This window comes from Rhinopithecus roxellana, chromosome 6 (assembly GCF_007565055.1).
Source record: "Rhinopithecus roxellana isolate Shanxi Qingling chromosome 6, ASM756505v1, whole genome shotgun sequence".
In the NCBI taxonomy this organism is placed as follows: domain Eukaryota; kingdom Metazoa; phylum Chordata; class Mammalia; order Primates; family Cercopithecidae; genus Rhinopithecus; species Rhinopithecus roxellana.
Genome location: NC_044554.1, coordinates 152,576,812 through 152,648,900, shown reverse-complemented (window position 1 = coordinate 152,648,900; position 72,089 = coordinate 152,576,812). Strand labels below are relative to the sequence as shown.

The 72,089-nt window shown below is 40.1% G+C and overlaps 1 non-coding gene across 1 annotated transcript; it reads right to left on the bottom strand.

Annotated features, from left to right (window-relative positions):
* Positions 1 to 40,656: 40,656 nt before the first annotated feature.
* On the bottom strand, positions 40,657 to 40,788 carry LOC115898471. Its single transcript, XR_004058198.1, has one exon. It is a non-coding gene; the product is annotated as a small nucleolar RNA SNORA31 (small nucleolar RNA).
* Positions 40,789 to 72,089: the final 31,301 nt, after the last annotated feature.

Genomic DNA, 72,089 nt, shown 5'->3' with positions numbered 1-72,089 from the left:
TTGCATGTTAAGGCATCTTTAAGTGGATTGATTTGCTGGAGGATGGGATTCTGTGGGTGTGGGAAGGGGAGAGGGTGAAGTTGGTGAAGGGCAGGGAGAGAAAGGTGGGAATGAGATGATGGACGACTTTTCATTCCAGACTAAAGACCCTGGGGAAAGCATTGCTCCACAGCATTTAGGAATCAAACAAATCGTGGGTGCAGGGATACATGAAGGCACAGTAGCCTTGAATAGGGAAGTGGATATCTTAAGGATAAATGCAGCCATTGGAACATCTGCATGTGTAGGGATAGGAAGTTGAGATCTCTTAAATCCTGCTGGCCCTAGTTTTTCTCTGTGAAGGAAGTGACATGAACATCCCTCTTCAGAAAAAGAGAGAGAGAGAGAGAGAGAAGGAAAGAGGAGACAAGGGAAGGGGAGGGTTGGAAAGGGGAGGGAAGAGATGAGAGTAGAGAAAGAGATAAAGAAAGAGGAGCCAGGCTCAGCTGATGTTGCCGATGAAAGATTGATAATGGCAACAGTCCACATACTCCGTGATCTCCTCTGGTAGCACTCACACACCACACTTTATGAAGGGAGGTATGTTTTCGATGGATCCAAAACTGCCTTGAAAAGTCTCAGCTCGGTCTGAGTATCTTCTTCCTGTGAAAGTTATTTCTGTAAACCTGAACAACCCTGTGCTTATTCTTGAAGCTTGGTCACCAATTCATAATATTGAGTATTGAATTGTTTTCGTTTTGGGAATAGATGAGACTAGTTTGATTTTTAGTTTGATTTTGTAATTTCTTTGTTTTAGAAAAAAATATCTTTTTATACTTTTAAAAATATTTTACCTTTCATTTACTGGTTTCTTTGCTTCAGGGCTTAAACTTATATGGAATTGAATCCATATAACATCATTAAACTTATGTTGAATATCCCTCCACTTAAAATACCCTCTCCCTGTATTTTCTTTTTTTTTTTTTTTTTTTTTTTTTTTTTTTTTTTTTTTTTGCTTTATGTATTTTATTTAATGGAATTAATTCAAGCTATGAGAGCATTTCAATTTTAAGCTTTGTCTAGTCTATTGTTTAATGTTTCTGAGTTTTTTTTAACTCATGATTTGCCTTGGTCCTAAAATTATTTTCTTGTGAAATCCCTTTTGGTCTCCCTTTCAATTTTCTTAAACTATTTCACCTTTTTATCTTTGTTCTTATTGAAGTCATGTCTTCTTCAGGATTTCTAAATTAAAAAGGACTTATTACACATCTTTTTCTTTCACTCAGAGTATATATAGGGGGAGTACAGAATGGATTGTTTAATTTTTGTGTGCCTGCTAAGCTGCTTTCCTTCTGGCTGTAATATATGTGCATAATTACAAAGCTGTTTCTTTTCATCTTGTTCATGCTTCATGTTGGCAGCTCCTTTTAGACATTGTACGTACTTTAATTTGCTCTCTTCTCATTTTACTCAGGCCTGTTCTTCTCCCAACTGCAGTATGACAGCTAGGCACCATCTTCATGGCCTAATATTTGTCACAAATGGGCAGATGGGTGAGTGCTCCCCAGCCTTCATAATTTGTTAGAAAAATAGTGTTTGAGGCCGGGCACGGTGGCTCACGCCTGTAATTGCAGCACTTTGGGAGGCCGAGGTGGGCCGATCACCTGAGGTCAGGAGTTTGAGACCAGCCTGGCCAACATGGTGAACCGCCCCCCCCGGCTAAAAAGTACAAAAATTAGCCAGGTGTGGTGGTGGGTGCCTGTAGTCCCAGCTACTCAGGAGGCTGAGAAAGGAGAGTTGCTTGAACCCAGGAGGCGGAGGTTGCAGTGAGCCAGCATAAGGCCTCTGCATTCCAGCCTGGGTGACAAGAGTAGTATTCCGTTTCAAAAAAGAAAAGAAGAGAAAAGAAAAGAAAAGAAAAGAAAATAGTGTTTGAACTTCCTTTTGGCAATTTAGAGAAGTGTCTTGCCTCAGGTGACTCCATCTCCTTGTTGGATATCCTTTTCCTATGAAAGGGTGATGTAGGTTTGGGATCCTTTCACTCACATGATAGGAGTGGAGCTTGGCCATTTTTCCCCTTCTGAGAACCTGAGTGTTTCCAGGGTTTTTCTGTGCTCTGATTTTGAATTCTATGCTAAATTTTTCCTGATCTGCATGCCTTTATCTCAATCTACTTATCTTACTATTAGAGCAACGGTCCCCAACCATTTTGGTACCAGGGACCAGTTTCATGGAAGCCAATTATTCCACAGACTGGTGGGGATGGAAAGATGGTTTCCAGAAGAAACTGCTCCACCTCATGTCATCAGGCATTAGATTCTCATAAGGAGCACACAACCTAGATCCCTTACATGCGCAGTTTACAATAGGGTTCACACTCTTATGAGCATCTAATGCTTCTGTTGATCTGCCAGGAGGTGGAGCTCAGGCAGTATAGCTCACTTGCCGGCTTCTCACCTCCTGCTGTGCGGCCCCGGGGTTGGGGACTCCTGTATTAGGGTGTATCAGTGAGAATTCATAAGTATTGATATTTCAAGTACTATTCCAAGAATAGCAGCTGGAGAAGTGGGGATGATCCTGTTTGAATCTTGTGTTTCTGTCATTAACTAAACATTTTCCACATTTGTACCAGGGCTGCCTTTGGTCTGGATGTTGAGAATGTTAGAAATTAATGGCATTTGGGACTTGCCTGTGAATCCTGAGTCCTGCCTGGTCTGACGGGGATCTACAGAGGTCAAATAAACTCCTGCTGAAAGAAGTTTTCATGTTAGAGCATGTCTGCATTTCTGGATCCTTTCTGTTTTTGAGGGTTCTGTTCTCAGTTGAATTGTGTCCCTCTAAAAAGATATGTTGAATTCCTAACCTCTGGCATCTGTGATTATGACTTCATTTAGAAATAGGTTATTTGCAGATGCAATCAAGTTAATATGAGGTCATTTTAGATTAGACTCTAAATCCAATGGCTGGTGTCCTTATAAAGAGAGAAATGTTTGGAGAATACAGACAGAAGACAGCCAAGGGAGGATGGAGGCAGAGAACAAAGTGACACTGCCGCAAACCAGGAAACTCGTGGAGCCACCAGAAGCTGGAAGAAGCAAGTAATGATTCTTCCTAGAAGTCTACAGAGGGAGCATGACCCTGCCAGCACCTTGATTTTGGACCTCTCGCCTCTAGAACTGTAAAAGAATACCTTTTTGTTCTTTTAAGCCACTCAGATTATGGTAATTTGTTACAACAATTCTAGGAAACAGATGTAGGGTCCCAGGAGGTTTCTATGAATGGGAGGCTGCATAAGTCGTGGATAAAAGCTTGAGTATATTTCAAGTTTGATTGTGCCATTTTGTCACTGAGGATGTACTTCAATAATTAACATGACCTCCTTGAGTCTATTTCCGTAAAATGAGAATAGCCAAGCCCAGGTCATAAAAAACTGAGAGAACATATGTAAAGTGGTGGGGACTATGTCGGCTCTCCCCAAGGTAAGCACTGAATAATAGACCTACATCTTTAGAAGGGATTAACCATACAACTCCCTAAAATTACTATGAAAATTAAATAAGATAAATGTAAAGAATGTTGCTAGAACATGGTATTTCTTATGTTTTCTAAATTTTAGCCTTCACATCTCTAAAGCTATAATTACAATAGTTTTCTTCACTCATTGAACAGTTATTTTATGACTACCTGTGATATGCCAGGCACTGCACTCTGCACTGAAAATGCGGTGGTAGATTGTAGAAACACCGTCAGTGGTCTTATGAAGTTTGCACCCTGTGAGAGTGATAGGCAACAAAAAGCATACCAAAACAAAGCACAAGTATTTCAATGACAACCTATGGAATATATATATTCCCTCCAAAAAGAGTGTCTATAAGAGATAATGAAGGGTCTAAAGTGGCTAAAGAGCTCTCTGATAACATGGCCTGCAAGCTGAAGACTAAAGGATGAGGAGAAATCTTCCAAAGATAAAGAAATGGATGAAGAAGAAATGGGAGAGGAGATGCATCTGAAACCAGGCAACATAGGAGAAGACCACCAGGTGAGAAGTGATATGAGATGAAGTTGTGGGTTTCATCAAAAGCCAGATAACAAAGACATATCTCTAAGTCTCAATAATCCCTTTGAGTTTTATTAATATAATGATGTCCCTTGAAGAATTTAAGTAGAAGCATAACTGTTCAATTTATTAATTAAAACAGTTTCACTTGCTGTGTTGTCTATGTGGAGAGTAGATTTGAGAAAGACAGAGGAAACTCAGTCCAGTAAGGTTATTGTGGCAATTCACTGAGAGATAGTGGTGCATTTGGAAAATTTGATAGTAGATGGATTTACATAACTAACAAAATGAGATATTCTTAATCTTATGAAATGACTGAACTTGAAGAATTGACTATGAAGTAAGAGAAAAAAGACATGAAGGATTATGTCTGTTTTGTGCTTCACTGGCTTAGCAGATTGGACTCTGATTTTCTGAGAACTGAATTAGAGAAGACAGTGATGAGAATGGGTTAGGATTGAGGGTAGGATGGAGGAATTATGTTTTGGACATGCTATTTTTATATGCTCATGGACATCCAAGAGGATGTGTTAAGTAGAAGTTGAAAATACATAAGAGAGAGAAATCAGGACACCAACACAAGCTGCTAATCAAGCCAAGAAAATGGACAAGAAAACCTATGGAGAGAATAAAAAGAGAAAGAGGATGGAGGCACTGGGTTAGGCTTCAGAATGTGCAACATTTAGCAGTAGGACCCAGTAGCCAGAAGAAGAGATTGATCAAGATGCAGGGAGCTTAGAGAGAATCCAGGAGAAACCAACAGAGTTGCTGTTGTGGAAAAGAGCACGTGCCCGCTACCCTGAAGTCGCAGTTTTAGTAAATGAACACAATGGGCTGTGCTGTAGACCTGCCAGCACAGTTGTTGGTGATATAAAAAGAAGCAGTTTTGGTTATGTGGTGGAAAAGAAGCCAGTTGTGGTGCTTTAAGAAATCAGTGAATCAGAAAGTTCCAAGATTACTTGGGGCAGCTCTTTAAAGGAGGTTACCACTCTAAAGATTAACAAAAAATGGGTAGTAGGTACAAGGGCAAGAAGGGTAAAGGCAGGAATGTTGTTTAAGGAAGTGCGTACTAACTATGCATATATAAGATTCCAGAATGTATTAAGTAGAACATAAGACCATGGTGATATAGAAGAAAGGTTTAGTTTAACCAAAGTTATGAAGATTGAGAGGAGGCAATAGAGGAAGGGATGCATAGAATTCATAGAGAAGCAAATTTTTAGATGAGCAATTATGCTTATCTCCATTTTGACACACAGAAGAGGGTGCTACAGACACCAGGGATCTCACTCATTTTGATGGAAGGAGAAAAGGTAGTTTTTATTTGTTGCCTCTGTTTTCCATTAAAATATGAAACCTGACCATTAGCAGATGAGTGGGAAAACTTGATATCTCAGAACAACTACCAACTATTTTATTAGTTCATAATTCTGTGGGTAAGTAAATTGTACTGGGCTCCTCTAGGCTGTTCTTCTGCTAGTCTTACCTGGAGTCAATGTGCAGATACAACTGTCTGGAAAGTCTATTAATTGGGGTGATAGAGGTAGTAGCCTTACTTACATGTTTGACTGTGTAATGAGCTGTTACAACTCTGCTGGGGGCCACATACCTCCAGTAGGCTAGGGCTGGTTTTTCCATATGGCAACCTGATTCTAAGAGCAGCAGGAGACAGAACAAGCCCCCATGAGAAAGTGCTTATGGGGTTGGATATCCCCCTTGCTGTTCTACTGATAGTGAGTTCTCATGAGATCTAGTTGTTTAAAGTGTGCAGCACCTCTCCCTTCTCTCTTTCTCTCCTGCTCTGCCACGTGAAGATGTACCTGCTTTCCCTTCACCTTCCACCAAGAGTGAAAGTTTCCGGAGGCCACTCTAGCAGTGCTTCCTGTACAGCCTGGGGAACCATAAGACAATTAAACCTCTTTTCTTTGTAAGTTACCCAGTCTCAGGTAGTTCTTTATAACAATGTGAGAACAGAAAACAGGTATTGGGAGTGAGGCATTCCTGTAAAGATACCTGAAAATGTGGAAGCAGCTTTGGAACTGGGTAACAGGCAGAGGTTGGAACAGTTTGGAGGGCTCAGAAGAAGATAGGAAAATGAGGGAAAGTTTGGAACTTCATAGCTACTTGTTAAATTGTTGTGACCAAATGGTCATAGTGATATGGACAATGAGGTCTAGGCTGAAGTGGTCTCAGATGGAGAAGAGGAAACTATTGGGAACTGCAGCAAAGGTCACTTTTGTTATGTGTTAACAAAGAGGTTAGAGGCATCATCCTTCTGCCCTAGAGATCTGTGGATCTTTGAACTTGAGAGTGATGATTTTGATTATCTTGCAGAAGAAATTCCTAGGGCAGCAAAGTATTCAAGATATGGCCTGACTGCTTCTAACAGCATATGATCATATGTGTAAGCAAAGAGATGATCTGAAACTGGGACTTATATTTAAAAGGAAAGCAAAACATAAAAGTTTAGAAAATTTGTAGCCCTACTGTGTGGTAGAAAAGAAAAACTCATTTTCTTACAAGGAATTCAAGTTGGCTGAAGAAATTCGCGTAAGTAAAGAGGAGCCTGATATGGTCTGGCTCTGTGTTACCACCCAAATCTTATCTTGAATTGCAATCCAAATATCTCCTTGTGTTGGTGGACAAAACTCGTGGGAAGTAATTAGATCATAGGCATGCTCCCCCTTACTGTTCTCATGATAGTGAGTGAGTTCTCATGAGATCTGATGGTTTTATAAGGGGCTTTTCCCCTTTTTGCCCTGAACGTCTGTCTCCAGTCACCATGTGAAGAAGGATGTGTTTACTTCACCTTCTGTCATTTTTGTACGTTTCCTGAGCCCCCCCCCACCCATGTAGAACTGTGAATCAATTAAACCTCTTTCCTCTATAATTACCCAGTCTTGGGCAGTCCTCTGAAAATTGCCCAGTCTTGGGTAGTTCTTTATAGCACTTTGAGAACGGAACCAAGTGTTAACAGCCACAACAAAAGGGGTTTCAGAGACCTTCATGGCAGCCCCTCCCATTGCAGTCCCAGAGGCATAGGAGGGAAGAACGGTTTTGTGGGCTGGACCAAGGGCCCTGCTGCCCTGCTGCCCTGCACAACCTCAGGTCACTGTTCTCTCTGTCCCAGCTGCTCCAGCTCCAACCATGACTGAAAGGGCCTGAGATACATCTCAGACTGCTGCTCCACAGGATGCAAGCTGTAAGCCTCCGTGGCTTCCATGTGGTGTTAAGCCTGCATATGTGCAGAGGGCAAGAGTTGAGGCTTGGGAGCCTCCACCTATATTTTGGAGGTTGTATGGAAATACATGGATATCCAGGCAGAAATCTGCTGCAGGGGCAGAGCCCTCACAGACACCTCTACTAGGGGAGTGTAGAAGGAAAATGTGGGGTTGGAGCTCCCACACAGAGTCTGCACCGGGGCACTGCCTAGTGGATCTGTGAAGAGGGCCACTATCCTTCAGACCTCAGAATGATAGATCTGCCTAGATTTCAGAGGATGTATGGAAACACCTAAATGTCCAGACAGAAGTTTGCTGCAGGGCTGAAGCCTTCATGCAGCACCTCTGCCAGGGCAGTGCAAAAGGGAAATGTGGGATCAGAGCCCCAACACAGTGTCCCCATTGGGGCACTACCTAGTGGAGTTCTGAGAAGAGGGCAAAGAGGGCCACCACTCTCCAGACCCCAGAATGGTCGATCACCAATAGCTTAAAAGCCACAAGTACCTGGAAAAGTCACAAACACTCAACACCAGCACATGAAAGCAGCTGAGGGAGCTGTATTCTGCCGAACCACAGGGGTGGAAATGGCCAAGCCTTGGGAGCCCACCTCTTGCATCAATGTGACCTGGATGTAAGACAAGAAGTAAAAAAAGATTCTTTGGGAGCTTTAAAATTTAATAACTGCCCTGATGGATTTTGGACTTGCATGGAGTCTGTAGCCCCTTTGTTTTGACTGATTTCTCCCTCTTGGAATGGATGTATTGATTCAATACCTGTGCTGCATTGTATCTAGGAAGTAACTAACTTGCTTTCGATTTTACAGGCTTATAGGCAGAAGAGACTTGTCTTGTCTTGTCTTAGATGAGACTTTGGGCTCTGGACATTTGAGTTAATGTTGAAATAAGACTTGGGGGACTATTGAAAAGGGAGGATTGTATTTTGCAATGTAAGAAGAACATGAGATTTGGGAAGGGCCAGAGGCAGAATAATATGGTTTGGATTTGAGTTCCTACTCAAATCCCATGTTGAATTATAGTGCCCAGTGTTAAAGGTGGGGCCTGGTGGGAAGTGATTGGATCACAGGGGCACATTTCCTCTTTGCTGTTCTCATGATAGTGAGTTCCTATGAGATCTGGTTTTTTTAAAAGTGTGCAGCACTTCCCCTTTCTCTCTCTCTCTTCTCATCCACCACATGAAAATGTGTCTGCTTCCTTTTTGCCTTCCACCATGATTGAATGTTTCCTGCGGCCTCCCTAGCTATGCTTCCTGTACAGTCTATGGAACCATGAACCAATTAAACCTCTTTTATTTATAAATTATCTAGTCACAAGTAGTTCATTATAGCAATGTGCAAACAGACTAATACAGGAGGTAATTCATTTAGGATCTACAGCAGGGGAATTGGAGTGGTAGGCAAGTGTAAGTCTTAGTGTAGTAATGAATTAGAGAGTAAGGAGAAACATGTATTTGCTAGAAGAAGCAGTAGGGAACAAGGAAAATTTTGCCCCAAATTTCAAGAGATAGGAAAAGGAAGCCAATAAAAGATAAATAATATTTAAATGTATATACAATATTATATACAAGTATAGTATAAAGAGAAGCATATAGAAGTGGTATACCTAGCAATCAAGTTTCTGTAAAGTCAAGGAGGTAGTGGGAATTTCCACTAAACCTATCATAACTGAAGGGGAGTTTGCTCATTGCATTAAATAAAAAAATATAAAATATATAATAATAGCTAAGAAAGAAAGTGCCTGGCAAATTTTGAACTGTTATTCATGTGTCTGGAATTTGAAGGTAGTCAAAAACAAACTCAGCCCACATATTAGAAGATAATACAGTGCTTTAGGTCAATAATTAATACAATAATATTTCAATGAAGTTTCACCTGCAAAATTAATTCCATATGGGTTAAATATGAGTTTTGACATTAAAAAGAACTGAAGTTGGAAGACCATTAATAACAACTGAAATAAATGACAGTGTCTTTAGGAAGGAAGTGTTTAATGAAGTGTCACAGAGGCCAACAATATGACTGCTATTAATTAACTTCTTAATTAATTATATGATGGAGGGATAAGCTTCAAGTAAATGTAGCTTTCTTTTGATAGGTAATGAGAGATGCTGACATCAGGAAAGATGAAAACTACAAACTGACTTCATGGAGTGGTGAATTTAGGCAGATTCTATAAAGAAATAGTTGCTTTTATGATGGGCAAAATTAGGAAAAGAATCAAATCCAATACATTGGGATTTGAAAAATTGATGCAATTATTTGCGAAATATGTTTACATATCAAACTAAAGGAAAATGTGTGCAATTAAATTTATCAAATGACAAAACTGAACTAACTCACAGCTATATGGAGGGTCCTACCACAATAGATATGTAAGCTAATGTTTTTGTCTATATTTACATATAAATTTGTTATTTAAAGCTGCATAATTTTGGACTAGCACAGTGCTGGCAGTTATTTAGTGTCCATAAATTATACAGAGCATAGAGGGAGTTGGAGACTGTGCTGGGCTGTGGTTCTCTAGTGGAGCATGTGTATGTAGCATCATGGTCCAGCATGATGCATCTGAGAGCCTGAACAAGAGCATTCCACTGTCTATGTGTCAATGACTGCAGGTGAGCATAGGAAACACTATAGTCTTCCCTACGCTTCTGAGTACAAATTCCATCCAACGATATCTCATCATTTCTACTGCCACTAGCCATGATCATTTCTTTCTCGATTATTGCAAGAGTCATTTAAATGGGACACTGGCTTCCAACCTGACCGTATAGTCTCTTTTTCACCTAGGAGCCAGAATGTTCTTTTGAAAATGTGTCAGCTTGTCGATCTTCTCTGTAGCAGGATTCAATAGCTCCACATGTCACTCAGAGTAAAAGCCAAGGAGGCCTGATGTGACCTTCCCCTGTTGTCCCTGTCTCGTCCTCCCTCTGTCCTCCTCACCCTTCTCCAGGCACACCTGTGTTCTCATCCTGCCTCAAGCACACCAGGTAGGACTGTCATTCTCCCTGGAGCATTCTCATAGCCAATATATTGGGATTGAAAAACCCCAGTAGCCACACGTGGTTCATCACGTTTCTGATGAGATGTCACACTCTGAGTGGGGCTACACTGATGTTCTACTTACAGTAAAATATTCCTCAGCATTCATCAGTCCAAATCTCTACTGTATACTTCTCCAGACAAAATGACTTGTTAGTATTTTATGCAATTACCTATTTCCTTTTTATCTGTATCTTCCACACTAAAATGCAAATCCCATGAAGGCAGTGCTTTCTCCTAATTGTGCTTACTCTGTGTTCCTAACACTTAGCTGTTAGTGTATATAGGTCTGTCATAAATATTTTCAATGAACGAATGCTGTGGTTTATACCCGGTTTGATCCCATCAAAGTTCATGTTGAAAGTGGATCCCCAATGTGGCAGTGTTGAGAGGTGTAGCCCAGTAGAAGGTGTTTGGTTCATGGGGATGGATTCTTCATGAATAGATTGCCTTCCCTTAGGGGTGTATGGGTTCACACTCTTGCTGGAATGGATTAATTCCTGCAAGAGTGGGCTGTTAAAAATAATCTACCTTTCTCAGTTTTTCTCTCTCGCTTTCCCTCTTGCTATGTGATGTTGTTTTTCAGGTATCTGCTCTTCTTCTGCTTTTTGCAGTGAGTGAAAGCAGTCTGAGGTCCTCACAAAAGGCTGAGCCAATGCTGGTGGCCAACCTGCAGAATCTCTAACTAAATAACCTTTTTTTTTTTTTGAGATGGAGTCTTGCTCTGTTGCCCAGTCTGGAGTGCGGTGGTGCAATCTCCACTCACTGCAACCTCTGCCTCCCAGGTTCACGCAATTCTCCTGCCTCAGGCTCCCAAGTAGCTGGGATTACAGGTGCCCGCCACTAGGCCTGGCTAATTTTTGTATTTTTAGTAGAGATGGGGTTTCACCATGTTGGCCAGGCTGGTCTGGAACTTCTGACCTCAGGTGATCCACCTACCTCGGCTCCCAAAATGTTGGGATTGCAGGCGTGAGCCACCGTGTCCAGTCACCTTTTCCTTTATAAATTACTCAGTCTCAGGTATTCTGTTACAGCAACAGAAAGCAGACTAAGACAGTGGATATGTTCAGAAGAGAGAGGATACAAGTTTTGGAATCATCAAATATCAAGAGAAATTGAGATCCATTTCACTGGTGGAGTATCTAATTTCAGAAAATAACTAGGGAAAGGGGAAGGAGGCAAAGAATATGAGTACAGTTTTATTTTGCCCATCAGGCAGTCAACAGTTTTATTACTTAATTTTTTCAGAATGCAGATGCAAATGAGATGTGTTACTTATTTAGCCCCTCAAAGACCCCTGGTGTATACCTGTTATATGCACCAGGAGAATCAAGGAATACAATAGAGTGTAGAGGAGTCAAAATAACACATGGAATTACTGAGATTTCTGCTGATCTCAGGTGATTGTGTCTTTGACTTAGTGTATGGGCAGGATATTTTCACACTGGGGGACCGGGGAGGCTAATATTGGACTGGGTTTCTCTATTTTAGCTTAGGTACAAGATCTCAAGCCCAAAGACATAGTCAAATGACCCTGATACTAGACTACAGCTTTGCTCAAAGACAAGTGGCTGTTCTTTAGTGATGTGGTTGCAAATCCTCTGTTGAATCAAATGTGTATAAGAGATAAGCTTCAGACCTCAGCAAACAAGCCTAGTTTTAGGGGCTTCTGCAAAGGTATAGATCGGAAGCATTTTTCTTATTTAATGCAGGCTGTGTGAGTGCCTACAATATTCTGGCTTCGCAGCCATCTTGGCTCTGCAAGCTCTTGGACATCTTTGTGCTGTGGCTTCCAGTCAGAGCCCTTACTGGGTTGGGTTCTGCAGATGCAGGCAGCCTCAGAACTAAGATTTCCTGTGCAGATGGAGTCTTACCTAAGCAGGCACATCAGAAGTGATGTCTCAGTTACAGACTGAAGATACTGTCTTATACTAGCCTCATGCATATCAAAGAACAGAATATTTACTGTTTTTCATCAGCTTTATTAAGGTCCAATTGACAAATTAAAATTGTATATATTTATGATATACAACAGGATATCTTCATATAGGTGCATGTGAAATGACTAAATCTAACTAATAAACATATACATCACCTCCCATACTTATCATTTTGGTGTGGTGCAAACATTTACGACCTACTCTTTCAGCAATTTTCCAGTAAATGGTACACTATTGTTAACTGTAGTTACCATGCTGTACAACAGATCTCCAGAGCTTCCTCTTCCTATCTAACTGAAACTGTGTATCTTGGCTAACATTTCCCTAACCCCTACCCTTGGTAACCCCCTGTTCCTCACAACCACCATTCTACTTTCTGATCCTATGAATTCAACTGTTTAGATTCCACATATGCGTGAGATCATGCAGGATGTGTCTTTCTGTTCCTGGTTTATTTCACTTAACCTAATGTCCTCCATGTCCACCCATGTTGTCTCAAATGACAGGATTTCCTTCTTTTATAAGGTGGAATCATATTCCATTGGACCAGATTTTTTGGTTCATTCATCCACTGATGGACACTTAGGTTGATTCCATGTCTTGGCTTTTGTGAATAATGCCGCAAGAAACATCGGGGTGGAAATATCACTTCAAAAAACTGATGTCATTTCCTTTGGATATATATCCAGAAGAGAATATTTACTCTTTGTAAACTTCAGAGCACCAACTAAAGTTCTCTTCTGTCCAGGTTAAATAGGCTGGTGTTGACTGTACAGCCAACTCAAACTCCATCATGTGGTTACAGCAAGGAAAGAAATAATAACTTGGGATTCCCAGGGCCTGTCCACATGACAGGGGAGGGTTTCTACTTATTTCTGGGTTGCTTAATCTTGTAGTGTTGAGAAAAATTCCTTAGTATGTAGATGTCTTTGCCCTAGACTGTTCCATGGCATCCTAGACTGTTCCCTAGATTCTCTAGACAAATCTATAGCAAGAGTCCTGTGACACAGCACTCTGTCCCCAAAGGAAGTCATCATGGTTTGTTAATAGCTGAGAACTTGGATGCCAGAAATACATGCCTTAAAGAGACAGAAACTAACTGGTCTTGAATATGTTACGGAAAGAGGCCATTCCAACTAAACTTGCTGCCACTTTGCATATTTATCAATGTTAAAAGAAAGCAGCAAAGAGTCCAGTGTTTTTCCTGTAGAATGGAGATAGCATGTAGTGGAACTTTCCTCTCAGACAAAGGTAAGTTCTGGGTCCAAAGTTAACCACTTGCTGAGTCCCTGCTGCATTAATTCTTAGATGGCTGTAGTTTTCTATCAAAATTATGATTAGGTAAGGACGTATTAGAAGACGTTCCACTAGATTTAAAAGTTAGCTTAACAGCAATTCAATCTTCCTCTGGTAATTAATATCAATTAACATATCCTTCCCCAAAAAGTGAACCACTGAATTTGCAGCCCCAAATCCTGTCCACTGAGTAGACTTCCTTCTACCATGGCAGTGGGGTTGAAAGCATGGCTGCTGGCCTGGCTGCCTTCCAGCATGGGGAAACAGCGCCGTGCCTTTTCCCCTACTTGTGCCTGCTGTAGGGAACTCCTTTAATGACACAGAGTGGGTGCCCCATGGAGCGGCAAAGCAGAGAAGCAAGACGCTGGGGTGGCTCCTGCCTCCTCATGCAGATTATTCCTTCTTCAGGACCTGCCTGGGACTGCTCTCAGATACATGCCTTTTAAATGTGACATCATAGGGTGCACTGCTCTGAACATCCACTTGTGCAGTTTGCCGCTTCAGCCACACCCATTGTATGGTGGACAGTTTGGGTCCTGCAGTGTTTTGGGGTCCATGGTCAGTCTCTACCAAGGCCCAGTTAGAAGTCAGGAGCTGGTTTTCAATTAGAGAATTAGGACATCAGAGCGTGACTCCATAATCCTTGTGCTCTGCACTTTCTCCTGTTGCCATTTTTCAGAGACTCCAAACAGCATTTGTGTCTGCTTCAGACACTACTAACACTAACAGTCCTGCCAGGTCCCAAGGCCTAAGTCCCAGGGCACATTGTGCAGCTGCCTAGACTTGCCCAGAAGTTCTTTTTTTTTTTTTTTTTTTTTTTTTTTTTTTTCTTGAGACGGAGTCTTGCTCTGTAGCGCAGGCTGGAATGCAGTGGCCTGATTTTGGCTCACTGCAACCTCCGCCTACTGAGTTCAAGCAAGTCTCCTGCCTCAGCCTTCAGAGTAGCTGGGATTACGGGCGTTCGCCACTGCACCTGGCTAATTTTTGTATTTTTAGTAGAGGTGGAGTTTCACCATATTGGTCAGGCTGGTCTTGAACTCCTGACCTCAGGTGATCCACTCACCTCGGCCTCCCAGAGTGCTGGGATTACAGGCATGAGCCACCAGGCCCAGTCGCCCAGAAGTTCTTTGATGCTGTTCCTTTTCTCATTCAAAACCACTAGGCTACTGCTTCCCGGGGCAAGTGAGTGGAAGAAACACACCCCAAACCCTCCCCAAGTTTGCTGCATCTTTATATTTTGTGGAGGATACAAGGTAAAGTCACCCACCTCCCATTTGGTTAGAATAAATATCCTAATACACTGTCCCTCTAGAAATGTAACAGTATGACAAACTCTAAAATTTTGTAGGGTTAATCTCACACCTCTAGCAAGCTTATTACAGTATCAGGTGCTTATTACTTCCTATTCACTGGATCATGGTAGAATAATGTCTAGAATATAGTAAGCTAGAAATAAATGATATGGGATGTGAAGCTAACCAAAGTCTCTCTGAGCTATATTTTAGGAACCAGCAGGATGGTGGTCACAGTCTTGAAGCAAAACAATGAAGCTACTTTTTTGTCCCTGCTATGTAATTGAAACTTGCTTTTGAATTCCCTTCATGACAAGACTTTCTAGGCCAAAAGCCCTGCCAAGCATTTGTGTGCATGATGGGGGCGGACTGTTGGTTTCTCCAGTAAACATAGCTAATAAGACAGCCTTCATGATCATCAGTCCCTGGTTCAGTTTAAGACCATCCACAGTCATCCTTCACCGCACACCTAGGGTTTATAGTGGCTAATCCAGTAAGTGAGGATGTGGTGGGAATGAGTCTTTAAGGCAGCACTAATTTCTGGACATTCTTCAGGGATGCAGTTTTGCTTTTGCTTTTGCTTTTGCTTTTGCTTTCTTATTGTGATGCGGCAGAGGGCTTCCATTTGGCTCTCCTTATCACAACAACCTTCATGCCCAGGGTCAAAGAGCTGATATGGGAATTTTGCAATCTGGGACTGAGAAAACAACCACAGTATGAACCCATGCTCCAACTGGGACCCATAGTTAAACAGACTGGGGCCAAGGCCTTATTCTGACTAGTGAGTCATTGTTGCATTGCAGATCTCTGGAAGCCATAAGCTCATGTGAAGTCGCCCTCTAACAGCCTGATGATTATTTCCATTTAAAGAGAGATCATTATTATTTTGTCATTGCCACAGAACTGGAGTCTCCAGAGAAAATACAAGATGCTTGTTACAGTTGGATTTTAGATGAATAACAAATGATTTTCAGTTACATATAGCATCAAACATACTGATCAAAACGCTGTTTGTTGTTGACCTAAAATTCAGATTTTTCTGGGCATCTTGTGCCTATTCCTCCTAAATCTGGCAATTCTGCAGAGGGCTAGGCTTCTTCCAAAGATGTCCTTCCTGTGTCCCTTATATCACAGCATTTTCATCTGAACAGTGCCACCCATCCTTTTGGGGATTTGGTCAAAACATTCATGGAAATCAGTTTAAACACATCATCAGAAATTCATCCAGGGCGTGGCATAGTCCTCTACAGTTACCTTACCACAGAGATCATTGAATCATGGCAGTGGGTCTTTCCCATGCTGTTTTTGTGGTAGTGAATGGGTCTCATGAGATCTGATGAGAGTTTCCCTGCACAAGCTCTCTCTTCTCTTGTTTGCCACCATGTGAGATGTGCCTTTCACCTTCTGCCATGATTGTGAGGCATGCTTTACCCCAGGTGAAGAAATAGGAGTTGGAGAGGAATGTACAGACAGGCCCCACGTAAAATCAGTCTTTTGTGGTCAGTTTGCACTGAGTTCAGCATGTCCCCTCAGTTTTCACATGTTTCTGAGATGCCACTCTTTTCCTTCTGAAAAACTGCATGTGAAGGTAATAAATGACTCATGATTATTTCACTGGAATGTAGATAAAATGTGAACACAGTATAGACCTAGTTCTGTCTTCAGTGCTCAGCTCATCAGATGCTGTCACTGTAGTCTCCATGGAAAATATAGGTTACATTTTTTGTATAATTTGTATGTAAAGGAACATATTTGTATTATTTGTTTTCACGCTGCTGACAAATCATACCTGAGACTGGGCAATTTGCAAAACAAATAGGTTTACTGGACTTACAGTTCTATGTGGTTGGGGAGACCTCATAATCATGGCAGAAGGTGAAAGGCACATCTCAAATGGGGGCAAACAAGATAAAGGAGTGTGTACAGGGAACCTCCCATTTTTGAAACTATCAGAGCTCATGGGATTTACCACCAAGAGAACAGCATGGGAAATACCTACCCCCATGATTCAATTATTTCCCATCAGGTCACTCCAACAACATGTGGGAATTATGGGAGCTATAAGATGAGATTTGGGTGGGGACGCAGAACCAAACTATATCAATAGTAGAGTGTACTAGATTCAATTTAGGAATCCCCAGTCAATGCTACAGTTTCTAAATATAACTTATTTTATTTCCTTGACTTTGCTTTTGTGTTATAAGTTGAGGGAGTGCTATATTATTGGGAAAAGCTTGACTTTGGAATTAGAAAGTGATGGGTTCTTATTAATATTCAAGGTAAATCATCATCACACTGCAAGTTTCAAGTTGTCATTAGTCAAATGGAAATAAAGTGACCACATATAGCTGTAGAATAATTGCATAAACAACATTTGAATAATAATTAGCAGAACAAAATGACCAATATCTCATTATTGCCATTATTATTATCATTACTAACAGGACTCCTTTTTCCTATACAAGTTGTAAATAAATAGAGAAATAAGCCAAGTGAGTGGTAAGGGAAATGAACATACCCCCACTGGTATTGTTAAGGTTGTGTTTATATTATTAGGGATGTGCCAATTCAGTGCATATGGCAGATTCTGGCATAAGGAGCAGAGGGCGCTTGCTCCCCCCCCCCCAAAAAAAAAAATGCTGCTTTCCCCTAGGGAATAAAGGGAGAACAAGTGTGTCCAGGTTTTTCTTCTCAAGTCTACCAGTGAGGTTCAGAGCTGAGCAAGTGAAGGGTAGAGAACAAGTGATAGTGTTGCCCCGACCATAGACTTCCCCCTAGATTCTTTTTACCCATTTCTCCCCTGGTCACCGTGGGAAGCTGAGGTGAATGAACTGAAGGCTGCCTGTCTTCCTCATTGAGTTTAGCCAATGGCAAGCTCTACCAGGAATTTAAGGAGGGAGTAGAGAGAGGCCAGAGTATTCACAAGCCTGGCTTTCTCCTGAGGAGGTTACCTGAGTCCCTTCACCTGGGCCACCTGGGCTATCTGAGACTGAAGGTCACTGCTCTTCTTAAGGAAGAGATTCATTATCAGGACTGTATCAGTCAGGGTACAGAAAGACAGAAGAAATAGGTACACACACATACACACAAATATATATATATATTTACCATATCTAATATGGTATGTACAATGTACATATTGTTGTTATATATAATGTAAAATGTAATAAAATATAAAAGTATGTGCTATATTATATAAATTGCATATTTTATAATTGACAATATGTAATATATTAATATTTTATATAATATATCATTGTGCTTATATGTAATTTAATGTTATTAATATATTACCTTATAATATTATATATAATATATTAATATATAATATACTGTATAATGATATAGATAATATAGTATATATTATATAAACAGAGAGAGAGAAGGAAGAGAGAGACTAATTCATTGTAAGGAATTGGTGTGTGTGAATGTGGGGGTGTTCAGGTCTGAAATCTGCAGGGCAGGCTGGCAGGCTGGCGGCCTAGGGAGACTTGATCTTTCAGTCTCACATCTGAAGGCTATGTGGAGGTAGAATTTCTTTGCCTTGGGGAGCCTCAGTCTTTACTTTTAAGGCCTTCAGCTGATTGGAGGAGCACCCACATTATGAAGGGTCATCTGCTTTACCCAAAACTACTGCTTTAAATGTTAATTTCATAGGAACAACTCCTTCATAGTGACATTTGGATTGGTGTGTGATTAAAAAACTGGGTACCATGGCCCAGCCCAGTTGACACATAAAATTAATCATGGCAGTGGCTCTCCTGCTGGGTTCCAGCAGCTGCTCCATCCCATCATCTCTCTGGTCTCAGGTGTGACTACAGCTCGGCCACTATGAGTTCCAGGTTGTTGCACTATCATTGTGTACTCTGTACTCCAGGCTTGGTAGGGAGTCCCTCTATGTGCAAACACTCCTCAAAGTATTATATTTTTCATGTACTGTATGCTTTATCTTGAGCCTCTTGCTAGTGTATAATAATTGCTATAAGAGAGCAATTCTCCCCTGGTCACCGTGGGAAGCTGAGTTGAATGAACTGAAGGCTGCCTCTCTTCCTTGTTGAGTTTAGCCAATGGCAAGCCCTACCAGGAATTTAAGGAGGGAGTAGAGAGAGGCCAGAGTATTCACAAGCCTGGCTTTCTCCTGAGGAGGTTACCTGAGTCCCTTCACCTGAGCATCACCACAGTAGGGATGCTCAAAATGAAATTCTGAGATCATATGAAATCATATATAATCAGATAACATCTTATATGGTCCTATATGGGGAATCACCTTGAGGGAGGATGGAAAATGGGTAAATGATGTTACATGATGGCTGCAGTTTAATTATCATGCTGGTGGCATGGGAAGCAGGTCAGGTGGAGGTCAAGGTGATAGTTCCAATGGCTGAGATATTTAACTGCTGAGGACAAACCAGTGAGCAATACATGGAGAAAAAGCAAAATGGAAAACTCTGAATATGGACAGCAGCCTCTCATCTCTAATATTGCTCAGGCAGATACATCTGAGGAACAAACCAGGGGCTGATCATAAGGATCTGTTTTTACCTTTCCTCCAAAAATTTATTCCAAAATTTAGAAAATTAATTTAAACAGATTTAAAACATACCTGAATAAAAGAAAAAATGCACTAAAGGGGCTGCAATGAGCCATCAGAGCCATGCAAGGCAAAATTACCAAACAAATCTACTGGAACAAACCTGTCAGAAACAGGGCAAATTCCATTCTATAGAGTCATGGATGCCTTTTATTCTTAATTAACTCAGACACCTGCTTTACAGTAGATCTGTGTGGATGTTGAGGGTTTGCAAAAGAACACCTCTGCCTGTAATTTGCCCACGTAACCTCCATGTAAGGAGGCAGAGCCAGCCAAATACATAGGCTTCCTCTGAGAGCTTGCTATGAGACCGTAACAGGGTAGGAGAACAGTGTCTGAGCCCCTCTCCTGTCGATTACAAACCTCTCCACCTGGTGTGCACATGGAGCCCTGATAGCTGCTCTGTTTCAGATACAAAGAAAATGGTATGCTTCTAGTGTAAGGGATTCTCAGGAAGGTGAACATTTTGGCTCTTTTCATTTTGTTCCCACCACCCACTCCTCAAAAACAAAACAAAATAAAAGGACCATGAGTCATAATATGATTAAAGGAGAAAGCAGTTTTATTCTTAACATGTAATTTAATGCTTTGTTAGGATCCAAAAATATAATTTAGTTGATGAGACCTAGAATTCAAAATGCATTAGAAAAACAAATCATAAATCACAGAATAGCAAGAGACGAAAATTAATTAATCGATCTGCTGTTGAACATACCAAGTAAACTCCCTCAAAAGGAGTCTTTAAAGTTGCATTGGAAACAATTTTGATTAATGTATTATGTTCACCACCCCCAATTTTAAGATTGACAGAACTGACTGCCTTCTTCATAAATGAAGAAACTTGAGGAGAGAATAGAAGAGCAAAATGCAAAGGCCTTTCGAAAGGATGGGTTTCTCAATTTTCTTGTCAACCTAACTGCTGGTAACTGGGATGAAGAGAAAGGTTAATCTTGGTAATCCTAGGGTTTATGCATTTGGCTGCAGAGGTGGACGTGTAACTGACAAGAATGTACCAGGCATGGTCCAGCCTTTCCTCCAGGCACAGGGCTCACTGTGTATTTAAACATCCATTGTTTGATTTTCTTGTCATTATTGCTTTACCTTATGAAAAATGCCACTTGAGTCATTTTAAATACCTTAAGGTCATAAATCTTCCTTCATTTTAATTAGAACATTGGCAAAAAAGCAGGGGTCACACTTTAAAACTTTGTACCATCTTCTAGAGGACATGTCACTGGTTACTCTCAGGATTGGGAAGGTGAGATTTTTATAACCCAAGACAGTTATCTCTTTTTCTGGACTCACTTGCTTGCAGCTATTTTCTAGAATACTGGCATCCAAAGATGAACAACACATATCAGAACATTAGCAATATTGATAAAAATAACATGATAAAGTAATCTATCTTCTAAAATAATTCTGCTGCATTAAGAATATCATAAATTAAGTTACTACATTGTAAGTGCTGTTGCTAGTACTTCTACCATGTTGTTGACTAATAGCCTCATACTAGGCACCATTTTTAAGGATGGAGGATGGATTCCCAGGATATGTTCTATAAATCCTCTCTATGTAACCTGTCACAGGTTGTTAAAATAATGTTACGTTTAATCAACTAAATCTGACAACAAAAAGTAAGAGAGCTGCAACCTTCACTCATAAGACAATGCAGAGCAGGAACAGAGGTTTTCTCTGTAATGTGCCAAAATTCATGACATCAAATAATAATTGTGAAGAATGACAAATGGAAGATGCTGGGATTATGGAAAAAGTGGGGAAGTTGCAGCAGGCCTGAGTACTGAGATTATAAATGGCATTGACGGCAGCCTTGTTAACAGCCTCTCTTTTTGTCTGGGGAGGCAAAGTCACAAACCAAGTTGTTCATAGCAATGATTGCCATTGCTTTGCCATGTGTCCTTCCTGGAGGAAGCTCTCAGCACAATTCATTATGTCTCATGGGTTAGTTCATTCCCATTACGTGGTTTCTCTCAGATTTGCTATCGTTTACTTGCCAGCTCTGTATCCTGTTATTAAATGTAGAAGAGATGAGAATGATTTCTTTCCCTACGCCCAACTCAACGTCTTGAAGCATTTGTTTAGGCTATAGTATGTAACCGACTAAATATTCTCCCCTAAAATATAGAAAGGACTTTAATTTTAACCAATTTGTCAAGTGTCAGGGATTTTTTAAAAGACTGTATTTAGTGTGAAAAGCCCTCTGGCTCTTCTCAACCAGTGTCTGACAGTGGAGAGAAGCAAATGCAATATTAGAAAACCCTGTGGGATCGCCACAAAATGTCTAGGAGAAAATTCCTAAATGCGGAAGGAAACAATTTAGGATTTGGAGTCATTTTAATGTCATTACAAGGCATTGCAGCTGTTGTGATCCATTTATGAGGAACACCTTATGAGAGTGAAATGTCACTTGTCACACTGCTGCACCTCTCTCCCCTTGCATGCTGGAGGACATCACCCTAAACAGAAACATCACCCTGAACAGAAAGGCTGGGGATTTGGGTAATTGAGACTTGCTGACAGTCAAGGGCAGCTATCGTCTCAGACACGTACACTGCATTCGTATTGCTGGTGCCTAGCTCACAGTTGACCATTTCTTGCCCATACTCCTACAATGGCTGCCTATCTATTAGCTTTACCGCCACACTGAAGTTCATAGCTTTCCCTCCTTTACTTGTAACTATGCACATTTCCTATCACCTTGGGGATAAAAGTCCAATATGTTTTCTTGCTCAATATTTTGGAGGTCACAAGTAATTTAACACTTAATGTTTTATTTAACTCTTAAAATGACCTTGAAAGATAATAGGTAAGTTAGTTTCCCATCTGAAAAACTCATGTTCAGGAAGATATATGCATATATTATTTTCCTCTAGACACAGAGCTGATAAATGATAAACGTTTTTAAAATTTATTTCACTTTACTATTTTTTAAGATTCTAGGTGAAAGACAGTAAGCTATAGGGATAGGTTTAGAGTTACGAGTGGTAAAGTCAACACCGTTAAAAAAGTGGGCATTTATCAGTTAAGGTAGTGTTTTGGAAAGTCAGACTCTGTTGTTTGTATTCATTTATTTTTTAAGGATAGGAAAGATAGTGCAGCCTCCTTTGAAAATGGAACAAAATCCTCTGAGACCAGGTATTTTCCAAATAACTGTAAGGGTATGGCGTGTGCCTGAACCAAGTCAATGACAAGGAGCACTATCCAAGTCGTGATTTTGTTTTTTTTTTTTTTTTTTTTTTTTTACTATCTTCTGTTCTTCAATTATTTTTAAAAATCACCAATATTCAGACCCCATCATAAATATGTTATCTGGGAATCTCTCATAAGCATCAAAGGGAGCATGCTGTGATTCAGAGGAAAAATATAGGATGAGCCTTCAGAGTTCCAGTTTAGCTCATTAATTCCTAAACCAGCAGGAAATGGTGTGAGTCCACCTTTCATTCAGTCTGCACAGGAGCTGTTTCTTGTCTAAAGTCAGATTCCTACCCAGGATGAGTCTTCCAGGGGACTTATATTGATGCAGGCTGTGCCGCTTGGAGCAACCAAGACAGAAGAGAGTAAAGCAGGAGTGTGGCTCATTAGACTTCTACCAGGAATCTCATCGGAAAGAGAGCCCAAGCCCCACACAAATCTCACTTATTCTCTGTTTCATTCCTTTCAGCCACATGGATTTTAATGAGTGCTAACACGTCTTGGGCCTTGAGATTCAGGACGCCAGGCTGGATGTGCACTAGCTCTCATGCCTACCAATGCAGTCCTCTTGTCACTCTTTGTGGGCTGTTGCAGGAGAGAAGGCTCAGGATGCATACTGTCCATACTGTTATCTACTATGATCCCTATGACCTAGGCTAATAATCATCTGAACCAGCTGTTGAAATATACCCAGACTAGCTATAGTTATTGCAATCACTAAACAGGTGCTGCCCAGGCCCGCGTTCTCCCTGCTGTCCTGGCTGACTCAATTCTGGTAAACCCCAGCTGGGTGTGGCTGGGAGCTGCTTGGATGGCCTCCACCCTGCCAGTCAACTTGCTGACCCACCAACTGGCTTGATGCCATATTCATTAGCTGTCCCTGTCCCCACATGTGCCCAGAGGCATAGGAAGCCTGAACATGGGCATGGGTTAACAGCCCGTCTCTTGCAGTAGAATACCAGCAGGAAATGTTCTGGGTTCTTTGGTGATCACCTGATGCTAGAGGCGTCTCCTCTGATTCTTTCCAGCACACTGAGCTTTCTTCTATTTCCCAAACTGCAAGAAGCCACCTAAATTAACCAGACTTGATGTCTAGGCTTTTAAAACAAAAGCACAGGTAATACTAGCAGAAGTGGAAGAAAAAAGGCCTCCTTTACCTTTCTTCTGCCACCTATAATTCCAGATGAGTGACTTTTGATGGACGAGACCCTACAGGTGTGATAACTCTTGGCCCAAAGAGAGTGATGTAAAAGAATAAACTATTCTTAGCTGGAGTCTTTGCTGCCTGCCTGTGAGGGAACTCATGGTTATTTGCCCAATGAAATATTGGTGATCAGCAGTAGACACTTGAAAAACATTTTGTGGATATATGTATGTATAGACACACATATGCACATATACACACATATTTATCACTGTTGAGATTTAACCAATTTATACATATACATATAAAATTACACATACATATTTTATACACATTGTATACATAAATATTTTTAGATTTTTATATATTTTACATATTTTGTATATACATATATGTATAAATTATATATATGCACATATAAAATGTATGTCTAAATGTATACATAGACATATATGTATGTATAAATTGGTTGTCTCATCAACACAGCTAAGGTGATGCTTACATTCAGACACCTGAAATCAAGTCTATTGTATGCAAATAATATATATATCAATCAGGCATAACAGACAAAACTGTTTTTATGTAGTTTACATTGTAGTGAGTGGAAGAGAAAAGGAGCAAATAAATAAGAAAAAATATATCGTAAATCACATGGTATAGATAAAATTGGTAAAGGGAATGAAGGGTCGGGAGGTAAAATTTCACAGAAACATTTATGTAATGGTCAGAAGTATGTCTGCCAGAAGAGATACAAGTGTGAGATCAAGGCCTTGAGATGAGAGCATAATTAGTGTTCTGGAGGAAAAGCAAGGAGGCAAATCTAACTGATTGAACTTGGAGAGGTGTTGGAGGACTTGACTGTGAGGTCTTACAGTTATTGAAAGGCTTTCAGGATTACCCTGAGTATGATGGGAGCCATAGAGGTGTGGTCTGCAAACTGATATGATACAGAATATTTTACAAGGATCACTCACTGCACTTTTGAGGATACACCACAGGGCCATTGGGATAGACTTAGAGAAACCTGTTCAGAGGTTGATCACAATAGTCCAGTGGAATGTAGAGGGTGGCTATGCAGGAGGGCAGTGGGAGAAGAGGTGGTGATACCTGGTCAGCATCTGAATCTACTCTGTAGGTAGAATGGAAGGTGTTTTATTAATGGAATGGATGACAGACAGAGAACTATAGATCGCTGCCAAGGGCAGAAACTGAGCAATGGGGATACGGCATTGCAGTGAGATAGGAACAATGGAAGGAAAAGGGATTCAGGGTTAAGCTGGGAGAGGGAGATCAGGAATTGAATTTAACACTGTAGAGTTCATGACACTTGTGACTATCTAAATGAATATATTAAAGAAGTAGGTGGGTAAACAAGACTAGAGTTCAGGGTAACGTCTGTGCTTTAGATATGCATATGGATTCATCAGCATATAAATGGATGTACATGAATGAAGCCAGAGGATGTACATGAAGCCAGAGTGTAGTCCAAGGATTGAGCTGCTGAGTATTCCAAGGTTTAGAGGCTGGGAGATGTGTAGATGCAGAGAAGAAAATTGAAAAGGAACATTCAGGCCAGGCACGGTGGCTCATGCCTGTAATCCCAGCACTTTGGGAGGCCGAGGCAAGTGGATCGCAAGGTCACGAGATCAAGACCATCCTGGCTAACATGGTGAAACCCCATTTCTACTAAAAATACAAAAAAAAAAAAATTAGGTGGCGCACACCTGTAGTCCCAGCTACTCGGGAGGCTGAGGCAGGAGAATCACTTGAACCCGGGAGGCGGAGGTTGCCGTGAGCCAAGATCGCGCCACTGCACTCCAGCGTGGCGACGGAGCAAGATTCTGTCTCAAAGAAAAGAAAAGAAAAGAAAAGAAAAGAAAAGAAAAGAAAGATTCAACAAGCTAAAATTAAAACCAACAGAGTATGTTGTCTTGGAAGAAAGATAGCAAAGGTGTTTCTAGAAGGTTGATATAATGAGCAACAGTGCTGACAGGCAATCAAGGGAGATGAGGACCAGTTTCTGGCCACCAAGGTTCACATGTCGAGGCCACTGGGGATCCTGCCAAGACCACTTTTGGTTTGGAGAACATTGACACATCTAATTGATAATACTAAAAACCAACCAACCAAACAAAACACAGCAAAACAAAACCCAAAATCTATAAATAATAAATATTGTGAAGCTCATATGAAAAGGGAACAATTATTAAAGCTTTATATTTCATGACAAAGCAATTACTTAACAGGAACCTTATGTAGGAAAGCCTGCATAACTCCAAGTTGCTCCTGGCATCAGTATGCATGGTCCTTTGCCTTTACAATCTCTCCAAAGGCCAGTTCTGACTGCCACTTAGTGACGGGAGCTCATGGGGTGCACTTTCCTCTCAAGAAACTGCTGATGTTTGTCCACCATCACTTCTCTGGAGTACGTGAAATGTGTTCTCCGAGAGAGCTCTGGAAACATCTGCCCTAGTCTTGCTATTTGTTGACCCCTAAAGAGTGAGCCCCAGAGCCTCACTGAAGTTGTTCCTTCCTTCCTTGCCATGCAAGTGGGTTACAATCCTGCTCAGAATTATGGCGTGTTTTTCTCTCTAGCTAACTGAAGAGGGAGCCAGGCCCTGTAGTGCCTTGCCATGTCGTCTTTGGACAGAAGTAAACCACAGTCACCTTTTCTTTTCATGGTTTTCCCTCAGAGCGGATCAGTGAAAAGACATGATGTGTATTGCAGTAGGCAGGCCCTACCCTGCTCCCAGACTCTCACTGCCTGCCATTCATGCCTGTGTGTTCCTCTCCCACAGAGAATAGAGCTGGCCTGTGTAAGTTATAGAATGTAGAAAAAATGACTGTTCAAGTTGTATTGTTGTCCATTTTTGCATAACACATACACATTATCTCTCTATTTTTGTGGGTCAGGAAACAAGAGTGTCTTAACTGGTTCTTATGGCTGTGTCCCTCAAAAGGCTAAAGGAGAGTTAAGACTTGACTGAGCTGGGAGGGTTCACTTCTAAGCTCACCCAGGCTTTGCTGTTAGTGTTCATTATCTTGTTTGGCTGGGGCCTTAGTTTCTCTCCGTAGGTCTAAGGCGTCTCGCAGTTCCGTGTCCCGTTGTCCTCTCCACGGGGCAGCTAACAAGATGGCAGCATGTTTTATCAAAACAAGCAAGTGAGAAGGAGATGAAGGGGTAGAAAAAGGGAGAAGGAAGAGGGAGAAAAAGAGCAAAAGAGAAAGAGGAGAAAAAGGAGAAGGAAGCGAGGGAGAGAGAGAACATATGTAATATGTAAGCAAGACACAAGACTATTTTATAATCTAACCTAAGAAGTGACATCCCATCACTCTAGTCTACCCACTAAAGCAAGTCATGAGGTCCAGGCCACACACAAGGAGAAGGGATCACATCAGAGGTAAATACCAGCAGGTGATGATAATTAGGAGCCATTTGAAAAGCTGACAGCCATACAAGGTTACGTAATGAAAGATATCACAGCTTCCAGTTTTTCCTCTGGGAACCCCAAAGTGGCCGTTTGGAGATGCTCATTAGCAGGAACTAAGGCTTCCTGCAAAGCACTAACATTAACTTGCCAGGCCTATGAAAAAACTACCGTGGGAGTGGATCCTCCAGCCCCAGTCAAACCTTCAGTGACTGCTGGCTCCAGAGAACATCTTCATTGCAACCCATGAGAGCCACCCAGACAATCTGCTCCCAAATTCCTGACCCACAGAAACTGACTGAGTATTTTGCGGGTAGTTTGTTGCACAGTGGTAGATAAATAATATATTTATACTTTTGCCCCCAGAGGCTCTCCATGGGAATTTCTGGCAGTGTCATGACCAGAAATGCTTTCATGAGTATATCCACTAACTAAATCTGTAAATACTCTCTATCCTCGAAAGGTCCTTCATTCTTCTTGTAAAAAACTGGGAATAACTGATTTAAATTGTCACCAGAACAAGCAACAGTAGGGTTTGAGGATTAAGTGTGAAAAAGTCAGTTCTTTCTAGAAAATGTCCAGAACTTTATGCTAAAGTTGCACCATTTGTTTTGAAGCTGATGGGCTGAAATCCTATAGCATGTCAGGAATTTTACTCAGTTTTAATTCATAGAATAGTGAAAAGAAAAGAACTTTAGGTTCTCTGCAGCAGGCAAATGACTTTTTCGGACTGAAAAAATTCCAGCTTGCTGCATTGCTAAGGACCTCACTTACTCAGCAGGCTGCCTGAAACACCAGAAAGGAATTAATGGCAGCATTGAAATTCAAAGGTTTCTCCAATTGCAAGTGACCTTTTTTGATTTTGATGTGTGTCTGTTTCCCACTGGAGTCAGTGAGAAAGGTGAACTAGGGTCTTCACCCCTCCTGAGGCATTTTAAGAACTCTGCCTTCCCCATACCCTTGCCCCGAAGTGTAGGCATACAATTCCCCCCCAGCCCAAGCCCGTGAAGTCTACACACACATGCGCTCATGAACATAGAGACAAAGAGAATGAGAGCCTGTCTGGTCGCTTCAGACTGCTTTGCTGATTTTGATTTACAGAACATACTGTAGCCTTTGCTCATTCCATTTATAGAACATAAATATTTCTTAGCCTCACATAACTAACAGATAACATTTCTTTCTTGAATGTCCCATTTATTTTACCTCCTAACATCACAGCTATCTCTAAGGCATGTACATCACGAGAAAATCAAAGTTAGTAATATCAAAACCCTCAGATTGGAATCCCCACCATTTCCTAAACAGGGAGAATGACCTCCTTACCTTCATTCACCTCAAGTTAGAGGTCAGCTTTGAATTCCTAGTGTGGGTATCCATAGCCATAAAATTTCTGAATATCTTTAGAGAAGTCAAGTGGTATGAAAATACTTCAGTAGGTGGCTCTCCAGTTTCTCATTTAACTTGTGCTTAAATTTAGCTTCTTAAGTATCTTCTTAAGGGAAAGTAGTTCAGCAGGAGCCAAATACAATTGAAGTGCCTATCTCATCGAGTTGTAAGATCATCTAGGTGTTATTTCTTTTTCCAAATCTTTCTTTTCTTTTCTCATGAGTCTTAATTCTGTTTTTTATCTGGATCTTAAAAAATAATCAGAGCCAACTTGGACAAATGCCATATTCTCCTCTATGATGCATTTTGCTTTGACTTGCATCACCATGTTATAAATAAGACAAGGATGCATTTCTGGTACATGTATTCTATGCCTCACTTATGTAATGCATTAAGTGGAAGAAAACATATATACATAGGCTCTATCCTGAGAGTCATTATAATCTTTTGGGGAGATGAAAATTCCATCATCATAGCTAACACCTATTGATATGATTTGGACTTGTGTCCCTACCTAAATCTCATGTCAAATTGTAATCCCCAGTGTTGGAGAAGGGGCGTGGTGGTAGGTGATTGAATCACAGGGGCAGATATCCCCCTGGCTGTTCTCGAAATAGTGAGTTCTCATAAGATCTGATTGTTTAAAAGTGTGTGGCACCTCCCCCTTCACTCTCTTCCTCCTGCTCCGGCCATGTGAAGACTTTTTTCCTTCCTCTTTGCCTTCTGCCGTGATTGTAAATTTCCTGAGGCCTCCAGCCATGCTTCCTGTACAGCTTGTGGAACTGCGAGCCACAACCTATGGAACTGTGAGCCAATTAAACCTCTTTTCTTTATAAATTATCCAGTCTCAGGTATTTCTTTATGGCAGTGAAAGAACATATTAATACACTTACTGAATAACAGGCTGGGTACTGTTTTGAGTGCTTTGGTATAGGAACTTCTTTACTCATCATAACGATCTTAGGAAGCAGGCACTATTAGTATCCACTTCTCCAGATGTGGAAGCCGAAGTAAATTGTTGGAAACTTTATCCGAGGTCACGGCTAGCAGTTGACAGACTGGGGTGAGAGCCTCACAGTTCTAAATCCTGAATCCTGGATTTTAGCCACCATAGTAAAATGTCTCTCCAAAAGCAAGTCAGTTAGGGCTTTATGAGTCTCTGCTGCTCTTGAGAATGGAATTTCAGAAAACATGCGGGGAGTGGGCACTTGCCAGAATCAGTAATGTAGCTATCTACTAAACCTTCCTCTGCTAGAGCCTTCCCAGTAGCCAATGGCAAGCAGATCCCCACTCCTCTCCGACTCCTTTCCTAAGGTAGTTCACATGCCTTTACTAAGGTAGTTCACAGCCTGTGATCTTCTTCACCTCGACATGTCCACACCTTCAGTCTGGAACTAAAATTCCTTCTCCTTCATGTATCTTTTCTAATCCACCCAAGGGTGAACACTTTCCTTTTTTTTTTTTTTTTTCCTTCTGGCAAATCTTCCTAATGTCACTCAAATAAATTTGAGTGCCTTGAAGCAAGAGGTATTTTGACATAGACAGGGTTGTGTAGAAAGCATTAAAATCAGGGTGATAATATTTAAGTTTAATCATCTATTTAATAGAACTCTTTCTTAGGGTCATGGAAACTATCAGTGATATTAAAAATGGTTAACTGTTTCAGGGTCATTAATCTGGCAGGAAATGAACACTGGATTTCAGGGACAGACCACATTAAGTTGAAGTTGCATCGTGAAGGGACATGTAGTATATTTCTTAAGAGAATACAATTAATTAAAAACAAAGAAGTACTAATGACTAGAAAAGTAAGGGACAGTAACTGGCCCATAGGAATTGATCTAATGCATACAGACAGAAAAAGCAGATAATTTGCATAACCTATTTGCTTCAAAAAAATGTGCAAAATATCTCTTCTCCCCATCCCAGGGCCCAGGAAGCTTAGCTCTGAGGGAAAACCGATATGCCTTACAGACTCTCACAGTTCCTCATTGGGTTACATATTTCACACTCTACTTATATCTGACTTTCTACAAACTGCATTACAAATATAACCACTTCTGTAAATAACTTGTAGCTTCTTGGGGACAGGTTCCCATTTCCTCACTTTGTCAAGGGAGGTGTGACATACAGCAGGTAGGAGGCACATCATCTTGAGATCTCGGCCCAGCTTTTATTTTCCAGAATGTGTACATCCTTACAGATTAAATAGCACAAACTGAGTATTCGAGAATATGCTTCACTTACTAGTGTGAAAAAAAAATAATAAATTAACACTTCAGGCCCAGAAGAGGGAGAAGAGATAACCAAGCAAATGGAATGGGTCTGTTGGGTGTCACAGCTAAAGGGCCTACCCTTCATTCCTCAGGCAAAACTGTATCCGGGGTAACAGACCCCAGTTACGGGAAAAGTGCTGCTTAGTGAGTCTATACAGAGATCTCCCAGAATTCTCAGCACAATTCTCATTCTAGCTCTTCAATAAGCACAGGAGCAGGTGAGCACAAGCCGCACCTGGAAGGGTCTGGCAGACCAGAATAAGAGTCAAAGAACAGATAGGACCATGGGCACGTGACCAAATGTCAGGTGCTTGTGTTGATGTATACATTTGAAAAATCTATGTTGAGTTTTGGCCTCCATCCATAATATTATGGAAATTAGATAAAATCTTGTATAATGGGGAGTGGTTGGAGGGACTCTTTTCTTTACTAAAGAACAGGTTTGTAACTACTCTGAAGAAGTGGGAATTTAAAATGTAAATTAAGTCCGGGTGCAGTGTCTCACGCCTATAATCCAGCACTTTGGGAGACCCAGGTGGATGGATCACTTGAGGTCAGGAGTTTGAGACCAGCTTGGCCAAACATGGTGAAACTCTATCTCTATGAAAAATATAAAAATTAGCTGGGATTGGTGGCCTGTGCCTGTAATCCCAGCCATTTGGGAGGCTGAGGCAGGAGGATTGCTTGAAATCAGGAGGTGGAGGTTGCCGTGAGCAGAGATTGCACCACTGCACTCCGGACTGTGTGACAGAGTGAGATTCTTTCTCAGAAAAATGTAAATTAAGTTTAATCTTAGAAAATTAAAATCGTATTTTCCACATCCAAGTTGTCAACAGAGTTTCATACCTACTATGTGTGGAAGCACTCAAAGAAGAAAATAAATGTGACTGTCAATTCCACCACCACAAATGAACCACTGTTGACGTGTTCATGCCCTTCATTACAGTTTTCTTTCCTGAGGTATGTACTTTATGTGTTAACAAACAAACAAAACAGCAGCACAAATTCTTAGTCATCTCTGCTAAGCCTTTTAGGGGAATAGCGCCATCTGTCTTCATGGGTAGATGTTGAACAACACTTCCTGAGACACCTCGAGTGCATGTTCTGAAAGAAGAGGGTGTCGCAAAGGGGACTTGAAGTAGTTGAATTTTCTAGAGTAGATTTGAAAGTAAAAAGGAGAGATATCAAAATAACAGAGGAATGTGGTGCCACGAAATGTCTTAGATGAGCAATCTTCATTGTCAGGGAATTTTCAAAGACATTTCAGGAAGTTCATCTCCAGTATACAGTTCCACTGGGTTTGAACTGTGCTTCATCCAATTCCTCTCCACTACATAACATAATCTGTAAAAGTGACCTTGTTTGATAAGTTCTGTTGTACTTTTGGGAGCTCTTTTCCAGGTAATGGTTGATCAAAGCTCAGAGAGACAACAGCTGGGACCAGGATTCAGGCGATTAAAAAAAATAAAAATAAAAAAATACACAAGCCCAATGTTGGTAACTTGCCCAATGAGCATCAAACTTGCTGCTTTTCTTTGTAAGGAAACCCTATTTTATTATTTAGTTCACATCTGAAACACAATAATCTCATGTAGGTGTGACTCTAGTTGGGCTGAGGAGAGTTCCACACATTCCATGAATTATTAGGTCAGAAGTGGACATGTGACCCAATTCTGGCCAAACAGAAGTGGGGAAAGGTTTGCTGGAAACTAAATACATTCTTTAATCACAGTTGACAGTTATAGAGCCAGCCCTCCTCTTCTTTTTGGATATCCAAAAGGAAACGCATCCCCCTACTTCCTCCTGGCATCCACTTTCCATCAGCAAAAGGGCTCAGACTTACGCCAAGTTTGATTTTCACAGGAGAGGGGAAAACGCCAACTACCGGCCTCTTGACTGACATCTTTGAACCATGCAGCTGTCCACTCTGGAGCTGCTTTGCCCACTCAGCCAGCTCTGCTGCATTAATCGCTAATGTATACTGGGCATCACATGCCAGGATTGCATTTAGTCTTCTTGCTTATATATTAATGGAAAGAATTGGTCAGCACTTTTATTCTTGGTGTCTCTGCTTGATGGACATTAACTATGGAATGTATATGTAGCATTTTTAGAGTTAAGTTGTCAACATGTCTTATACATTTCCATGGTTATTGGTCTAATCAAGCCTATTCATTTTGTTGCTAATTTAACTAAATTAATTGCCCCAAAAATGGTCCGTTTTTAAATTTATTGGCAAACAGTTCTGCATGACAACCTCTTAAATTGTAATGCCTTCTTTATATTTACTTAGATTTTCTTTCTCATTCAATGTTTAGTATCTTTTCCTATACTTCTGATTAGATTTAGTTGAGGTTGACCTACTTTATCTTATTTTTAAAGATTAACATCTGTTAAGTTTAAAGTTTTATGTTAACTATTTTCTAAAAGAAAATCTTCTCTTTTCTTTTCTTTCTCCAGGTATCCTTTATTGTTTTTGAGTTTTTCTAAATCGTTTCTTTGAAAATTTACTTCAGGCCAGGCGCAGTGGCTCGCGCCTGTAATCCCAGCACTTTGGGAGCCCGAGGCGGGCAGATCATGAGGTCAGGAGATCGAGACCATCCTGGCTAACACAATGAAACCCTGTCTCTACCACAAATACAAAAAAATTAGCCAGGCATGGTGGCAGGCACCTGTAGTACCAGTTACTTGGGAGGCTGAGGCAGGAGAATAGCGTGAACCCGGGAGGTGGAGCTTGCAGTGAACCGAGATTGCGCCACACTCCAGTCTGGGCAACAGAGTGAGACTCTGTCTCAAAACAAAACAAAACAAAACAAAAAATTACTTCATTATTATTTTATTTAATTATTAACTAATGAAGTAATCTGCAAGATTGTGGTTTTTCCACTGACTTCCTTTTGGTACTCGTTCGCCACCATTACTTTCTTTTCTTTTCTTTTTTTGTTTGAGACAGAGTCTCCCTCTGTTGCCCAGGCTGGAGTGCAATGGCACAATCTCGGCTCACTGCAACCTCCGCCTCCTGGGTTCAAGTGATCCTCCCCTCTCAGCCTCCTGAGTAGCTGGGACTACAGGCTCCTGCCACCATACCCAGCTAATTTTTGTATTTTTAGTAGAGACGGGGTTTTGCCATGTTGGTCAGGTTGGCCTCGAACTCCTGACCTCAGCCATCATTCCTTTCTTGCACTATTCTATCTAGGAAGGAGAAACATAAGCCCGGAAATGTGAGGTGTGAGCACCTGGGGCTCCTGTTCCCAAGTACATTCTTGGTCACAGCCCCATTCTGCTGCAGACTCCATTATCTGTCCTCCTCCTTCCCTAGCACTGTCACACTGTGGTGAAACTCGAGTCTTAGAATAAATGTTGAGGAAAATTATTTGTTTAAATAACTTTGGTTCATGGATCATTTCTCCAGCCTTTTAATCACTGTAGAGTGCTTCTCTACCTATAGAGAGACAAAAGCTGGGGAAGCGGTTGTTTCTGTTTTGTTTATTTGTCTTTCTCTCTTCTTGGTCCGACTTCTATGTTTCAGGTACTTAGCCTTGCTTCAGTTACTGGAAATCACTCTTGTATCTGTATAGGCTGTGTGTGAGGTGACTTTCTGCTACAGCATTTTAAGAATCTGTCCCATAGATTTCCTGTTGTGACCCATTACACAGTTACCCACTTCTGTAGGATTTTCTCCTTGGTCAATTTGCAAGTCAGGGAACCCTGGAGTCCTGCATGGTGGCAGGTCTATGCTACTGGATTTCTAGGATAAGGGGCCTGCTCAAGAAGAACTGAGTCAGCATCTCCATCTTGAATCTTCAAGCTCAGGTGAGGTACCACAAGTCATCCAACCAAATTGAGAAATTGTAAATCACTGTTGTTTTAAGTCACTAGTTTTGGAGATTTTTCTTTAGACAATAGATAACTGAAACAGAAATCTGACCCTAGAATTGGATGATACCATGCAGTTTTAAAAAACATGTGACATTGTAGTTGCGGCCAGGTAGTAAGTGGAGGATGGTTAGGAAACAATGAATTTCTTGAAAACATAAATGAACTGTTTCAAGCAATTTCTCTATAGGAAATGTGTGATGATGTCTTATATAACTTGATTGGAAAATGCAACATAAGGGTAATGGCTATGGAGGCTGGAATTACTATTGAAGGATCCTTCCTTTGTTGGAAGTAATTCTTAAAAAAAGATAGGCTCATACTTGGAACATTCCAGAAGAAAGTAGTTCTTTGACATGGTTCTTACCAGCTAAATATTGTACCTTACTTACAACCTGGAGATGAGAGGTTTGCAGAGCTTGCAGAATAAATAAGTGACATCTACACGTGTTCTCCCAACCCCCTTCCCACCACTAGCAGCTCTTGTACAGGCAGACATACAGCTAGAGCTGTCTCCTGCCTTTGTAACACACCACGTTCAACCAAGTTGATCCTAAGCATGTGGTCCCCTACTGGAGAATGAGTCCCCCCTATAGCTTTGTAGTTCAAGGGCAACTGGAGTTCTGAGCTAGGGTAAAGATTTTCTCAGCACACAGGCTTTCCTTACTCCAGTCACCCCTCCGCTGGGCTCCTGCTCCTTGTCTGAGATGGGCCTTATGGCTGCATCTCATGTGGAGCAGCTCCCTGCTCATCTCCTTTTTCCAGGATATTACTAGGCCCAGCTGTAGCCATGGCCAAGCAGACTGCTGCCAGGCATCTCTTCACCGCACTCCTCTTTAGAGAGCTTAGCAAAGGTTTTCCACATGTATTTACTTAACTTGAATTAGCAAAATAGGAAAATATCGAGGAACTGTGATTCTTCATTTGTATACAAGAGATTTTCTGCTCCAAATCCTTACCTATGTTGCAAACTCCTAATTTTAACTTTGTTGATTTAGCTTAAACGTCCTCTCCTCTGTGAAGCTTTCTTTGAGATAATTCTTCAAAATTGTTTGCCTAATGAGGAATTCTATTATTGGTACTCCTATAGTGAGAGGTGAAGCCAGCTGGACTTCCTGGGTCTAGTGGGGACTTGGAGAACTTTTCTGTCTAACTAAAGGATTGTAAACACACCAATTAGCACTCTGTGTCTAGCTAAAGGTTTGTAAACGCACCAATCAGCACTCTGTAAAAACACACCCATCAGCACTCTGTGTCTAGCTAAAGATTTGTAAATGCACCAATCAGCACTCTGTAAAAATGGACCAATCAACACTCTGTAAAATGGACCAATCAGCAGGATGTGGGTGGGGCCAAATAAGGGAATAAAAGCTGACCACCAGCTCCAGCAGCAGACAACCAGCTCCAATCTGCTTCCATGGTGGAAGGGCTTGTTCTTTTGCTCTTCACAATAAATCTTGCTGCTGTTTTCTGTGTCTGCATTACCTATATGATCTGTAACACTCACTGGAAAGGTCTGTGGCTTCATTCTTGAAGTCAGCGAGACCAGGAACCCACTGGAAGGAGCAAATGACTCTGGATGTGCTATTTTTAAGAGCTATAACACTCATCGCAAGGTCTGCAGTTTCACTCCTGAAGTCAGCGAGAGACCATGAACCCACCAAAAGGAAAGAACTCTGGACACATCTGAACATCTGAAGGAATAAACTCCGGACACACCATTTTTAAGAGCTGTAACACTCACAATGAGGGTCTGTGGCTTTGTTCTTGAAGTCAGTAAGACCAAGAACCCATCGGAAGGAACCAATTCTGGACGCAATAGCATCCTTGCATATTGACATTTATTCGAGTAAAAGTAGTGGCGATTGGTGTTAGAAACTACATTTATATATCAAGACTTGAAAATACATTGCTGGCAGGGCATGGTAGCTTATGCATGTAATCCCAGCACTTTGCGAGGTCAAACCTGGTAGACTGCTTGAGTTCAAGAGCTCAAAGTCAGCCTGGGCAACACAGCAAAATCCCGTTTCTACAAACAAAAATTAGCTGTGTGTGGTGGTGTGTGCCTATAGTTCCAGCTACGGGGGAGGCTGAGGTTGGAGGAGTGCTTGAGCCCAGGAGGTCGAGGTTGCACTGAGCTGAGATTGTGACACTGCACTCCAGCCTGGATGACAGAGTGAGATCCTGTCTCAAAAAAAAGAACTATATCTTCTCAACCTAAAACAAGTAAAATGTTCCCATTGTGCTGACGAACACAGGAAACATATAAGAGAGGCTATCCAACTAGCAAGTGGTAGAGCCCATTTTCATTTTTTTCCAACAAAGCATGCTACATATAGGTCTTAGAGTACTGTAATTAGTTGAATATGTATTATTCACTTCACAGACAGAATTTGTTGTAAAAAGGACTCATATCTTGTTAATTTACATTGTTTTCCATTTAAAGTGCATGGAACAGTTGTCATGATATAAAATTCATGCTTGATTCAACTAGGCAGATGTTTTCAGAGTTATAGTTTAAGTTTACATTATGCTCATATTCTTCGCTTAGTAAAAGTTTTGTTAGTATTGAGAACGAAACAAATTTCAATACTTTCTATTTAGATGTGCTTATTCTGCATATATAGATGATTAAATTGTGATATCATGCTTTGATTTTATTTTTTCTTGTCGGAGAGGCAACAAATTATTCACAATACATTTATGATGTTCTTTATTTAGGTGGGTTTAACCTCTATAGAAGCTATGAATAGTCATGGTCTTTTTTTGGAGGACATTCAATTGCCTCTAATAAAAACTAGTATATATTTAAATGTTAAGTAGATGTCATTTCTGATTACTGTATCTAAAGGTTTTTCCTATCCACGGCCAAGTATAACAAAGTCAAACTTAATTGAATTTCTTGAAGTTCAAAGATATCATCATCTCTAACATTTCAAGAAATTAATTAGCCCTTTCGGCCTATTCCTGTGTAATGCCTTCCCACCAACAAATGTTAATTTACCTTGTCCTTAATTTACATAATCACCACACAGCATAACCCAAGTCAAGGTAAAAAAGAATGGAAGTAGAATCATACTGGTGATGTTCATGCGCTGTGATTTGAAAAATGCAAAACTGTCCCATCTGCCAAACGAACTCTCTGGTCCTGTTTTGCATTTCCTGAAGTTCAGTGTTCTACCATTAGTAGAAGGATGATTGACTTTCTAATCATGACCTCCATAGGGATAAAAAGTGATACATTGAAGACAGAAGCCAGTCTAGTGGTCTAGCGCACATCATTCTAAGAAGTTCTTTTTTTTTTTTTTTTTTTGGAAGCGAGGAGTCTCACTCTTGTCACCCAATCTAGAGTGAAGTGGTGCCATTTCAGCTCATTGCAACTTCTGCCTCCCAGGTTCAAGTGATTCTACTGGCTCAGTCTCCTGAGTAGCTGGGATTACAGGCGCCTACCACCATGCCTGACTACTTTGTTTTATTTTTGGTAGAGACCGGGTTTCACCATGTTGGGCAGGCTGGTCTCAAACTCCTGACCTCAGGTGATCTGCCTGCCTTGGCCTCCCAAAGTGCTGGGATTACAGGCATGAGCCACCACGCCTGGCCGGAAGTTCTTTTGTTTATAGTTCCCACATCAGCGAATTGGTTGTGAATTGTGCTGCCGAAAGCCCAACCCAAAAATGTGAATATTCACAGCCCCAAATCCCTATCCATATTAATCTATCCTCCCTGGCCTACTCCAGAGTCCATCACCATAACAACCCATGGTCTGCAATAAACAGAGATACCATCATCAAGAAAAGTAGCAGCCGCACCTCTACAAAGATGAATGTCATCCACGATTCAGGGAGGTTTGTTCTCAGGACTCCTATGTGATTCTCTTGGAAGCTCTCAGTTTTCTGTATTTGGTAATTCCATGGAATCCTCCCTTGAAAATCTGCATTTGGATCAGGGCTCTCCTGAGGTCCTGCTGGCAGAAGTATTGCTTAGAGCCATGTGTTTTCTGCCTCTTTCATCATCAGTGAGTGAGCAAATACAAAGACAGCACAGATCATCAAAAATAAATATGAAGACGAATATATATGTATTTATTTATTTACTTATTTATTTGAGATGGAGTCTCATTCTGTCACCCAGGCTGGAGTGCAATGATGTGATATTGGCTCACTGCAACCTCCGCCTCCCAGGTTCAAACAATTCTCCTGCCCCAGCCCCCCTGAGTAGCTGGGATTACAGGCGTGTGCCACCACGCCCGGTTAATTTTTGTATTTTTAGTGGAGACAGGGTTTCGCCATGTTGGCCAGGCTAGTCTCGAACTCCTGATCTCAAGTGATCCTCCTGCCTTGGCTTCCCAAAGTGCTAGGATTACAGGTGTGAGTCACCATTCCCAGCCAGAAAAGAATCTTTTGACATCTACCTGTATCTATCTGGATCTTGGCTCACTGCTTCACATTTCATAGAACATCATTTCTGAGAGATTAATTGATACAAAACAGTCATGCACATCTCCATCTACACACACACACACATACACACACGCACGAGTGCCATGGCAAACACGGTTTTGAAAACTGTCTCGTAATATAATTACTTTGCATAGTGCTTTATTCTTTTGAGTCTTCTGAACATTCCTGCAGTGAAGAAACTGGTTTATCTAATTTAGTTTCCAAAACTTACTTGAGCACTGATGAGGAAGCAAATTTTAAAATCTCTGTGCATAGCTATGGAGTTATGAGATGAAAGGAAGTACAGCGTATTACCAGAAATGTCACATTGAATAAAGGAATATCTCAGAGGACAAAAAGAGAAGGATGTGCTTTTTCCTGCAAGGAGGCACGGAGGTGTCCACCCACCTTATCTCCCTCACCGTTCAGCTGGAGGTCCAGTTTGGCTCACAGCAATTCTTTTGCGTACTTCCTTTATTCAGATCACTGAAAATCACCAATTGATATCCATTTCTCAGTACTTTAGAAAGTACTGACAAACTTAAAAGTGTGAGGATTTTTCTGCCAAATGCAAACTCCCCTGAGAAGAGTAGGTAGGTAGGCGCTTGTCAGAGGTTTTCCAAGGTGTCATCGTATAGGGAGCTGGGCATCGCTCACAGTGTACACTAAAGGGAGGACTATCTCGAGTATCACGTACTGCATTGTAGAGCCTCTCTGAGAGTCCGATCTATGTGTGGGTAGGGTAAGGGCAGGCAGTGCCATAGGAAAGCAAGCTACAAGGGCAAAAGCCTTAGCTGGAGAAGCATGGACACCAGGCACAGAACGCGGCTCCTCCTTAATCTTGTCATAGGCAAGCACTGCCTGCAGCTCTCTGTAGCAGAAAGAGGTTGAGCTTTAAAGTAGTACTTATTTATTGTGACATTCTGTTATGTTCTCTGGATAAATATAGGATTTTTGTTGCAAGAACTATTGATCCTTTCAAGCATCATAAATTCTGCCTAAGAAAAGAAACAAATCTGGGCAAATAAGCTAAGTTTTACTTTGTCTTTATAATCTAAATAATAAAAATCTATATACTTTAGAAACAAGATCACACAGAAACCCTTACTTAAAAAGCTTCTGAAAGTTATATTTTGCCATTTTTTAAATCTTAACTGTTGCATCCAAATACTAATTAGACTGTAAGATTCTGAAAGTTTCCTTGTAGTGTTTTTTATTATGCCTGCAACAAAATTATATATATGTAAAATATATACATATGTATATATATGATAAATGTTTTTCTCAAGGAATGAGATTGCAGAGATAAATGTCTTTTCAAAATACAACCATTACTAAAGACATCTGATAACTTTTTTTCAACAGTAAGTTACGGTAGGTAGGCTTTTTCTGTTTACAAGATTATTTCTGAGTTGTGAAAATTCTCTGTCCATGTATTTTCCTGTATTACCACATTCTTCTGTCATATCCCCCATTCAATCTTCATTGCCACTGAGACAGACAGAAAGCAGAAGAACACTTTTTTTCTCACATCTGTAATGGAAACCTTAGCAACAGACACTAACTGCTCCAGGTCTGCCAAACAGATGGATTAACTCTCCAACTTATTGCATCCTGGTTTGTTTGTTTGTTTTTTTTTTTTAATGCTACATATCTTTTGTCACCAAATCCTATGGTATGAAGAGAATATAATGTGTCTGTGGGATATCACAAACTTACAGTAAGCAAGGGACCTACTGTGTGTTTCCCTTCTAGGCCCAGCAAAATATGAGCACAGAAGATACACAAATATTTGCTGAATAAATAAATTAATGAGAACTTTTTTCCCAATCAAAATATTACTCTCAGAGCAGCTTGCTTTAGATATTTCCTAGAAGACATTAGATCACTCAGTATGACCTATTACTCCTTTAGCTTCCTCTAATGTGTCATTATTTATTCAGACTTTAGAGAAATTTTGAATTACCACAAATATCTGGACAATGGGGGATAAATTACAAGACTGTTAGTTTTCTCTTTATTTACTATTCTAGTAAAATACAATGTAACATATGTATCTTATGGTGGAACGTGCATACCCTCCACTGAGTGAAGAGGAAGTGTCTGAGGTAACCTTTCTAAAACCATAATTGGCCAATTATTACTTAATGAAACACACATCTACAGTGTTTCCTAGTTTAGGCTCAAAATAACCAGACTTTACCTTGGTCAAAATCAGAACCATTTTATCCTTGCAAAAGTTATTTCTTAAATCATCTTTTTCTATGTTTAAAAGAGAAAGTCTCACAAGATATATTGAATTATAGATATTAAAACAAATATGTTTTCAAAACCCTTGACAGGAAATGTTAACCTTTTCTAAGCTAGGCCTAGAGCTATTTATTTTGCTTCACAGGAAACAGTACAGATTAGCCAAAATCATGATGCTAACATATGCTCTGAGTAACTCGGATATGAGTCTAGTTTAAGAGCGTATGGTCTTTCTTTTTTCCTATCTACAAGGTGCAGGCTTACTTATCCAAAAGAAGTGCTCACCATGGAAAGTAGTTGACCAACTGGCAGGCAGAACTGTGGCATCCACCTGAGTTTCCATTAGGCAATCAATCTTGCTTTTCCTTTTCCTTACAAAGTCCATGCCACGGGCCCAAAGTTACTGGCAAGTTGCCTTGCTTGTCCCAAATAATAGGAGGAGGATAGACTTTTAATACAGAGATAACATAACTCTGAAAATGTCCCAGTGTTGTGTCAGCTGGGAAAGCTTTCAGTCGGTGTCATTATGCCCTTGCTTCCCCACCTGAGGTGAGGTGCATGCACGACCTCTCTCCCAGAACATTAAGGGAAACAGCGTCCGTCCGCAGAGCCCAGAGCTCCATGCTGCTCCGGTGGAGCTGCCGCTATTAGTATTCCAGAGGTCTCCCGACGTGCTGCAGACAGCTCTGCAGCCTCAGCCTTCAACCCGAATCAGGGATGAGGCAGTTTACATTTAGTTTGGGAAATTGATGTTTAGTAGAGAAGAAGGTGTAATGGAGATGGAGGGATACATAATGAAAAATACTGTTTAATGTTATGGTTGTGAACATGGGCATTTAGACGATAATTTTGATGTTCCTGATGGTATTTCAACAGGAACAGAGCTACCAGACCAGTATGCTCAAACACATCCTCAACAGAAGGCATTTACTGCTCCCGTGTCATATCCAAAGAAGAGCTTGCCTCATGGTTTATTCCCAGAAAGTCTGGTATAACAAAAGGCAGGTGTAATTTACAATTGTAAGATTATTTAACACCATTATTTATATATTTTATGTTAAAATTTAAGTCCTGGTAATGTCTGAGGAGTTATTTCCTTATATGATGTATGATTTCATTCAGTAAAGAAAGTATGTAACGCTTTCGATTATATATTCATTAATTCATCCATAAGTGTATACTTTACACTTACATCGTGCTAAGTTTCATGTAATATATATGCTCGGGACGCAGCAACACAATACTCTTCTATGATCCCTGCTTTCATGGTATTCCAAAACTTGTGACAAAGGCCAGTGATGGCCAGTGAGATGAGTTACAAAAGGACAAGGGCATAGTGATGAAACTGACAATAACCCCAAGTTCCTAGAGGCTGGTAGATTTTATCAGTCAGAATAGTAAAGATACAGGTTTTGCTGTAGTAACAACTCCCACTTGTCAGCTGACTAATATAACAGAAATTTACTTTACAATCCTTACACAGGTTCATCCTAGGTCAGCAGGAGTCTCTGCCCCTAATCACTTAAGGACATAGGCTAGGCAGTGGGGCCAGAATTATGCAGAGTGCCGGAGCAGCAACTACATGCTTTAGTTTCGTGAAAATATGTTCCTCTGTGTTCACAATCCTCTGACCAGAACTGGTCACACTGCACTACCCAGCCACAAGGGCAGGTGTTCAGTATTCAGTGTGCTGGGTGGAAACAAGAGGTAGACAGCAGGAATCCCAGTAATGACTAGATGCTTCAGAGTTCCTGCTTCAGAGTCACAGATGAATTTCCCCTTAACTCACAAGGCTTTATTTCTCCAGCTCATACATTATTCAACACCTCCTACAAATGGAAGAACTGTTTCCTGAGCCAACATGGCACTTATTTTTTTATCCCTTAAGCCATTTTATTTAAAAATATATTTCTTTTTGCCATCACCATATCCCAGTTCTTGGCCTTCTATAAATACGTACTAAGTGAATTAATGTTTGGCTACACTTTGTGCCTGATGACAATGGCACTTGGCTGTGTGTGTTCCACGGAAATTCCTCAATACTGTTAACAAAGTGTTTACCAAATAAGATTGAACCAACTTGGAATGTGTGTCTTCCCTTAGACATCTATAATAAACATAAGCATATTACAAAATTTAACTACACAATAAGAGCTGTGCTATATAATGTCAGTTTAAGGGTTAGGTTCAGCAGTAGAGTAGTTTTCTGTTTGCTTGTTTTTATTCCTAGTTCCTTTATTAATTTTGGCAAAAGTCTTAATTTTTCTGGGCCTTAAATTTCTATAACTGTGTAATGGTGACAATAATATATACCTGTGCTATTGTTTTAGTTAAATTATATGTTACATAATGTTCTTAGCCCAATATTAATAAATAAACGAAACAGCCGAGGTGCAGTGGCTCACACCTTAATCCGATCACTTTGGGAGGCTGAGGCAGGCAGATCACTTGAGGTCAGGAGTTCAAGACCAGCCTGGCCAACATGGCAAAACCCAGTCTCTACTAATAATACAAAAATTAACCAGGTGTGGTGGCAGGCGCCTGTAATCCCAGCTACTTGGGAGGCTGAGGCAGGGGAGTGGCTTGAACCTGGGAGGCAGAGGTTTCAGTGAGCGGAGATAGTGCTGTTGTGTGGCAGGCTAGGTCTCACTGACACAGGCCTCCATAACAACTGCTTCGCTACTGACTGAGTGGTTAAGTTAAATATTAGAAGCCAGTCCCCTTATACAAAGTCTGGGATGTAACAAAAGCCCACTAAGAGTTTTCCCTAGGCCTTTTCTGGGCCTTAAACCATGACAAAATAACCAGGAATTCTTAACAGGACCCATTTAGGATTAAATGAGTTTTACTGTGGGTCTGAAGAAACTCCCCAGGCCTCCACAAACAAGTTTATTGGGGGTCTGAAGGAACTCCCCAAACCTCCATGATTTAGTAGGAGACAAGATGAGGGTAATCACCCCAGCACCTGGACCAATTTAGATTAACTAAATTTACTTTGGCTCCAGGGGAAGGTCCTCAGGACTCAGACTTTAGTTATAGATTAGAAGAAGTTAATTACTTATGTCTTCAGATGAATGCACACTTACAGAGAGACGTATAGCTTAGAAGGTATATCGGCTCTGCAAAATTTTGTAATTTTGAGTTGGTCTGGTGATAATTTCCAGGCCTTCTCCCTGTAACCAGTTGCAGAAATAAAAACTCTCTTCCTCCCCAGGTCATCTGCTTCTCCTTTTTTTTTTTTTTTTTTTTTTTTTTAGACGGAGTCTCGCTCTGTTACCCAGGCTGGCAGATCCAGGCACGATCTAGGCTCACCGCAAGCTCCGCCTCCCGGGTTCACGCCATTCCCCTGCCTCAGCCTCCCCAGTAGCTGGAATTACAGGCTCCCGCCACCACACCCGACTAATTTTTTGTATTTTTAGTAGAGACGGTGTTTCACCGTGTTAGCCAGGATGGTCTCCATCTCCTGACCTTGTGATCTGCACACCTCGGTCTCCCAAAGTGCTGGGATTACAGGCGTGAGCCACCGCAACCGGCATGCTTCTCCTTATTGGGCCAGGAAAAACAGCAGCCCTATTCTCAGTTTGGTCTGGGGACAACTGTATTCCAGCCTGGGTGATGGAATAAGACTGTGTCTCAAAAATAAATAAAACGATAAATTAAAACTAATTTTATTAACTTTTATTGTTACTATTTTATAGTGTCATAAATCACAGTTAACCACAAATTATTCTTGTTAGAAAATAAACTTTTTTGTGAAATTTGGCAGGAAAGATTTGTTTACATGGAATTCCATAAAGAGCCCTTGATGTAGTAAGAACTCATAAGGCACAGGATGCACCTGGTGCTTGGGCCCTGCGGGCGGAGCGGACTCGGGGACCTGGCGCAGCGCTCTGTCACTCTGGGAAGGAGGCGCTAGCCCGCTAGGCTGCGGATCACTCTGGGAAGGAGGCGCTAGGCCGCCAGGCTACGGATCACTCTGGGAAGGAGGCGCTAGGCTGCCAGGCTGCGGGTGATGCTGGCGCCCTGCTGTAGCGCCAAGGTCAGCTCCACACCGGTGAGGCCACGAGGGACTCCTGAGCTTCAGTGCGCTGAGCGCAGGCGCCCAGTACTTAGCGGAGCTGGCGCCCCACAAGGCACGAGGACTCCGCAAGGACTCCACGAGGACCCCACGAGGACACCACAAGGACCCCCCCAAGGACTCCACAAGGACCCCAGAGCCAGCTCCCTGCGAGGCCCCGGCACTCCCTCACCTGGCGGGGGAATCTTGGCCCCCGACGGTCTACGGCAGCCCCCAGCCGGCTCCCGGGATGGCCCGCAGCGTCCGCAAGCGTCTCCAGCTTTCATAACTGCAGGAGCGGGAGTCCAAGCCAGCTCCCGGGCTCCGGGAGAAACTGAGGCACGTGGCGCCCGGGCTGCCGGCAGGCGTGCAGAGGCGGGACAGGACACAGCAGGTCTGGGACGCGGCTGGTTCATCCCTGCCTTCTCCTTCACACACAGCCCTGGCCCCTGCCCCATCCCAGCCGAGGCTCCCTCCGCGTACCTGGTCTGGAGCGTCACCCGTGGTTAGGTGCGAAGTTTGCGGAGGTGGACTGAGGAGTGTTGCCAGCCACCGCCTAGAAACCCCAGCTTAGGCCGCGGCCACACAGCACGCTCGCGTGGAGTGCGTTCGTGCTTAGCTGCAGCGCCTCCTCTGGCACCACGGGGCTGCATGCGGGCGGCGGGGCCTGCGGGCCACAGGGAAGGACGACGGGGAGGAGTGCATAGCCACACTTTGCACCAGGGGAAAATCGAGTTCGTCCACAGGTCAGGACACCAAGATGATAGTCAACAAAAACACAAACACCCGAGTCCATGAGCGGCCCTTGGCAAGGGCTAAACCGGGAAGTGAGAACAATCTGGCCCAGATTTTTTTATTTATATATTTTTTATTTTTATTTTTTATTTTTTTTGAGACGGAGTCTCCCCCTGTCACCCAGGCTGGAGTGCAGTGGCAGAATCTCGGCTCACTGCAACCTCCGCCTACTAGGTTCAAGTGATTCTCTTGTCAGCCTCCTGAGTAGCTGGGACTCTACAGGAATGCGCCACCACGCTCGGCTAATTTTTGTATTTTTAGTAGAGAGCCGTTAATCCCACGTTTCCCAGGCTGTTCTCCAACTCTTGACCTCAAGTGATCCTCCCACCTCAGCCTCGCAAAGTGCTGGGATTGCAGGTGTGAGCCACCGCTCCCAGCCCTGGCCTAGAGTTTAAAGGGAACTCTAGGACTAGACCTTCCAGGTTGTTATCTCACCAAGACAGGCCGAGTCCCTCTTCATTTGTTGAAGGGCCACTTGTGTTTCCTGTTCGGTGAACTTGCTTCGTTTTTCTCCTGGGATGTTGATGTTTTCAGCAATTTCTATGTTTGGGGGAATTAGTCCTTTGTTTGTAATACTCTTGAGATATAAGTATTTTTTCCCAGTTTGCTTTTTAACTTTGCTTATTTTTTTTTTTTGACTTGTAAAAAGAAACACATTACATAGAAAAAAAAAAATACCTTTCCAAATATATTAATAAAACTTCAAGCCCTAATTAGAAGAATAAAGGTGGATACATTTGACTGTGTCTAACTTATAGATGTATACACATATTCAAAAGGTAAATGCAAAAATGAAAAAATTACTCATTTTTCCAAGTCATAGCACAGCCAAAAGTTTAAATCCTTTAATATACTAAGAAGTCTTATAAATTAATTGTAAAAGTCATTGTCACTCAATATCAAAAATGTATACAAATGATACGACCAAACATTTCACAGACACAGAAATACAAATACGGAGTGCAAATGTGAAATACTCAGCCTCATTCATAAAGAGCTACACATGGAACTACAGCGAGGCATTTCTTCCATATCCTATTAGTTTAAACCTTCACATACATTTAATTATCCAGTATTTCAAAATGTAACATCTGTTGCTGGAAAAGTTTTGAAATAATTGACCACATTTCTCATGCCAGGGTTAGAATACTTAATTGGGAAAGATTATATCACATTAGATAAGTTAATGACTTCTGTCTTGGAATTTCCATGAAGAATTCGTTCCTCAGAGGCAAACACTGTAGAAAGAGAAATTTTCAAAGCACATTTTTGGAAGAGTGAGGAATAAGAAATTATTTAATATCTTGTACCTGTTACCCTGATGTAAGTTTGGAAATCATGGACAGTTGTCAATATGTAATTTATTGCAAGACTAGTTGAAAAAAAAGCACTAACGACCTTGATCATATAATGTGACTACAGGTCTGTAAATTGCATGTTAGTGGTGAATTGATATTAACAGGGAAAGAAAGAAACTGTGTATAAAGGTGGGGAACTTAGAGAAAATTTTGTAAATATTTTTCTTATTATATTTTCTTCCCATAATAAATATAAAATTATGATCCATAATTTAGGGTCAAATGACAATTTCTTTCGATATAAAGCCTTAGGTTATTATCACACAGTTTTTAAAGTTATACTTCAGAATAAGTGTTGCTGTGGATTTTTTTTCTTTTCTCTTTTTTTTTTTTTTTTTTTTTTTTTTGAGATGGACTCTCGTCCTGTCACCAGGTTGGGGAGCGAGCACGATCTCGGCTCACAGTAACCTCTGCCTCTGAGGTTCAAGTGATTCTCCTACCTCAGCCTCCTGAGTAGCTGGGATTACAGGCATGCACCACCACGCCCAGCTAATTTTTGTATTTTTAGTAGAGACAGGCTTTCACCAGGTTGGCCAGGATGGTCTTGATCTCTTGACCTCGTGATCCACCCACCTCGGCCTCCCAAAGTGTGGGATTACAGGCGTGAGCCACCGTGCCAGACCTGCTGTGGATTTTCACAAGCATCTATTCCTCAGAAAATAAATGAATAACAGTTAGTAATCACAATACAGATAACTGAAGTCTTTTCTTGTGAGAACTATTCTCTAACTCAACACCATGAGAATGCCTGAACATTACCCAAGAAACGTTGCATCTCCAGACCTGTGGCAGCTGTCAATTTTCCTTTTCTTGAGATATTCCTCCTATTAGATCTTCCTTGCTTTCAGAGAGTCAGGGGGCGTCGCCACTCATGAGGGTGGTCAGGGCCTCAGGGGCCAGATTCCCCGGACCAATCCTGTCTTTCTTCTGATCTCCATTCTGCGCACTCCTAACATCCCTGCCATCAGTGAGCACTTCTCTTGCAGCCACAAAGCTGTGAAGCTTTTCTATCTCATGACTCCTTCCACAGAAGGAAATCTTTCAGCCCCGCTGGAGATAACTTTGTTGCTGTTATTTTGAAAACTGCTCTTCAAATCTGTTTTTTCTCAGGAAGTTTGAATGCACAGCACTGGGCACAGCCCCGTGTCTTGCACACTGCTCTAGAACCAGCCCCTTGTCACAGGAAGGGAATTTAATGTGAGCCCTCACCATGACTGGCTCAATCAGGATCCACTTTCCGCCAGAGCTTCATTTAGGTTAACATCATCCTGGTGCCATGGCCTCAGTCTGCTGATAACTTACTTCAAAACCCTGTTTCCAACTCTTGATATTAGGTTTCAGGATGGCTGCCACTTTAAATATCAGAAAACCCTATTAGCATTGGCTTGAATAATGAAGTGCTATTCTTTCATAGAACAAGGAGATATAGACAAGACAGTTTTAGAGCCTGCTAGCTCAGCAAACTCGAAGCTGGAGGAAGTGGATCTGTGGATGAAAATTTCCTAGAAAAGGACAGAAAGCAAGACAAGGAAAATAAAAAGCCAAAGATCAACCATCTAAGAGAAGTGTAGAAACAGAGACATAGGTGGCCTGACTACAGAACCAAGTCCTGGAAGAGATGGGGCTTCAGCCATGCCCTGCCCAGTGGATGCCAGCTAGGTGGAGCCTTCATCATGGAAGTGACCCTGTCCATTTGCCCCCTGGAAGCCAGGATGGGTCTTCAGGAGGGACAAGTCCAAGAAACTGGAGAGGTTAGAAACACGGACCCATCGGAACATTGCTGAGTTGATCCATGAGAGGCTGACAGGTTGTAAATTTCACAGAGTGTGAGGTTGTGACTCCTGATAATGCCTGCGTTGACTCTTCCAGCGTGGCTGCCATGCTTTTTCTATGGTTGTCCAGTCTTGGTAGGGGTGGGCCATATAATGCATTGAGGGAAATGTGAGAAACAGGCACTCTTACTCAGTACCACAAGCCCGTGCTGCTCACTAACAGGACTTCTCCAGAAGGATTCTTAGTTCACTCGTGAAAATCAACAACCACATACCTATATTGATCCAGCATTGCCATAGATATATTTGCTCTGCCAAACAAGAGCATATGTACAAGATGCTCCCTGCATTGCTGTTTGTAATGACAAAATTATGTAAACTATACAAATGTCCTTCAGTAAAGGACTAGTGGCAGGACACAGTGGGTCACTCCTGTAATCCCAGCCCTTTGGCAGGCTGAGGCAGGAGGATCACGAGATCGAGAAATCAAGACCATCCTGACCAACATGGTGAAACCCCATCTCTACTAAAAATACACAAATTACCTGGGCGTGGTGGCAGGCGCCTATATTCCCAGCTACTCAGGAGACTGAGGCAGGAGAATAGCTTGAACCTGGGAGGCGGAGGTTACAGTGAGATGAGGTCACACCACTGCACTCCAGCATGGTGACAGAGTGAGACTCTGTCTCAAAAAAAAAAAAAAAAAAAAAAGAACTAATAAGATAAATGGTGTCAACCATTCTGTGTAATGCTGGTGTCCAATTTAAAAAAATTTAAATAGACATAACTATTCTGAGGTGGAATAACTCCAAAAGTTGAATATGAAGTGAACAAAGCAAGATGTATGACAATGTTCATATCGGCAACTGAAAAGGAAGATGTGTTTATATAGCCACCCAGAATATTCCTGGAAACAAATCAAGAAACAGGAAGCAGCTATCGCCTTGGAAAGGGAAATCTAGGTGCCTTTTTATAGCATGTGAATAAATCAGTTAATCTCTACAGCACACACAACATACATACACACATTCACACCTAATTATCCATCTTTTTGCTTTGTCATCCTCAGATTTTTGGCTGTACTTTTCGTTTTTTCATTTCTTGCATAATAATTATAGCAGCTCCAAGCATCTCATCGTCACCCAAATGTATCTAAAGTACTGGTGTGCTTTTTAAAATGTACGTGATTTTAAAATCCATGCTATTGCCTTGATTTTTTTTTTACAGTGAAAAACAATGGAAAACTGTGAAGAGTTTAAAGTAGGTGATATGTCTGATTTGGGCTTTAAAAGGTTACTCTGTTATCAGGGTAGATAACAAATTGAAAAGGTCAATATGGCCATTGCAAGTAACTAGGTGAGATCATCTTGGCGTAAATATCAGTTTCATCAGTGGTGATGGAGAGCAGACAATCTCTGGCAGTAGTTATGAGGTATAATCAACTGGCCTTGGGGAGTGATCAAAGGTGTGGGGATCAGTCACGGTAGTTACCAAAGGTGACTGCCAGGTTCCTGCTTGCCATGAGGGGTGGAGGATGTTACCTGTCACTTACAATGGAAATGTGTATGGTGGAAAGTCATGATTCCAATTTTAGACAACAGAGTATTCTACACTCATAAACTACTCCGTAGATGATAATCTGAATTAGAGATAAAATTTTTATTTTTTCCAACATAATCAATCTTCTTCATTATTATCAGATTTCACTTTTTTCAATTTACCTATTTGCTAAAATTTGCTTGTAACCCCTCAAGTCAATACACATGGTGCTATTGTGCTCATTCATGGACATGCCCAGAGCAGCAAAAGCTCTTGTGTCCCCTGGTAGAGATTTTCCCTGCTGAGGGCAACCAGGTCTTGCTCTGCTTTCTTGTCTCAGCTCTCATAATGTTAGCAAGGGGCCTTGTCACAGTCTATTTAGTGGCATATTTTTGCATCTTCTGCTTTGGTTGGTGATTTAGATATTTAGAATACCTGCAGAGTGTGACTATGATATGTCTTACGAAGGAAATATAAGTCTTAGAGAAACTTAGTGAAAGCATGATTTACAGGGCTGTTGGCTGGGGGTTCCATGTTAATTAGTCAACAGTATATAATAAATATATTGTCCATAAACAGATACACTTGTAAAACAAGGTTTTGTATTGATTAGTTGATGGAAATGTGATCAGAGATTCACAAGTACTTAACCCCATGTTTCCCTTCAAAGCCATGTATCACTAATTCAGTATATTCACTAATTCAGTGCTTGCAGCAAGTTTATAGAACATAACTACTGCAAAAAAAAAAAAAAATAGAGACTCAACCATGTATGTATATATGCCAAATAATCCATGTGTACAGATAAGTTTGCATTGGAGGAGATTATACATTGATCAAAGAAGAGAGACAAGGATTGATCCTTAAGAATTTCCAAATTTAATGATTTAGTAGAGATCAATAGGCATGGTGGATGATGTACCTATGTGGAGATTCAGCACTTCCTCAATACCTAACTTATTAATTTGTACATAACATTTCAAAATAAATGTTTGTTAAATTAAATTTTTAATTAGTTAGGTTTTCAAAAGTGTTATAAACTCCACTGTTGGTGAAACTCTAGGTAAATGGACAAATCTTTACTGTCGTTATAAAATTTTCCCATTCTTTCAGAGACCTGAATAGAAATAATATTTCCCAAATTCCAGTCGAAAAATTGCTTCTTTTTTTTTTTAGTAATCCTACTCAAAGGAATTTATCTCAAGATATTTATTCAGCAGATTAAAAATAAAGAGACCAATTTACAAAATCATAGACACAGCTGCATAAATTTAGAGTCGTTTTTTGATTAATATTTATTTTTAATTTTAAAAAATTCTTGTGTAGCTTTCATTTTAGGTTCACGGGTACATGTGCAAGTTTGTTATGTAGGTAAAGTGTGTGTCACAGGATTTTGGTGTACACATTATTTCATCATCTGAGTAATAATCCTAGTACCCAATAGGTAGAATTTTGATTTTCTCCCTCCTCTAATCCTCCACCTTCAAGTAGGACTCAGTGTCTTTGGTTCCCTTCTTTGTGTCCATGTGTTTTCATCGTTTAGCTCCAACTTACAAGTGGCGACATGTGTATTTGGTTTTCCATTCCTGTGTTAGTTTGCTTAAGATAATGGCCTCCAACCCCATCCATGTTGCTGCAAAGGACATGATCTCATTCATTTTTATGGTTGCATAGTATTCCTCAGTTTATATGTACCACATTTTCTTTATCCAGTGCACCACTGATGGACATTCAGGTTGTTTCCATGTCATTGCTATTGTGAATAGCACTGCAATTAACATACATGTGCATGTGTCTTTATGACAAAATAATTTATATTCCTTTGGACGGATAACCAATAAAGGGATTGTCATGTCAAACGGCATTTCTGTTTTAAGTTCTTTGAGGAATTGCCAAAATACTTTCCACAGTGGGTGAATTAATTTACATTCCCTCTAGCAGTGTGTAAGCATTACCTTTCCTTCACAATCTTGACAGTATCTGTTATTTTTTGACTGTTTAATAATAACCATTCTGGCTTATTATTAAAGCCAGAGATGGGTTTCTCACTGTGGTTTTGATTTGCATTTCTTTAACGATCAGTGATGTCATGTATTTTTTCATAGGCTCTTGGCCATGTATGTTTTCCTTTGAAAAGTGTTTGTTCACGTCATTTGCCCACTTTTTAATGGGGTTGTTTGTTTTTTGCTTGTAGATTTGTTTAGGTTCCTTATAGATGCTGGATATTAGACCATTGTTGGATACATAGTTTGCAAATATTTTCTTGCATTCTGTAGGTTGTCTGTTTACTCTGTTGATAGTTTCTTTTGCTATGTAGAAGCTCCTAAATTTAATTAGGTCACACTTGTCAATTTTTGTGGGGTTTTTATGCAATTGCTTTTGGCATCTTCATTATGAAATCTTTGCATGTTTCTATGTCCTGAATGGTATACCCTAGGTTATCTTCCAGGGTTTTTATAGTGGTAGGCTTTAAATTTAAATATTTAATCTGTCTTGAGTTGATTGTTGTATATGGTGAAAGAAAGGGGTCCAGTTTCAAGTTTCTGCATATGGCTAGCCAGTTATCCCAGCACTGTTTATTATGTAGGGAGTCCTTTTCACCCCATTGGTTCTTTCTGTCAGGTTTGTCAAAGATCAGATAGTTGTAGGGGTGCCACATTATTTCTGGGCTCTCTATTCTGTACCATTGGTCTATATGTCTGTTTTTGCACCAGTATCATGCTGTTTTTGTTACTGTAGCCTTGTCATATAGTTTGAAGTCAGGTAGCATGATTTTTGTGCTTTTACTTAGGATCATCTTGGCTATTTGAGCTCTTTTACTGTTGCATGTGAATTTTAAAATAATTTTCTCTAACTCTTTGCACAATATCATTGGTAGTTTAATGGGAATAGCATTGAATCTGTAAATTGCTTTGGGAAGCATGGCTATTTGACTAATATTGATTCTTCCTACCTATGAGCGTGGAATGTTTTTCCATTTGTTTGTGTCATCTCTGATTTTTTGAGCAGTATTTTGTAATTCTCATTGTAGGATCTTTGACCTCCCTGGTTAGCTGTACTCCTAGGTATTTTATTCTTTTTGTGGCTATTGTGAATGGGACTGTGTTCTTGATTTGGCTCTCAGCTTAGCTATTGTTGGTGTATAGGAATGCTATTGACTTTTGTACATTTATTTTGTGTCCTGAGACTTTGCTGAAGTTGTTTATCAGATCTCAGAGTGTGAGGTTTTCTAGGTATAGAATCACATTGTCTGCAAATAGGGATAGTTTGACTTCTGATTAATGTTTAATCTATTTCAGTGAAAAGGTAGGAATGCTGTAAAAAACAGTACATTTTCTTTGGAAAAATACTAACTGTGTATATATATATACTTTAAAATATTATATCAATATAATTAATGTATATTAGAAATAACTAGTATTATTTCTTTGGGAAGCAATGTTAATATTATATGTTTTAGACAAGGTATTTTTGATACTTTTTAGCAAATGTGTTTGTTTTTTGTGTTTTAGGTGGTACAACACAATTCAAACTTTGTATAAGTTGAAAATATTGTTCCACTATCCCCATGCAATATTTAGAACTTGCTGTGTGTAAAATTTCAAAAATAAACAACAGTAAAATGAATTAGGATTTGAAAACCTTTTTTTAGCTGTTTACAATTTAAGTATGTGATTATTTGTGTGTATGTGTATGTGTGTGTTTATATTTTAAATTACTGGAAATTTAAAATGGATTGGAAATTACAACTAACTACCCAAACAAACTGGTCCTTCGCACAGTAGGCAGCATTGCGGTAGAATTTTTTACAGTCTAGATGTTGTTGATTTCCTCCCTGTGGTTTTGTTTAACATTTCTACCTGTATCATCTAACTGGTAGTTAGCAGAAGTTTTTACATTCTCTTTTCACACGTACACTAATACCCCAGATACTTTTCACTGACTGAGTTGCCAAAACAAATTCTTGTGTGATAAAATGCTACGATCTTGTCTGCCTTAACACTCCTTGACTATTTTCATTCTTTCTTACAAACTATTTTCTTCTTATATGTATTCAACTGGCCCAGCATTTCCGTATTTCTTGAGTTCATGCCTCCATGATTCACATGCAATTTATGTGATATAAATTACACTGAAATGTCATAGAGATGATATAAGGCAAATGAACGACATTAGAATAATGCCACGAGCCTAGAGGCATGCATTTTACATTCAGTAATTACAATTATTCAGTGTTCTTAACATGTGAAGACCTTAGCCTCCCTGGATGGAGTCAGTTGTGGATATTGTGGTTTGACTTGGAGCATAAAACAGGCCTGAGTGGCTCTTGCCTCAAGTTTATTCAGGAGTAGATCCTTTCTGGCTGATTAGAGAGGCTCCAATGAGTGGGAAGAAAGATAGGACCGGGTGCTCCTTAGATCCTCTCTGATTAGCGAGGCTCCAAAGAGTGGGAGGACAGGTAGGACTCAGGCCTACATGACCTGTGAGTGAACGCGTGGGAAGTAGAACTAGGAGGTCTCTGTGCTATGTGTTTATGGCAGCAGACATGCATCTGTTGGCCTCTCATCCCATTGTCTCACTATTCTGTAGCACTCAGTAATTTTTTTTTTTTTTTTTCTAGATAGAGTCTCACACTGTCACCCTGGCTAGAGTGCAGTGGCATGATCTCGTCTCACTGCAGCCTCCGCCTCCCAGGTTCAAGCAATTCTCCTGCCTCAGCCTCTGGAGTAGCTGGGACTGCAGACGCCCTCCACCACACCCAGCTAATTTTTGTATTTTTAGTAGAGACGGGGTTTCACCATATTGGCCAGGCTGGTCTCAAACTCCTGACCTTGTGATCCACCTGCCTGGGCCTCCCAAAGTGCTAGGGTTATAGGTGTGAGCCATTGCGCCCAGCCTCAATAATTTTTTTGACTGTTTTTTTCTGGGGGGGGTCATATTCACAAATTTTCACCACCATTTTTTCACTTTGGTTGCACACAGAAAAATTTTAATGCCAGGAATTATAGCATGATGATTATGTATGTATTTGTATATATTTTCCCATTTGGCTATTGCCTGAGGGAAAAAAAGTAAATATTAAGAATGATGCAGTATATGTAAAGTCCAGTGAAAACATATTTATAACAAAGAGTACTATTGGCCTTGAAGCTATGATTAAATCTGTATATATTACTTTTGCCACACATCCATTGCTTTCTGGATATAATGTATATACAAAAAGACTAATGTCACTGAAATGGTATTAAAATGCTCCAAGAAAACTGATTGCGTTTCCTTATTTCCATTAGGTAGGAAATTAATGCAAATACTCATTATCAGTCTTTGTAGATCACAATTACTTTTTCAGATAATAGATAGATGGCTCAGTACTGGTCACAATTCACATTTTTCTGACTGTCTTCCCTGGACCACAATCTCTAGCTCATCCTTGTAAAATAATGAACTACATCAAACTCTATAGTTTCATAAAGGGAAAATGAAGTTTTACATTCTGTATTGTACTGTATAGTCTGGAAGTGTATTGCTACCCAGTTATATGAAGAACAAACACTGTTAATTGTCTCCATTTTGAACTGTTGGCTCAGTTTAAGAATTATTCAAACTATTTCCTGCACATATCATCCTTGGTTTATATTTTACATTGTTTCAGTGATTTTTTTTTCTACAAGTTTTCTGTTCCTTCACCACAAGTTTAATATTTTTGATATATGATGGGTTCTAATATCTGATAGGATCTTCATTCTTTTGTTACTATTCTTTTTATTCCAGAATCTATTAAGCAGTCTTAATCATTTATTTTTTAATGAGTCATAGAATCATTTTGTCAGCTTTTATAAAGTATCTCATTAGGCTCTTAATTGGAAATGTGCTAAATCTATAACTTAACTTGGGAAGAGTTGTCATATCTCCTTGTATTCTTTCAAGTTACCATTAGATAATCATGGATTTTTCTGCTTACAAGAGACAATAAAGAATTTTCTACTTAATGCCTGAGTCCTTTAAAGTTTTATTTCATTTTTAATTCGCACATAATAGTTGTACATATTTATGGGATATAATGTGATGTTTTGATATACATATACATTGTGAAATGATCAAATCAGAGTAATTAGTGTATTACCACTTCAGATATGTATCATGTCTTTGTGGTGAGAACATCCAAAATGCATGTCCTAATCTTCCAGTAAGATGCATACCTAGATCATGCTTCATAGCAACAGAATGTGTTTTTGTTGTTGTTCCTTTGTTTTTAATGAAATGTTTTTTCAGATAACAAAACACAGTGGGAGTCCACAGAAGGGACAGCTTGTGGAGAGGTGGCAGAGAAGATATTTGAGTAAAAATAAAAGCTTACTTCACAAAAGCTTGTAAAAACTTGGAGTTTCAAAATAAATAGCAAGCACAGGAAGTTTTGAACATCTCAGCACAGCTAAATTTAAATGTTCTAATTCATGGCAAGTTAGAGTCTGGAATACATTTTAAATTCTGTGCCTAGACTCACACCATTCTGAGGAAAGTATTGACCCATGTTTGCCTAAAATCATGTGCTGACACTGCAGAACAGTGTCCCGTGCTCACACAAAACTGGTCTTTGTCTCCTAACCCCATTTCCTGTACTGGTATGTAAAATGCATCAACTGCAGTATGCCTTTCTTTCTCTCTACCTTGTCTACTCATGTCATGGGAGGGGACCGGCTCATTTTGTTCACTGTCTCACCATCCCACCCTACTCATCCTGTGCAGGGTGGCCCCTGAATGCCTTTGAATACTATCATTGCATCTCTGAACTTGGACCTATTTGGTCACAATGCATTATTTATTCCATTAAGTACTTTCTATTGGTTGTTGATATTTTATTTTGCTATTTTGCTGACAAGTAGTTTTCTTTCTGTGGCACATTTATCAGATTTTAGAATCACTGCTATATTTAATTTGTAGAATGTCATAAGAAGCTTTGCTTTCTGTATGTTCAAGGTCTTTGTTTCTTAATTTGAAGTTTGAAATAGCTTACTTTTCAATGTAAAACTAGATCTTCATAGTTATTTGAAAACACTAACAAAATTTTAAAATGTATTTTTAGATTTAGGCTTTTTAATATCTTACCATATAAATAACACTTCTCGTATTTAATCTTCGGCTTATTTCATATTTTAACTTTTCAAGGAACAGTTTCACATTTCCTATATCTATTTGTTTATGGTTTTTTAAAATCAAGTTCATTATGTCTTATCTATTTGATAAAATTTTTAGGGATCTATTTCTTACTTTTCTTTATAAATTCCACTGTGCCCATTTTTCTAATCTATTTCTTATTTTCTAATTTCTTCAATCTTAATATTCTTTTAAAATATGTTGCTCCTTTGCTTAGAAGTACTAAGCTATTCATGACCTGGCATGGTGGCTCATGCCTGTAATCCCAGCACTTTGGGAGGCCGAGGTGGGCAGATCACGAGGTCAGGAAATCCAGGTCATCCCGGCTAATACGGTGAAACTCCGTCTCTACTAAAAATACAAAAAATTAGCCGGGTGTGGTGGCGGGCACCTGTACTCCCAGTTACTTGGGGGGCTGAAGCAGGAGAATGGTGTGAATCTGGGAGGTGGAGCTTGCAGTGAGCGGAGATCGTGCCACTGCACTTTAACCTGGGAGACAGAGCGAGACTCTGTCTCAAAAAAAAAAAAAAAGAAAAGAAAAGAAAAGAAAGAAAATGCTAAGCTATTCACTCTTATGTTCTTTTTTTTCTTTACTGTGAGGGAAGTCTCACTCTATCGCCCAGGCTGGCTTGTAGTTGTGTCATCATGGCTCACTGCAACCTCTGACTCCCAGGTTCAAGCGATTCCCCTGTCTCAGCCTCATAGTCGCCCACCATCCCACCGGCTAGTTTTTTTTTATTTTTAGCAGAGAGGGAGTTTCACCATGTTGGCCTGGCTGGTCTTGAACTCCTGACCTCAAGTGATCTGCCTTCCTTGACCTGCCAAAGTGCTGGGATTACAGGCATGAGTCACCACACATGGCCTATTTCTTAGTATTGGGTTTTTAATTTATTAGTCTATTTGTTAGTATTGGGTTATGAACATTATGTAACATATAATTTAATTAAAGCAATAACACAGTAAGGTATATATTATTGTCACAATTATGTTGTAGAAATTTAAGGCCCAGAAAGATTAAGATTTTTGCCAAAATTAGTAAAGGAACTAGGATTAAAACAAACAAACAAACAAAAATCTACATGACTACTGAACCTAACCCTTAAGCCACCATATTATGTAGTGGTTTAAGTGATCCACCCGCCTCAGCCTCCCAAAGTGCTGGGATAACAGGCGTGAACCACCTCACCTGGCCATGTTTTCTTCCTTCTGAAGGAAAAATATTTAAGTCTTTGACTTTTTCCCACAATTGTTTAGGTTTTGGTCTTTAGACTAAGTAGTGATGCTTATTCTAAAGTGATTACTAATAGTACTAGTGATTACTATTATTGTCTAATGTATTATTATTGCGATTATGATTACATTCTTGGTTCTTGACTTCACCAATGACCACTGAACACTGTGGTTCACAAGAGTTGATAAAAAGTTCCTGTCATTAACTATTAATTGAAGATTGATTAATTAATTGCTAATGCTAGTTATTTGATATTATGATTAAATGCAATTTAATTTACATGCTAACTTTACAACATAAAATTGATTAATAATTATGAGTGGTTAATAATAATTATTTTTTGAGATTTTTAGCATACTCTTTAGTGATATAACTGTTAAAATTTTTTTTGGTTTATTAGGTGTCCAATTTTCATAAGTATTTCATTTTCATTATCAAAGAATTACACATATATTCTACCTAGGCATTGCAAAGTATTTAGTAATTATACCTACTTAAGAATGTTGGAATTTTCTGTGTTCTACTTACTTTTTTCTTCTTGTTTTATGCCACAGGAATACAACTCTGGCTTGCTTTGTCACCCAGGCTGTAGGGCAGCATGGCAGATCCAGGCAGGATCTCGGCTCACTGCAAGCTCCACCTCCTGGGTTCATTCTCCTTTCTCAGCCTCCCGAGCAGCTGGGACTACAGGTGCCCGCCACCATGCCCTGCTAATTTTTTTTTGTATTTCTAGTAGAGACAGGGTTTCACCATATTAGCCAGGATGGTCTCAATCTCCTGACCTCATGATCCATCCACCTCGGCCTCCCAAAGTGCTGGGATTACAGGTGTGAGCCATCATGCCCGGCCACCTACAAAATTGTATTCTTAAAAAATATATGAAAATTGCTATTCCATTGCTGTACTTGGTGGGCATTATATATTAGGTTTTATTGAATATTTGCAATAAGTCACAAAGTCCATGATGTAACTAATCTTTCTCCAGTGTATTCTATTTTACAAAATTAACAGAAAACAGCTTTGTCACAATTAATATGGGCAGAACACCAGCCCAACATTGACTGTATGCCTTTAATTCTATTTAAATATTTGTACGTTTGGACAACTGCCCTTCATACCATACATGTGCTCTCCGCGGGAACCCTGGCTAGCCCTTTCAAATTTCAGACACTCCTCACAGCTAAGAGTTGAAGCCAGGGACCCCTAGGGCATTGCTGATGGTGGGGAAGTACACAGAGCTGTGTCCCTGTCTGTGGAGCACAAGGGGTGGGCTATGAATTAAATGTCAGCCACTGCATGTGCTCAACTGCTTCATTGGGGCTATTTGTATCCTCTGTTTACCTAGTATCAAATTCCTGTTTCTTATTTTAGGATTAGATCTCTAATCAGTTCCAACACCCTATATTGTCTAGAACAGTCTACGGATTCATCATTAGAGGCAAAAATTTTATTCCAAAATTTAACTTTTAATCTTCATCAAAATCAGCAAAACTTGCTACTTACGAAGACACACCACTACCACATGTATAGTGTTTTCCCTCTACGAGTTAAGTAAAATAGAGACCTGAAATTCTATGTTTTAATACAAAAAATAATAAATAACAAGCTTTAATGCCACCTGTAAATCAGATGCAGCAAATTACTTTTCATATAGTGGTTGGGATGGGGCTGACCTCTCCCAGCCTGAGCCCTCAAGCCTGGTGACAGATGTTTGTCAGGCGGCTGAATGAGGTCAATGGTCCAGTCTGCAACCTGAGGACTAGAGCTCTCTGTGTGAAGCTAATGAGTTATTTTGGAGAGAAAACTCACTACACTGGTCCCAATAGAGTTATATTCCAACAACGTCCAACGACATTATCACTAATGATTTAGCATCATTCCATGTTCTCAATCTGACTGAATTTTTGACAAAATGATTGCTTTCCAATGAGCTTGTGACATTTGAACTTCTGTAAATAAACAGTAGATTAAAGCAGACCTGAAATTAAAATAGATTAAAATGGTTTTAATTGATGCCCTGAAGGATGGGCATGATTGAATAAAAATTGCAAACATCATTTGGGGTGGCCTATTTTGACAAATTTCCATCTATCTTGTCTTCTTCCAAACTACCTCAACTATAATTCTTAAATGGAAAAAAAGGCATTAATTGACTTTCATATTTTGAATTTCATGCCAAAGTCCTTAATAGTAAACATTGATTGGGGTCCCTTATTAGGTCAGCCATTTGATGTGCTCCTTTTGCAAGACTCCTACTACGCAGTAGAGTACAAGTTGTAGCCTGAGGTGGGATTTAGGCTTATTTTAGTGCATGTATGAGTCCCAGTTGGAAATTCGTTTTGTTTAGGGTTTATTGACTATAAGGTGTTTGCTTTTGTTATGTTTGGCTTTCTGTTAATTAGTATCTTAAGAGATACAGGAAAGGAGAGGGGAAGCAGTGTGTGCTCTTTCAGGGGACTGATCCTAAAGCTAACCCTATAAAGAGGGTGCTTTTGAGAATAATTGAACAATCTGTTTAGCTAAAGCCTCAGGGAGACCCAGAGGTATGTTATGGCTGCACTGATGTGAATAAAAAAGACATATTCTTCCCATTTCTCTATGAAAATTCATATGGTTTCAGCACAATGAGAATCTCCAGGGACACAGTGCCCTGTTTGTACCCTGGAGGTTTTTTGTATCCTCAGCAGCTCTGAAAAATAAGCACTTGTTGCAAATTTTAAAATTGACACATCAGTCACTTAGTAGGAGTTGTAAGGCACTAACCTTATCTGTCTGAAAGGCAAAAAATACCGAAGACAGGGCAAGAAGAGAATTTGTGAAGTCTGTTTCCTGACTTATATCATACAATCCTGTACATTCCAAGAAATGGCAGAGTAAAAGTTGAGGACCTTTAGAAGCACTATAGTTTGAAATCAGGTGGTAACAATGTATGGAATTTAGGAAGCTATTGCTAATGTAAGACTTTTTACACACCAATACTGATAAGACTTGGGTAGACATAGGCTAGACTTAACAATAAGTATTATGATTACTATTCTCATTTAATATATGAGGAAACTGGAACCAGAACCTGCAATTAACTTATGCATAGCTACATTCTAACAGTAAGTAGAAGGATCCTAAAGCACACACTTGTCCATTTGTCTCCAAGGTCCATGTTTCAATCGACTTCTGCCATCTCTTTGTTTATGTGCAACTGTGGTGTGTCTTGCTTAGCAGGTGTTAAGTTAGTAAATTTCTAACTGCTACATTGTTTCCATCTTCTCAAGATTCCACAGAAACAGCTACCAACTTAGCTACACTAAGTCTGTAGGAGTTTGAGACCAGTCTGGCCAACATGGTGAAACTCCATCTCTACTAAAAATATAAAAAAATTAGCTGGGCATGGTGGCATGCACCTGTAATCCCAGCTACTTAGGACGCTGAGGCAGGGGAATTGTTTGAACCAGAGAAGTGGAGGTTGTAGTGAGCCAAGGCACCCCTACACTCCAGCCTGGGCGACAGAGCGAGACTCCATCTCAAAATAAATAAATAAATAAATAAAGTTCAAAACTTACTAAAATTATCTCAAAAAGAAGAGAAATTTGAAAAGCAGTTTGTTCAGAAAATAAATTTGTTAAAATTTTCCCACAAAAATTTATTTCAAACTGAAATAATTTTCTGGGCAACTCTATGAAACTTTCAAGATATAAGTGAATTAAATCACCAAAATTATTTTGTATTTGAGAAAAATGGGGTAACATTTTCTCACTCATTTTGTGAGACTGGCATACTCTTGATATTGTAACTTGCAAAGGCATAAGGAAGAAAATAACAATCTGATCACACTTATGAACATGGAGAAGAAAATCTTGAATAAAATAGTATCACAACAAGTTCCATAGTGTATTAAGAAAGATCAAACATAAAGACCAAATTAGATTTACCTCACGATTGCAAGGTTGGCTTAACACTTGAAACTAAATGTATATAATTTACCTCATTAGCAGGAATGATGATATGAACACAGGCAGAAGAAACATTGAATGAGGTGCAACATATCTTAATGATAAAAAAAGCAGCTAAATAGTAAGGGAAGACATCTTTTAAAATTTGATAAAGAATATCTCTCTCCATAAAAGTTACCGTAACAAAATGACATTTTATGGTGAAAAGTGAAAAGCATTTTTTTGGTGTGTTTTTAAAAAGATTTTATTTAATTATTTACACAGAGTAAAATGAATAAGTTATCATTATTGGGTGGGAATGTCTCTATCTATCTATCTATTATTATTATTATTATTTTTTTTTTTTTTTTTTTTTTGAGAGTGAATCTCACTCTGTCACCCAGGCTGGAGTGCCCTGGGGCAATCTCGGCTCACTGCAAACTCCACCTCCCAGGTTCATGCCATTCTCCTGCCTCAGCCTCCCGAGTAGCTGGGACTACAGGTGCCTGCCACCACGCCTAGCTAATTTTTTGTGTTTTAAGTAGAGACGGGGTTTCACCATATTGACCAGGATGGTCTCAATCTCCTGACCTTGTGATCCGCCCACCCACATTGGCCTCCTAAAGTGCTGGGATTACAGGCATGAGTCACTGTGCCCAGACTCTATCTATCTATCTATCCACCTACCTACCCACCTACCTATCCATCTATGATCTACCTATCTCCACCCAGATCAAGGTATGGAATATTTTTCCCAGTTTTGTAGTTCTTTGTCAGGAAAGAGGGTCATCTGTTACTCCCTCTTGGCCAAAAGCTTTATGGCGTCCTTTGATGAGTAAAAATTATTAGTTTATTAGCCCTGTGGATTGTAATGAAAAAGAAAAGAAATTTTAAAATTATTAGTTTAAATGAAGTCTAATTTATCAATTTTTTCTTTAATTTTATAATGGTTGGTTAAATCTTTATATTTAATTTATATTTAATATACCTTATAGCTTATGATTTTTATGTACCATTTAATAAACATTTTTCTAACTCCTAGTCATGAGGATATCATCCTCTGTAGTCTCTGAAAGTAATTATATTTTTACCTTTCATCATGAAGTCTATAATCCATGTCTAATTGTGTGTGTGTGTGTGTGTGTGTGTGTGTGTGGTGTATAAAGTGGGATTTTTCATAATGACAAAAACAATGGCAATACATTTATTAATGGTAAAATTTAGAAATAAATTTTGCTGTTTGTACAATGAAATACTGTACAAAAGTGCAAACTGATGAACTATTTCTAAAAGAGTCAATGGATAAACATCATAAATACAGCCCTGAGCAGAAAAAATCAGTCACAGAATAATATATATGTTACAGTTTCATTTTTAAAGTTCTAGGGCAGGCAAAACTGAGCAATGTATTTACAGCTACAAAAACATTCTCAATAAAATCAAATGATTATCTCTGATTTCAGAAAACTATTGCTGGGGACATGAAGTAGTAATAGCAGAATGTCATACAGGAGTCAGTTAAGACATGGCTCCTAATCTGTATCTCAAACTAGGTGGCTGTGTGTTTTTCTCTTTGCGTCTGGCTACCTATCATCATAAACAAGATTTTTTTCAACAAAAACACATCGAAGGAAAAATGTAGTGACAGAATTGAACAAAACCATATAATCACAAAAAGCCTGAGGAAAAATTGAGTGACAGAAGTGAACAAAACCATATAATCACATTTAAAGTTGGTATGAAAATAAATTTTGTAGAATTGTTTTTGTTTCTTTGTCTTTTGTAATCAGCATCTGAAAACATGCATTGGTCCTTTCTTTCGGTAGAACAGTTTTTTTTCCACTTATTCCATGAGTCTTTCAGGTAAGGAAGATCTAAATTTGCAGAACCTTTCATGACATAGTATTGCAGTAATAAGAAGGCAAAGAAGAGGGTAGTTTTCAATAATTAAAAGAGCTCAGTATTCCTACAGAAGTAGCCTGGACAAGCCTGCCTCTTGTAAGTTCAGAAGCCCAAAGGCACTAACATTGAATTATATCGGCCTCTGGCATATATAACACTTTCTAATCCAGAGTCTCAATCTCCTCAACTTTGAAATTAATTATATTTAATGCTTTATTGAGTTTTTCAATTACTGGTCATTCCTGGCCAAGACTCTTCTCTTGCATTTCTAGTGTGATACCACTCTTTTGTTTTTTAAATGAGGAGAAATTGGCACCTGTTTTTCTTTTCTCATTAATTTGAATAAGAAGCTGATTTCTGGTTACTCTGAAATTAAAATCACTTCTTAAAACAGCATGCTCTGTTTCAGTAGTTCTAAAACATTGCTGAACTTTCGAGTCACATTGCGGTTTGAAAAATACCAATGGCTGGATCTCACCCCAAGAAAATCAAATGTAATTAGTATGGGATGTGAAAAGGCCTGAGGATTTTTGAGAGGGAAATAAGGGTTTTCAATATGCAGTAAACTTGGAGAATCACTGCTCTTCATCATTCTTTCCAATATCTGCTATGGATGTAGTATATTTTTCAAGTAAATCAACAAATAATTATCACTGCTAATGTGTAGGTATTATATTTTGGTATTAAAAATGGCTAAGCAGATATTAGAATAAAATCAACTCGTCTTTCCCAAACATAGGTATCATTTAGTATTTTGCAACCTTTTATTATATTTGTTTCCAATCCAAGGAGACACGACTCTTTTTAGTACAGAAATTTTAATTTGTAGTTTATGAGTTAATGGAAGTCAGATGATATACCTACATATTATGTAATTAACAAGTGACTCTTAATGTTGGTCAGAATCCTTCTATGTAGTTGAAAAAAATCGTAACTTAGATTAGTACTGGCCCTTCATATTTTGCAGGAGAGTGTATGAATGCAGTCAAATCTGGGAAGTCAAACCATAAAATCCAAGGAATCGGCTGGGTGCGGTGGCTCACGCCTGTAATCTCAGCACTTTGGGAGGCCAAGGTGGGTGAATCACAAGTTCAAGAGATTGAGACCATCCTGGGCAACACGGTGAAAGTCTGTCTCTACTAAAAATACAAAAAATTACCCAGGCCTGGTGGCAGGCTCCCATGTTCCCAGCTACTTGGCAGGCTGAGACAGGAAAATGCCATGAACCTGGTAGGTGGTGGAGCTTGCAGTGAGCTGAGATCTCACCCCTGCACTCCAGCCTGGGCAACAGAGCAAAACTCCATCTCAAAAAAAAAAAAAAAAAAAAAAAAAAAAAAAAAAAAAATTCAAGGAATCAAATGTGTGGAGAGTCCATAAGAATGTCTTTCCAGGATGTTGAGAGGTGAAGCCTGCTCGGCTTCTGGGTCAGGTGGGGACTTGGAGAACTTTTCTGTCTAGCTAAAGGATTGTAAATGCACCAATTAGTGCTCTGTGTCTAGCTAAAGGTTTGTAAATGGACCTATCAGCACTCTGTCAAAACGGACCAATCAGCACTCTGTAAAACGGACCAAACAGCTCTCTGTAAAGTGGACCACTCAACAGGATGTGAATGGGGTCAAATAAGGGATTTGGGATCTCTGTTGTTTAGCTCTTTGCAATAAATCTTGCCGGTGCTCACTCTTTGGGTCTGTGCCGTCTTTAAGAGCTGTAACACTCACTATGAGGGTCTCTGGCTTCATTCTTGAAGTCGGTGAGACCAAGACTCCACCAATTCCAGAAGCATTTTGTCCACCCAGATGGGACCATTGCCTATCGCCAAGCAGTGAGTAACATCGGGCCCATTTCGCTTGCTATTCTGTCCTATTTTTCCTTAGAATTCGGGGGCTAAACACCAGGCACTTGTTGGCCAGTTAAAAGCAACTAGCGCGGCCGCCAGACTAAAGATACAAGTGTCAAGGCTTTCTGGGAAAGGGATCTCTAACAACCCCGAACTCTTCAGAGTTGGGAGAGTTGGTTTGCCTGGAACCAGCTTCTGCTTTTCCTGTACTTCTGGGCTGAGCCGAGGGTTGACAGAGAGGAAAGCCATTCAGCTCCAAGGTTCCTACGACCAGTTGCTTGTCTGACAACAAGTTGGTTGACCCTGCAGCCATGAATGGAACTCTCAAAGGCACGTCACCCAAGTGAGACTCACCCATCTATTCTAACTACCCTGACCCTTGCCCCCTGGGTCCTAATGCCTGCCAGACAAACTTCCTCTCACCTCTCTTCTCTGAGGCTAGTCCCACTTCTAAAAACCTCTCCCTGTCTCTGGTACTTTTCTAGTTTCTCCTATAAGAATGATTCCTAGTATAAACTTCAGGACTCCATTACCTTCTTTAGGCACCTGGGCTCACCAATCAGAAAGACAGAATTTTTGCCCAAAGCCCCACTGTAGGGGTGACTATCTGGAATTTTAGGATCCCTTCCCAGACAAGCAGGCCTAACAAAAGCTGTTCCTGAAGCTAGGATATGGGGAGCCTCAGAAATTTTATCCTTCCTATTCATATAATTAAGTACAAAAGGTGTCACTCTTCCAACTCTGGAGATCCCTCCCTTCCTTTAGGGTATGACCCTCCACTTCATTTTTGGGGCATAACATCTTTGTAGGAGATGGTTAAGGTCCCAGTACTAAGAGGAGAATGCTTAGGATTCCAAGAGGTTTTCTAGAATGCGTCAGTAAGGGCCACTAAATCCGATTTTTCTCGGTTCTCTTTGTGGTCTAAGAGGACAGGCAAGGGTGCGGGGTTTCGAGAATGCATCAGTAAGGGCCACTGAATCCGACCTTCCTTGGTCCTTCTTGTGGTCTGGGAGGAAAACTAGTGTTTCTGCAGCTGCTGCATCGGTGAGCACAACTATTCCAATCAGCAGGTTCCAGGGACTGTTGCGGGTTCTTGGTCAGGGGGAGAAACAAAACAAACCAAAACTGTGGGTGGTTTTGTCTTTCGGATGGGAAGTACTCAGGCATCAACAGGCTCACGCTTGAAATGCATCCTAAGCCATTGGGAGCAATTTGACCCGTAAACCCTGAAAAACTGGCGGCTAATTTTTTTCTGCACTATGTCTTGGCCCCAATATTCTCTCTCTGATGGGGAAAAATGGTCACCTGAGGGAAGAACAAATTATAATACTGTCCTGCACCTTGACCTTTTCTGTAAGAGCAAAGGCAAATGGAGTGAAATGCCTTACGTCCACACTTTCTTTTCATTGAAGGAGAATACACAACTATGCAAAGCTTGCAATTTACATCCCACAAGAGGACCTCTCAGCTTACCCCCATATCCTAGCCTCCCTATAGTTTCCCTTCCTATTAATGTTAATCCTGTAATCTCCCCCACCCAGAAGGAAATAAGCAAAGAAATCTCCAAAGGACCACAAAAACCTCCAGGCTCTCAGTTATGTCCCCTTCAAACTGTAGGGGGAGGGGAATTTGACCCAACCCAGGTACGTGTCCCCTTCTCCCTCTCTGATTTAAAGCAGATCAAGGCAGACCTGGGGAAGTTTTCAGATGCTCCTGATAGGCACATAGATGTCCTACAGGGTCTAGGACAAACCTTCGATCTCGCTTGGAAAGATGTCATGCTATTGTTAGATCAAATCCTGGCCTTTAATGAAAAGAATGTGGCTTTAGCTGCAGCCTGAGAGTTTGGAGATACTTGATATCTTAGTCACTATGTTGGTCAGGCTTGTCTCAAATGCCTGACCTCAGGTGATCCACCCTCCAGCCTCCCAAAGTGCTGGGATTACATGCATGAGCCACTGCGCCTGGCCAAGGATTTTTTAAAAATAGTTTTTAAGATTGTTTTTCACTTCTTGGTTATCACTTTGAGATAATTGTAGATTCAGGCAGTCACAAGAAATAACATTGAGAGATCGCATGTAGTCTTTACCCAGTTTCTCCTAATGTAATATTTTGCAAACCATAATACAATAGTGCTGAGAGGAAATTGATATTGAAACACTTTTCTTGCCTGTTTTAGATTGTACCAATCTTTCAAACACTCCTCTGTGTGTATTTTGTGTTTTGGTATACTTGTGTTCTGTGCAATTTTATCAAATGTACACATTCCTTTGATTACCACAGTTAAGACACAGAATATTTCCATCATCAACAGCCTCCTGTGCTTCCATCAACCCTGGCAACCCATAATCTTTTCTCTATGTCTATAATTTTGTCATTTCTAGAATGTTATGTAGATAGAATCACATAGTATGTAACCTTTTAGAAATTGGCACTTCTTTTTAACTTGGCGTAATTCCCTTGAGACACATTTATGTTTTTGTGTCTACCAATTGTTACTTCCTTTTATTGCTAAGTGGGTTTTCATTGTATGAATGTACCACTGTTCAACAAGTAATCATATCTTGTAGGATATGTGAGTTGTTGCCACTTTTAGCTATTAAATGTAAAGGTATTATGAGCATTATGTACAGGTTTTATATACATATAATTTTTCATTTCACTGAGATAAATGTCCGAGTGGGCAATTTCTGGGTTGCTCATTTACTTTGTCAGAAGGTACCTTACACTCTTTCAGAGTGGCTGTAAACATATGGGTTATCCAGTTTCTCAGCATCCTTGACAGAATTATGATATTTTCATCAAAGTACTTTATATGTTAGCATTCCGATTAGGTATGTTGTGATATCTAACACAATTTTAGTGTTTTAAATCCATCAAACTGTTTTTATTTTGATTTTTCAAAATAGCAAGTGATTGTGAACATATTTTCATGTTTACTTATGTATATCCTCTTTGGTGAAATATCTCATCAGGTTTTCTGAACATTTTCTAATTTTATTGTTTGTATGTTTGCTTACTGTTGCGAGAGTATTTACTAGTATTTTACCTAATGTATATAATTTCTAAAATTTATACGGGAGTTTGTGAAATGGATTTTAAATATCTAATTTATCAAGATAAAAATACATTTTTAAAAATTAAACTCCAACAAGCAAGACTCTGTCTCAAACAAACAAACAAAAACTACCCTATTTTTTTTTTTTTTTTTTTGCAGTGGTTGTATTCCCAGCAGCAATGTGTAAGTGACCCAGTTTCTCTACAACTGACATGTGGTGTTAATCCTTATTTTATATTTTACCATTCTGATAGATGTCCAGTGGTACTTTATTTTGTTTTGATTTGCATTTCTTTGGTGACTAACAATGTTGAACTTCTCATCATGTGTCATCTGTATATGCTGTTCAGCGAATTGTACTTTCATGTCTTAAACCTGTTGTGATGGTGATTTTTGAGTGTCAACCTGACTGGGTTAAGGAATGCCCAGATAGTTGGTAGAACATTATTTCTGGGTGTATTTGTGAGGACGTTTTCAGAAGAGATTAGCATTTGACTAGCAATAGACCAAGTAAAGAAGATTGCCCTCACCAATGAGGACAGGCATCATTCAATGTACTAAGGACTCAAATAGAGGTAAAAGGCAGGGAGGAAGGGTGAATTCACTCTCTCTGTTTGAGCTGAAACATCTGTCTTCTCCTAGCCGCAGACACTGGCACTCAGACTCTGGCCTTCAGATTCAGACTGAATTATACCACCAGCTTTCATGAGTCCCAGTCCACCACTGACTCCCCTGGCTCTCCAGGTTACACACACAGATCATGGGACTTCTCAACCTGCATCCTCATATGAAACAATTCCCATTATAAATTAAAAAGCAAACATATATATCTAGTATGGTTTATGTTTCTCTGCAGAAACCTTACTAACACAGATATTGGTACCAAAAGTGGTTATAAAGGAACAGAATTTTTAAAATGCATCCTCTTCATTGTCTCTGGGCTTTCTGGAATTGACTCTCCAATCTTATTAGATTTAAATACATCAATAACTCTATTTCTCATAGTAAAGAGAACACTAATAGTCCATGGTGTAAAATGTTTATGGAGATATTAGGCCAGGCGCAGTGGCTCACGCCTATAATCCCAGCACTTTGGGAGGCCAAGGTGGGTGGATCACGAGGTCAGGAGATCGAGACCATCCTGGCTAACACACTGAAACCCTGTCTCTGCTAAAAATACAAAAAATAAAAAAAATAAAAAAAAAAAAAAATAATTAAGCAGGCTTGGTGGCGTGGTGGCGAGCGCCTGTAGTCCCAGCTATTCGGGAGGCTGAGGCAGGAGAATGGCATGAACCTGGGAGGCAGAGCTTGCAGTGAGCCAAGATCACGACACTGCATTCCAGCCTGGGCGACAGAGAGACTCTGTCTCAAAAAAAAAAAAAAAAAGTGTATAGAGATATTAAAATATCCACACTGAACCCTCTAATAATCAACTATTAAAAGAAAGAGCTAAGTGACTCTGACTATAATACTTTTGATTTTTTTTCAAAACTAAGAAATATAATGATGATGACATTGCTTGTTTGCTCCTAGTGTTACTGGACAAGGTGGTGAAAGAAAAGGATGAGCTCAAGGAATCAGATTCTCAGCTCGAATGCCACATAAATAACCTAAGATCGTCTAGGTGTGTTTTGATTGAGAGTCTTATCTTCTGTAGCTCCAGGATTAAAATTGCTGAAAAATCAAATAGAGTACCACAGCTTGTGATTGGATGAATTAAATTCCCAGACTTGCAAGTTAAATTCCTAGCCTTGCAGGATGTCTACTGTTAATGTGAGGCGACTCTTTGGGAAAGAAAGGGGGATAGGTAATCAGTACAATTTTAGCTCCAGTGCACCTCACAGTGGGTCCAGTCCAGGGCGTTCCCATTCTCATCCTGTGGTCATTTCTCCAATTCTAGATAAACAACTGGAGTAGACACATTCAGCAGCTGGCAGAACCCCTGCATGGGTCTCTTGACCTCTACAGTGAAGGCTACTATGGTGGGACAGGCCAAGTAGAAACCTCTAGAAC